This window comes from Borostomias antarcticus (genome assembly GCF_949987555.1).
Source record: "Borostomias antarcticus genome assembly, chromosome: 1".
Taxonomy (NCBI): Eukaryota; Metazoa; Chordata; class Actinopteri; order Stomiiformes; family Stomiidae; genus Borostomias; species Borostomias antarcticus.
Window position 1 is genome coordinate 56,349,554 of NC_140234.1, and position 54,014 is coordinate 56,403,567.

Here is a 54,014-nt window from a genome sequence, read left to right on the forward strand (position 1 = left end):
CCGCTTGGCTGTTCCTACTACTTCCTCATGGTGGAGAATCTCTGCAAACAATGAATTCCCAGACTCCCATGTTGGTGCAAATCCTCTCTGATAGCGCTCAGAAACCGGTTCCTATAAATACTCCGCTCACTTCTCTATAGGGTCACATGAATATTAGTCCGTATGTTTAGGATTTGTGTCCATAATAGTTTGAGGTCAGCCATCCCCGTTTTCCAAGCGGCAGCTCCGACCGACCGACTCCGATCCTCCCCGAATGTGTGGACATGTGATCCCGTCTGACGTCAGGGACATGGCCGACTACCACCGAACCGCAGACAGTCCCGGTTCTCAGTCCTGGGCATGGATGTATTACTAGAACGGTCCTGGGACTGCGTGGATTGTGTACGTCAGTTCCAAATGATCAAACAAACTATCAAATATGGAGTTATGGCATAGTCTGAAGCCATTTAACTATGAGTTGAATAATACATGTTGCCACGCTATGCTAATGGTAGCATACATTCTTTTTACGCAAACATCTTTGGGCCTACAGCATCAGGTAGTCATAGCCTAGTTCAATCAATCAATCAATCAATCAATCAAAGCTTTATTTGTATAGCGCATTTCATACCCAGAGGCAACACAATGAACGCTAGTTCACAATTACTTGTGGTTGATCATTGTAATATTTGCCGACACGCCTCATTAATAAATAGGCCTACTGCCCACTGCTCCTGGCTACCCCTGGAGGACAGCTTGGATGGCAGAAATACAGGGAACAATTTCCACCAGCGACCACTGAAGAGTGTGTGTGTGTGTGTGCTGTCGCCCCTCATTCACGTGTGATCATGAGTGGCCAATAAAGACCCTTGAGGCCTCGAGGTAAAAGCAGCAAAGGGACAATTCAAACCCGCAATGTGTAACATGACTAATATAATAGAGATATATTAAAACACCAATCTAAGAATAGACCGACAAATAATCATCATTTCCCCATTTCACAGCGGAAATTATAAAACCTGATCCTCCGGGAATAACTTCTCCTTGTAAAATGCACTTTAAGACAAACAGTTAGGAAAAACCTCCTGAGGCTCAAATATGATCAGTCACGTGTGTTTAATTAGTCATGTGTACAGTACATTCAGTCAGAAGAACAGCTTTATCCTGTTACCCTTCTCAAACAAACTCATCATATTCATGTACGTGTACTTTTCAATTAAACATGAGAAATAAAGCAGTGATGCCTTCATAATCAAACATTTGACAACAACCCAGGATTGTAGAGTCGATGCCACTCCGAACAACAACAACCCTCTCAATTAAGATGATGGAAACAGATAAAACATCAAAATAAACTATTGTTTCGGCCATTTAAACGAGTTCATGCATCCATCAGCCCATGTTTCCAGTATGAGTTTCATAGCGACTGTCAAAATAATGTGATTTTAAAGATTCTATTACAAAGATTAGTGCACCCAATAACACAACATATACAAAAGATCCTCGACTCAAGTTCATGGTACATTGCGACACTTAAAAGTTAATGATTGATTATGAAAACGAAACTGAAGCTCTGGATCCTGAGGAGGAGGTTCAGCGGGGTCATCGTCTGGGTGACGGGGCGTGCACGGAGGTCAGGGCGTGCACGGACGCCGTCCTGCGAGATGAGGCCTTGTGGTGAAGGCCAACGCCCCCTTCTTTCAAATCACAGCTGGACAAGGCTGACTGGAGGGCCTGGACATAGACTGACCACACACACACACACACACACACACACTCATCAGTACACCCCTCTCAAACACTCATCACACACTCTCATCAATACACCCACACACTATCACACGCTCTCATCAATACACCCACACACTATCACACACTCTCATCAATACACCCACACACTATCACACACTCTCATCAATACACCCACACACTATCACACACTCTCATCAATACACTCACACACTATCACACACTCTCATCAATACACCCACACACTATCACACACTCTCATCAATACACCCACACACTATCACACTCTCATCAATACACCCACACACTACCACACACTCTCATCAATACACCCACACACTACCACACACTCTCATCAATACACCCACACACTACCACACACTCTCATCAATACACCCACACACTATCACACACTCATCAATACACCCACACACTATCACACACTCTCATCAATACACCCACACACTCTCATCAATACACCCACACACTATCACACACTCTCATCAATACACCCACACACTATCACACACTCTCATCAATACACCCACACACTCTCATCAATACACCCACACACTATCACACACTCTCATCAATACACCCGCACACTATCACACTCTCATCAATACACCCACACACTATCACACACTCTCATCAATACACCCACACACTCTCATCAATACACCCACACACTATCACACACTCTCATCAATACACCCACACACTATCTCACACTCTCATCAATACACCCACACACTATCACACACTCTCATCAATACACCCACACACTATCACACACTCTCATCAATACACCCACACACTATCTCACACTCTCATCAATACACCCCTCTCAAACACTCTATCACACTCTCATCAATACAAGAGCCCAACTGGTGGGATTTAAATCCACTACATACGGTTTTGGTTTTGTTTCTGACAGGAGTAAGAATGCAGAATATGCGTTTTTTCTTTTTTACGGACCCACTAGTCTGTCTGTCTCTAGTCTACAGTCAACGAGAAGCTGCCTCATTTCTGTGTTAATGAGCATGTGGTCATTCTAATGTGTAAGTGTGAAAAGTCTCTAGACCATGCCATGATTGTGTTAATGAACTCTTGAGGCCGTGCTATTAAAGCATGACAATTCTCTGAATTCTCTCCACACACAGGGCGGCACAGGGCGGTGTGATTTGTACAGGAAGGAGCGTCCGCACAGTTTGTACCTCTTGGGTTGTTGTAGAACACACAGTTGTTGGCGCAGGTGTCGGGGTGGGAGTCCCAGAACCCGTCGCCACAGCAACAGAGAGGCGGGAGCGACACCTTCTCCTGGGTCATCCTCTCCTTCATCTGCGCCCTCAGGGCCTCAACATACCTGCCACACACACACACACACACATACATACACACACGCACGCATACACACACACACACACACACACACACGCATACATACACACACACACACACACACACATACACACACACATACATACACACACATGCATGCATACACACACACACATACACACACACACACGCATACACACACACACACATACACACACACGCACACACACATACGCACACATACGCACACACACACGCACCCACACGCACCCACAGACACACACATGCGCGCGTGCACACACACACACACGTGCATGCACACACATTAGGACCAATATGTTGCCCAAAGTCAGAATCTCCAACTGTAGGACTGTTAGTCAGACGTTTTAATGGAAGCAAACGTGATGACAGGATGATGCACCGTGGCTTTGCATTTCACGTCCAGATGTCCGCACCAAAAACATGGCTACGCAAAAACCTCCTCGTCTGGTTTGGACTGGAGGGTCAAAATCTATTAGAAAGTACCTGGTGGCCTCTCTGTCCTTCTTGTCTCTCTCTCTCTTTTCCAGAGCTTCTGCCCTCTTCTGCTCCTCCAGCCGGAGTCTCTCCAGAATGAGAAGCTCTCTCTCCGCCATCTCTAACCTGTCCTCTTCCAGCTGCTGAAACTTCTCCATCTTTCTCTCCTCCGCGAGTCTCTTCTCTTCTTTCTCAGCCTTGATCCTACAGTTGGAGGTGTTACATTCTCACACAAGGGCTTTCAGTTGTATTACATGCTTTTCCTGTGTTGGGCTGCAATGCAATATAATAATAAAAAATATTATATGTATTTCAAAATTCAAAATATATGAATCTCCCCTCAGTAAGAAGACATACTGAGGGCTAAATGTGTGCTCAAAAACGTCACATAACACAGGTCACATGATCAAGCACCATGACAACTGAAAAGTGCATATAGAGCATAACTAGGAGGAGAGCAGGCCTGCGACAGGAAGTGATCAGGCCCACGACAAGAAGTGATGAGGCCCACGACAGGAAGTGATGAGTAAACCCAGTTGTTGCGGTTGTACAGTTACCTGGCAATTCTCTTCAGGTGTTTCCTGTGTCGTTGGCGCTCTTTAACTTGCTCTCTCTCGATGTCCATGAAGAGGCGACGGTACATGAGGAACTGAGAGTGACGCTAGGAGCAGAGCAGAAGGTTAATAGCTCTCCCACAAATAGAACAGGATATTTCACCCAAACTATGTGGCCAGGAAGAATAGTAAAATGTCATTTTGAAATGTGGGTGAAGTATTGGGTTATCTCTGAACACTCACTTCCCATATATGGGTTAGTATTTTACATCACTGACATGGTTAAGGATGAATTGCTATAATTGTGCATTGATTAATGACCAAATATGAGGCGTTGTCAGTCTGGGTGCCGACGTGATCTTAGATCAAAGTCTAATCATTAAGTTGTGTGTGATCTAGGGCTGGGTTAAAAAAAATCGATTAATCGATTCTGAATCAAATGATTCTGAATCGATTCGTGAATCCCAAAATCGATCTTTTATTTAATGAATGAATGAATAAATGACGAAATGAATAGTTCATTAATTCATTCAATGATTCATTCATTTTTGGAAATCAGTATCGATACCCAGCCGTAGTAGACCTGTTGCTGTGTTGCATAACTTGGCAGTCATGTGATTAAGGTTACAGCAAAAAAAAAAAAACGGTTTTAGTAACACTAACCGAATCGATATTGAATCGAATCGTGATAATCGATTCTGCACCTTGTGAATCGGAATCGAATCTTGAAATTCGAATCGATACCCATCCCTAGTGTGATCGGTAGCGTGAATCCAGCCGTCGTTGGGATCACCTGTCTCTTCAGCTCCTCCGGGTCGTCTTGTGGCCAGAGCACCTGAGTGGCCCTGAAGTCCGTTCCGAACCCCGGACTGTGACCGGAGGGATAGGGCTCCCTGGACAGCCTCTCACACACCTGGAAGACAGACGCCATCAACATGAACTCTCCCACGGACAGGGACAACACAGTCATGCTTTGGACAACGCTCAAGGTCTCTTGGAAGACTCTTGGAAGACTAGCCGTTGGCTAAAAGAGATCCTAATCACATCAAATCAAATCAAGGTCAGTTGAATGGACGGGGACAGCTGATGCTGCGTTCAAATTCAACTAACAGAGGCGAACGTTCATCACAAACATGTTTTCTCCAAACGGTCACATTTGAACGGCTTTTAATGAACGTTCCAAATAGTTCGCATAAACGCAACGATCCCCATCTGGGAGCACATCTCCAGTAAGCCTGGGTCCATTGGGATCCTCGTTCCGTTACTGGCGAACTACCTCTCCAGACTGTTAGCTTCTGTTAGCAAACGTTTGCGGCAAACACAAAGCTAACGGAAAATAGTTAGCTAACGTTCGCTAAATTTGAACCCCTGGTGTTCTGCTGGTTCACAGTGGAGGAATCAAGCTAGCTGGCTGACCAACTGACAACACAACTTGCTACAGCCCGTCTACAGGAATACAGGGGTAAGAATGGCTTTGTGAAAATAGAACTATTAACAGAGGACCTTGTGGAAACTCTTATTAGGCCAGAGAATGAGTCTGGATGGAGGGAAGAACGGACCGGGTTTGGGTCGAAGGTGACCGTCTTGTTGCCGTGACCCTCATAGGGGGGGATGTTCTGTTGAACGAGAGGGCAGTCGTGTTGCCCGGTCAGAGGAAGATCGTTTTCATCTTCCTCCTCCTCCTCTTCATCACCCTCCTCCTCCTCTTCCTCCCCCTCGTGTCGCGTGAGTCTGGACACGGGCTTCTGTCCGGTAGGAAGGAAAATATGCTAAAAATTGTCGGGATAATTGGATAAAAGCCAATTATAGTGTTCCTGAAAATGTGTGCCGAGTCACAAACGGGGATGACAAGGCGACTTTACTCACGTCTCTGGTGGGAGAAACCTTCCATATTCCTCCAGGAAGCTCGGACGCCACTTCCCCCTCAGCCAGCGTCTGGCAGGCGGCCAGTCTGTGTCTCACCTGCCTCATGACTCGACTCAGCTGGAAAACATCACAGAGACAGACCTCCTGGTCATCCTTTCCACCGGAGCTGAGCGTGTTAGGCTTACAGTACGAAGCTAAGAAAATCTCAGACTTACTCTAGAGCGTGTGCATAAATATGTGATTCATCGCATTAGTCATTTAGACGCTTTTATCCAAAGCGACTTACAATAACTGCATTTAATGTAGGAAGCCAGTCGCGATTCCTATTTGAATCAAATAATGGTTTACTCTTAGAAACATGGTGTCAGGCATCACGCTCTGAGGTCAGAGATGGGGTCCCAGACACACTGGTTCGATAAGGTTAAAAGCCATCTGTACTCACTAGGGTTTTAAAATACGGTTTACCAGAATCATTTTTGACCTCACCCCGCCTATAGGGAAACCCCCAGTTGATAAGGGGGTTCTTATCTGGCACATGAGGGGTTAGTCTGAAAGGTTGAGGTAACCGAGGTACGTTACAGTAAGCTCAGACGTGAGACGATAGTGAGACACTAAGAGCAGAGGATCTCTCACAGAAAGAAAGAAAGAAAAAGAAAGAAAGACAGAAAGAAAGAAAGATCTACTTGTGTGAGTTGAGTTTTTATCACGAAAGAAAGGAAGGAAGGAAGGAAGGAAGGAAGAAAGAAAGAAAGAGAAAGAAAGATCTACTTGTGTGAGTTGAGTTTTCATCACGAAAGAAAGGAAGAAAGAAAGAAAGATCTACTTGTGTGAGTTGAGTTTTCATCACGAAAGAAAGAAAGAAAGAAAGAAAGAAAGAAAGAAAGAAAGATCTTGTGTGAGTTGAGTTTTCATCACGATAGAACAGACGCTGGTAGGAGTTGCTCTGGCCACCTGGTGTGCGCGCTGCTGATCTGCCGGTGGCGCGCTGCTGTGCTCTCTGTCGCCGCCCTGGTGGCCGAGCGCTCGGACCCAGCGGGAGTTCGGGCTGCAGATGGCCAGCTCTCCCTGCGGGGAGGAAGGATACAGGTTCTTCCTGGGCGTGAGGAGGCGTTGGGCCGCATCGCTCGACTGCTGAAGCACGCGGCCCTCGCGCTCCGCCTAGAACACACACACGGCACAGAGAACCGGTTACCATGGTTACCCAAGCTTGTGTTACCCAAGCTTGTAAATCCATGGTGATAAAATGGCCCGCTCACTTCCCTACACGTCCAATATGTACTGATCAAGCAACCATTCAGCTACTTTTGGGTAAAAATGCTAAATAAAAAGACATTTAATGGATTATGACTATTTGATGCTCAGATAATGGACAGTGTGTAGAGTCAGTGAGCGTGAGGGTACGCACAACTTCTGATTTCAATGAATAGTCATGGGTGCTCAGTCGGGTGATACAGTGAATGAGGAAGAGAACCAGCACTCACGACATAGACAGTATAGTCTTTAACGTTTTAATGGGCAAACGGACGCGTTTTGGCCTTAAGCCATCGTCAGCATCAGTGTGTAGAGTCATCCTGCAGTGGAGTCCTAAAGTAGACTAGTTATGCTACCCCACGGATGTATTGGGCTACCCACCGTCTCGCGAGACTTCTGGAGTTGCCTGCTCTTGCGGACGTTCGCTTGTTGTGCCACACGGCGGCGCACCGCGGCCTGGAACCGGCGCAGACTCTCCTCTTTCCCACGGCGCGTCTCCTCCTGCTGCTCTTCCGTTAGAACTGCACGGACCTGCATGTAAACAATGAGAAGATAATTCAGCGTTTGTGTCAAACAAACGTTAGACTAGTTATCGGGATTAGCTTAGTGTTGGCTTGTACTTACTGCTGGGTGTTCATCCTGGCTGTCCCCATCACGTCCACCTTCCACCCACGCCCCGACCGGCATGACTGCCTGGTTCCTCTCTGCCAGCACCGTGTTTCGACCTCCATGTTTGGTAGGAGGATTTGTCCGACTAACGGATACTTTGCTGGTGTTCTTAACTGTAACATTTCTCGGGCTCATTTTGCTGGAAGACGACACCGACGGCGGGTAGCTAGCATTAGCTTGCTGACTTTTTGGATAGATGCACTAGATAACGCGTCAGCTAGCTACAAGCTAAGCTAAATGTTAGCTAGCTCACTTTAGCTACACTCTTGCCAAATCTGTAGTGTAAGGCTCCGCGATATGCGTTTTTATTAACAGTATGTCTATTCGTTTCTGGGATGTAGCCTAGACTAAATGTTAGGCAATCTTAGCTTAACGCATTAAGACATAACTTTCCAATATCTGCTCAACGTTACTCCATGGAAGTATAGTTACTCCTGTGTTTACTATTCAACTGCCACTCGCAGACGCCTGTTAGTGACGTATTTTGAATGCGTCCATTGAGCTCCGCCTCCGTTGTGTTCTAAAGATGTGAGAGCAGCGCTATCTACTGACAACAACAACAACAACAACCAATCCAACAATCAATAATCGATCCGTTTCGTCATTTGGTCCTTCATTTCAACATTAGCTCATTATTTACAAACTTCTTAATAAAACAAAATGTAGGTTATGACCATCTGAAATCATATGAAATTGTATTCTAGTCAATATTCGTTGTAATATAGGCTACCTATAGCTAATGATAGTTAGAATTTACCATAGCTTGTACGCCTCCACACATTTCAGGAATTAGTGACACACTTTTTCAGTGACAAAACACGATAACAATGCATAATTGTTACCCTGGCATGTGATAGTATGTTACTGTTCAGTAGGCAACTTGTGTAACTGTGTCCATCCCTGCCCAGTTTATGCATTAATGTATATGTTGGCATAAGCGGATGAATTGATCCCTTCTTCCTGGGGTTTGAGCTACACAGTGTGGAACAGGCAGACCATTGTCCTCTCGGTGTGAATCAGCAAACATTCTGTGTGTGTTGGAGACAGAGAACACGAGCAGTTCGACAAGAGAGAGTCAGTTACATAAGGCTTGCTACTGTACTGCTCTGAAAGCAAGCCTTCCTGATTGAGCTCAGGGCACAAACATTCTCTGTTCATCAAAATGGAGACAGTGCATCGACACAGACCAAGATGGCCGTAACAATGCAAAATACCATGTTGGCTATATTAGTTATTTTAGCACTGAAAATATTTACTGAGAGCAGTGAGGACAAAAGTGTCATTTGAATCTGATCGCAAAACACTGAGTGGAAATAGATTTAAAAGAAACAGAAGTTACAGTATGTGCTCTTCATTCTTTATTAAACCTCTGATATGTACAGGTACCCTTTTATTTTCATGAGAATGTAATGAATCAAAACAATGGAAAACAGGATCCCATCATTAGTGAAATGAACTGACAGGATTAGTTCAAATATCCACACAATACAAAAACATAATGTGCATCTGTAACCAACAGGTTTATATTGTACATTGTACTGTAGACAGAACAGATGTAAAAATAAGGTCTATGAAATGTCATCAAAGCCAGAATGTTGAACTAACTTCTGACTTGACTGAACTGAAACCCTAAAATGTTCATTTAAAAATCTACAGAGGGACTAGTACACACTGTGTTGTAGGGCTGGGTTAAAAAATCGATTAATCGATTCTGAATCGATTCTGAATCAAATGATTCAGAATCGATTCATGAATCCCAAAATCGATCTTTTATTTAATGAATGAATAAATGAAGGTATGAATAGTTCATTAATTCATTCAATGATTTATTCATTTTTGGAAATCAGTATCGATACCCATCCCTAGTATTGATGTGTTGCATAACTTGGCAGTCATGTAATTAAGATTACAGCTACAAAAAACAGGTTTCAGTAAAACTAACCAAATCGATATTGAATCGAATCGAATTGTGAATCGATTCTGAACCTTGTGAATCGGAATCGAATCGATTCTTGAAATTCAACTCAATACCCAGCCCTACTGTGTTGGGCTCCTGTCAGATATTACTGCCCTAAAATGTTTCGCATCATAGAAACATATTTACACGCATATACGTACAGTCACCGCGTGAACTGGGCACAGAGAGAAGCATCTCTACGCAGCGGTAATGCTTGGCCGGAGGAAGTGCCTGGCCTGGCGCTCAGGTCGGAGCAGGCGTACCGTTGCGTTGCAGCGTGGGGGCGAGCTCTTCTGACTGACGGACAGGTTTGCCCGCAGGAGCGCGCAGCCCACGGACAGAGGTACGCGGCGGGGACGGGGGGGTCTTGCCGTGAGGCAGGGTGGGCGAGCTGCCCGGCGTTCGGGGGTACCTGCGAGAGGAGCGCGCCGGGGGCTCGGGGGAGCGCGAGGAGGGGGGGAGCAGCGAGCTACTGTAGCTAGGGGGGCTGATGGCATCAAGACGGGGGCCCACATGGACGCGTGAGTCATGTTCAACCCTGGGGGCCTCCTGCAGTCAGACAAAGAGAAGTCAATATACAATAGAAACTTAGACTGAAATAATCCAAAGTAACCTCCACCCACCAATCCACCCACTAACTTGTCTGTATTTTCAAAATTGACATCTACAATAAATACCAGTCTGCTGTGTATCGCTTAGCAGTTTAGATCTTTATGGAATGTTTTTTCAAGGCTGAGTATTTATGGCTTGGTTTTGATCACGCGGACTGACACCAACTTTACGTCTTCCAAGTAGCGACATGTAGGCTTACCTTTTCTTTGAGGATGTAGAGCGCTACTGGATTCTTGCGTTCATGCCCTGTCATTCTTGGCACCAAGTCAACTACAAATATAGAAGCACAAGAAGGATGAATGAAAATGTGAAGCTTTGAGGTATTCCCACAATAAACATCCAAGAAAATGTGCACACTTTTTTGTATTTACTTTATGAGGTTATACTTGGGTTACATTGACAATATGTGTTCCATACCTGCATGATTGATTGGTGAATGTTCAATATGGTGAAATGACCTTGAGAGAGGCCGTGGAAGTGGCTTTCTAATAGGATGCTTTGGCCTAGGAGATAAATAATAATAATAAAATAAGAGCATGTTGATTGATGTCTTGGTATTGTGTCGCAAAAGCAGCTGCTTCATTGAGAGATTACAGTCTGTGCATTTCGTGACATTTCATGATGGCATTGTTCTTGTCTAGTCTAAATAAAGTATTTCAGTGCCATGCTAAAACAGACCCTCTGTTAGTGCATGACTATCAGTGTACCTGGGAGACATTTTACACATGTATCTCACTGGTCCTGGACTGGATGGAGATTACTGAATATAAAACACTGCTCCCTAGAACCAATCACAGCAGGGCCCAGGGCCAATCACAGCAGGGCCCAGGGCCAATCACAGCAGGGCCCAAAGACAGACACACAGCAGAGAGCCAATGGGAAGACATACTTTTTGGAGGGCTTCCAGCATGCGCACACGGTTACCAGGGTGACGAGAAGGAAAATGCCGCCGGTGGAGAGGATGATGTAGAGAGAGCTCCTTCCTGTAAGGAGACACAGGGCAGGGGTCAACAAAGGGTCAGGGGTATACTGACGGCCCCATACTGCTGTAGCAGTGTTAGCTGTGTTTACACCATGTGCACCTCCACCCCCTCGACACACACACTCTTACTCGTGTCTCATTGGCTACAAACCAGCTCATGATCTCACTTCCCTTCTTTTTCTACTCTTAAAAAAAAAAAAATCAGTTTGTGAGTACATAGCGATGACGATTTAGCCTATAAGGCTTGGTTTAGCTATTCTCTCTCTCTCTCTCTCTTTCTCGAGCTTGTGATCGGTCCCTGAAACCAAGGAAAGCAAGAAGCGCTCCACCTACGGTACACAGTCAGTTTGATCGGCAGGCTCCTCATGTTTCCTATGGGGTTCTCCACCGAGCAGCTGTAAATGTCGTCGTCCACCATCAGGACGCGGCTGATGGTCAGGAACTTCTGGTCGGGCGACAGCAGCAGCCGCGTCTCGTTGCTCAGCGGTTTCCCGCCTTTCAGCCAGCTGTACGTGGTCTTGGTGCCGTTCTCGTGGGAGCAGTTGAGGACGAAGTGTTCGCTGAGCTCCAGGACAGAGGAGGACTCCACGTGCACGTAGGGTCTGGATATTGGTTCTGCGCAGACGAGACACGCGCTGACATGTTACTACACTACCACACAATATACGCACGCGACGCATGTTCTCAAGTGTTGATCACATAGAGCTTACAAGGCCTACATCTGGTGTGTGAAGTACACAAGCATAGTCAAGAACAGGAAATAAAAACCACAAGCAGGGTCTCGTTTCGGCGCAGACAGCGAGCAAGACGACGTCGTCTACCGCATCACCTACCGTCGACCGTGAGCTCAATGCTGCCCTCCCCGGTAAACGAGTCGTCCGTGATGGAGATCTCCACGTCGTAGGCGCCCTCGTCCGACAGCTTGAGGTTGTGGAGCAGCAGGGTGCCGTTCTCGAACACCAGGATGCGGTCGCGGTACTCGGGCCGCAGGTTCCCGATGATCTCGGTGCCGATGGACTGGACCACGGTGACGGGCTTGTCCCTCTTCAGCTGCCACTTGATGACGGGCGGGTCCGTGCTGGCGCTGCTGTAGCGGACGGAGAGCACCGCCTCCCCACCCAGGACGCCGCGGATCAGGGAGGCCGGGCTGGTGATGTTGACCCCGGCCACGCCTCCTGAAATCAGGCCAGAGGAGGGCTGGGGTCAGCTATGGATAGGAGCTGGGTCAGAAGGTAGAGCGGGTCGTCCAACGATTGGTTCGAATCCCGGCTCCTCCTCTCCACATGTCGAAGTGTCCTTGGACAAGACACTGAACCCCAGATTGCTTCCAATGAGCAGGCTAGCACCTTGCATGGCAGCGGCCACCATTGGTGTGTGAATGAAAGGCGACTGTAAAGCACTTTGGATAAAAATGACTATCATTGTGGGATAAAAAAAAAAAAGAAGCCTATTCTCTGTGAGCAGCAATGCCATCTATTGCCAGATCTTGCATGAAGCCATAGGCAGGAGCAGACTTACCCACTAGCCAAAAGTAGCAATTACCTTGGGCCCCCAACCTACCAAGGGCCCCATAAACACCTCATAAATGTATAGTTAAGAATTATTTGTATTAACTTTTCGCTAATAATTATTTCTTTCTAAAAATCCATACGTTAAATAACATCAGAATGTGTAATTCATGAGTGTCTCAGTCAGCCCTCCCCAGTCACGACAATGGACTATTCCATGGAAATGATTCAGACACTCTGGGCGCACTATTTCAAAACTGAAGCAGAAAAGCTAATGTTACCTCAGCAAACTGAAAAAAAAGAGTAAGCAGGAGTAAGTAAGTAAGCAGAAGGTTATTTTAGCAAAACTGCCAACGGTAACAACCTTTTTCACGGCGGCTACTGACAACACTATCAAAGAGCAGCAAGAAGCGCTAGCAGTGTGAGCGTTGCTAATACTAGTAGCGAAGAGGACCTGCAACCTTACAGGAGAACCCTCCTTTGGCTGGAGATGGTAATGTAGCTGATGAAGATGCTGATAACAGATTACCCACTAGTGAGTAAATAAATGGACTGTACTTATATAGCGCTTTTCCACCTTAGCGGCACTCATTCACGGCAGCTGCCATGTAAGGTGCTAACCTGCTCATTGGGAGCAATTTGGGGTTAGGTGTCTTGCTCAAGGACACTTTGACATGTGGACTGTCGGAGCTGGGATTCAAACCGCTGACCCTCCGATCATTGAACTCGAACCGCTGACCCTCCGATCATTGAACGACCCGCTCTACCTACTGAGCTACAGCCGCCCCATCATACTGTCACCAGTGAGTCACCATACTAACCTTTGGCTGGTGAGTTCCTTCCCCCAGCGTTAACTCAAGTCAAACTAAGTCACTGCTAAGCCCAATGATGAGCTAGCTAACACTATAGCTTAAAGGTGGGATAGGTAGTTTGCTTTTGGCTTTATTTTGTAAAATTGGCATAATATCCTTTCAGCTATCAGTAACAAGTGCTCTGAGAATAAACTTGGATCTCCGTGTTTACCGCTGCCTCTGTTTGTTGGACTCAAAGAATGCACCGCGCCGAAATGTATTGACCAATCAGGGTCTCTATCTCGCCACACCTACCAGTCATGTTTGGAGGGAGGGACTACATCATGATTGACAGGAGGGAGGGGTGGGTTCTTTTGAAAAAGATGACCAATCGGAGGCCTTGTTGACGTCAAACTACCTACCCCACCTTTAATATGAGGTGATTAACGTTATGTGAGACAAGTAGGCTCGCCAGCTAATGTAATCTAACTCTACTCAAAGTAGTTAACAGTTCCTACTGACATCTTGTTATTATCAGCAGCATTGCTATCTTTAGTAGATGGGCTAGTATCAGTGTAATGGTATCCACTCAGCTAGGAAAAATACCAGTAGAGCCATTAAATAAGGATTGAAAAGGGTGGAGAACAAGGGTTTGGGGTCTGTTTGCCTTGGGCCCCAAAATGACTAAATCCGCCACTCGCCATAGAGCTTGTTGATGAAAGATAAACCCTCCATTGTCCAATGACGCTTTCAAATTCAAGAATTTGTGGCTGGCAATGACATGAACAGCAAGTCACCTTCCAGAGCAGGGGCTCAAAAACCCGCCATCGCACGGCGAATAGCCTAAACAAACAACTTCAGCTTTGTGGATTGCTTCTAGTACTACTTTAACAGCAACTTCTCCAGAGTTCATTGACCAGAGGTTTATCCCTCTGACGAGAGGATGTGTGGGTGCCAACGCTGTAGCTAGCGACGGTGGCTGTGCTGCCATGCTGTGGGAGGCAGTGGATGACTTGGTTCAAGTGTGCCCCCCCCCCTCCGCCGCCCCCCCCCCCCCCCCCCCTCCGCCAGAGCAGAGAGCGCCGGAGAGGGTCTGTGTGGTGGCTCCTCATCACCGTGGTAACGGCTGGCAGGCCTGAGGGGAGGCTGGGATGAGCTAACAAAAGCTGGGATTGTTTGACCGTACAGCTCCACGGTTTGGCCCGATTTCCTTCCTGGCAGGCCATGAAAAGTGCACTCAGAGCAAAACGGGACTCTCTGATTGGCTGAAGCGGGGACAGAGAGCCTCAGTGATTCTGAGGTCGATGACATCACTGCTGCAGTGACATGTCACAACCACACCTACAGCAGCGTACAAACATGATGCTATCGCTAAGTGCTAATTCCGTAATCGCTAATCTAACAACTTCCTCAGGACTTGAGAGCTGCGGCCTCTGTGGGCATTTTTAAGAAGCAGCTAAAGACGCTTCTGTTTAGACAGGTGTTTGTCGAATCAATTTGACTGTATGTCTATGACTGTTGTACTGTGTCCTGTGTTTTAATTTTATTGATTATTTGTATGTATTTTAAACTGTGTGAAGCATTGTGTGAGTCCTCTCTGTGAGAAGTGCTACATAAATAAAATGTACTTACTCACTGCTAATGCCAAGTCTCCACACCTAGCAGACAAACAAGATTCCAACACTAATTCTCCACACCTAGTATACAAAGATGCTAATGCTAAGTCTCCACACCTAGTATACAAAGATGCTAATGCTAAGTCTCCACACCCATACAAAGATGCTAATGCTAAGTCTCCACACCTAGTATACAAAGAAAATTCTAACGCTAAGTCTCCACACCTAGTATACAAAGAAAATTCAATGCTAAGTCTCCACACCTAGTATACAAAGAAGAATAGTCGCTAAGTCTCCACACCTAGTATACAAAGAAGAATAGTCGCTAAGTCTCCACACCTAGTATACAAAGAGGATTGGTCACTAAGTCTCCACACCTAGTATACAAAGATGCTGACTCTTATAGTCTCCACACCTTATTTTCTGATTTCATACACATTTTGAGTTGTGCTTTGGAGAAAAATATTCGTACAACTTCCTTGAAGCATTTAACACAATAATGAAGCCATTGAGACACTTTTGAAATCATTGAGCCAACAACATCCAGCCAGCCCCGGTTTGAATGATCCCTTGACTGGACCAGGTGTGCTCTGAAGCAGATGGAGGACTGGGCAATCCACCAGACTCCTGGCTCTCTTGGAGGTCAACTATTATTGAGATGACTCATACTGTGAGTCATCTGTTAGCTCTACAATATTCCTGTATGCAAAAAGAAATGGTGTTTGGTTGTTTTCACATGTATTTTAAATGTTTTTTTTGGTATGATCACTTCTTGATGATCACAAAATCGAAAACTGAAACAATATCTGGAACTGGAAGTATAGTTCTACAATATTTACACATTATAAAACATATTATTAACAATATATCTGTTGCATTCCTACAGCTACCTTTTGAGGAATCCATGAAATCAATGAATGCAATTGCTGTTAAAGTTAGAAAAACTATTCATGGCTGGCCAGTGCTTGGAAATTGAAAGGATCCATTTGAAAATATGTAGCCTATCATATTACCATAATTGATTCATTTGCACATATGAATAACTAATCAGATCCCTGCAAGTAGAGAAATGAATGTGTTTTTTATTCAGCTCCAAGCCACACTAACTTGGCATGAAGCGTGCTCAAACCTCCGTACACACTCACTCCAAACTCTTCCCACCCACCTTCCCTCTCCTTATAACTCAAACCCAACTCTTCCCCGTGAGGTCAGCGCACGTTCGCTCGCCTGAGAACAGCGGGAAGTTTTTACTTACCTGACTGGATCAAGACATGAAGACACCAGAGCAGCCAGAGTCGCGGAGCGGCCGTGGCTTTGGAGAGAGCCTCTCTCTCTGCCTTCATCTTGGTTCTAGCGCTCCGCTTCTCTCCCAGACAATTAGCATGATTTGTCCACTCTGGGCACGTCCCCTCGGGAGGAAGCTCACAGCCTGTCCTGCAAGGCTGGGCTCGGCTAGGACGGGGTGCAAAACCACACACACAAGACTAAGCACCCCCAGGACAGATGTGTGTGTGTGTGTGTGCGTGTGTGTGTGTGTGTGTGTGTGTGAGAGAGACAAAGAGGGTGGGATGAGAATCTGAAACGTGTGTGTGTGTGTGTGTGTGTGTGTGTGTGTGTGTGTGTGTGTGTGTGTGTGTGTGTGTGTGTGAAATAAGTAGGAACAGTATAGGCCACACCACTCACGGAGACAAGAACATACAAAAACGATGTTTTCTTTGCAGGCTTTACCACATTCCTATACTGAACTAGACACAGGCCCCCTCGTTCACCTGGAGGTTGAAAACCCCCTTTATTTATTTCATCACCCACTACTGACATGTTTTGCATTAAAGCCACACTCTTTTGAAATTTAGATGTCAAAATATATAATAAAAATAAAAAATAAACCTGGCGCCAAGAGGGTTAAAGATCATGTGTATTTTGCTTTTTTTTCGTGAAACTTTTAAATGTTGTGGGAAGTGTACCTGATTTAATTAATACAATTTAAAGGTCATTTCAAATTTTAGAGAGGAACTAAAGAGGATTTGGCCTTGGCTCTGTTTTATCCAAACATCTATTTGATCACAAGAGCTGTAATTACACCCTCTGCTGTTCACTTGAAATCGTGGCAAACTCAAGAGCCTTTTTAAAACCAGAGTAGCACTTGTCAATTAAGATAATTTTGTTAAAATCGTTTAACATAAGTATTGATTCATTCGTGATAGTTTGTGACAAAGTGTATGCAGTGAGGTTTTTGTTCAACATTTATCAATATTTAGCACAGTGGTAACTGTTCCAGCTGTGCTAGTTGATTTGTCGCTCTTATCTAACCAAAACTAGTTTGTTGCCAAATTGTGTTGGTGAATAGTATACTAGTTATGACTAGTGTTCCCCTAGTATAAGTATGGGGGCCCTTAGCCTAGCCTAGTGACCCCATCCTGATCTAGCGAGCTCACTGAAAGTGAACTTGCGAGATCAAGATGGTCTCGAAAGGTTACCTTAAGCCCACTCTTTAGTCTGACTGTGGTTGACACTATGGTGTTCTCTGTATGCTCGATCGTTTAATAAATCCTTTGTACTTTGCATTTCTGATCGATCGCTTGGCACCTTGGCTTTATTTGTCTCTCAGGTGACTTTGCCCAAATCATCTTCACTTCAGGTCATACCTGACCTGATACCACGAATGCCCATCTGCCAAGAAAAGACCATTTCGAACAAGTGCTTGTGAACCTGTCGTCCCCCTCCCATAATGCATGTCGTCAGCATGTCCAGTTGGTGAATGTGTGAGAGAAGTGAGCTAGCTATCTCTGACCTATCCAACATGATCAAACTACCCAAATAAGACTCATCTGAGCTACGTTGTGGATATAAGAACTATAACTAATGATCATTTTACCCACAATCACCTAACCCCAATACTAACCTATGGGCCATGCAATGATAATCTACTGTTCATTTGGTCTACGCCTCCCTCTGCTGTCTGTATATTGTTACTGCACCATAGTGGATCATGTATTCCACATGGTCTAAGAACTAGCATCAAAAGAGCAACCAAACACCTCAAGCTCTGTGCTCTGTGGATTTAGAAAGTAGACGGCCTCCTGAGTAGAACAGACTATAGTTTTACTGAGACACCAAGCATAGTTTTTGATGTCCGAAGCAAAATGTACTTGGAAATGGGACAACTAACTGTGGCGATCGCCCCCTAGTGGTGGGCCCTGGAGGCACAGTGAGGGACAGTGACAAACATCGACCTCAAGAGTGGCTTTCACTGGCTGGCCGCCTCGTTGGGCTCTGTACACAGTTGGGCTCTGTACACAGGTTTAATACGCTACCGTACATCTCTATTAGTGCAACCAGACCAGTCTGTTCTCCAGTCTCTCTGTTAAGTACCCGGGGGATCTAATCAAAACAATCTCGGCTATATTTGCTTACCATTAATTTATCATCATCATCATTTCTATTTGATCCCTGCATAATCCACCGCGAGCCCAGGCTACGCGCCTGTCTGGTCAGTGTCAGTCTGTGTTGTGACAGGGCTCGAGCGCTCTGCCTACTCCAGCTGTTGACAAGCTCTGGACATTTGCGGTAGCAAACGAGCAGCGACCGATATAAACATCTCTTCGCCGGCCATCTGGTCAGGCTCAAACCCAGCTTAACAACCACCGACATAATGGGATTTCAAACAACGTCAAACTAAATAGATACATCCTCTGGGATGAATATTCGGCGCTAATGCCAGATGCTAATGGAGTGTGCGGTTGTTGGCGAGCTCGCTGCTGCGGTCTGGTTGAAATCCCGTCTGCTACGATCATCTCTCGTCTCCCTTTAGGAAACCCTTGACAGGCTGAAGCGTGTCTTGTGTGTGCTGCCTGCAGCTCCATCCCAAGAACAAACAACAGTGATCGAAACACGCGCCGCGTTTGGTTGTAGTTGCTGCTTAATTACAAGTGTTAATTACTCAATAATAACAACAAATTACCATACATTTACCATGCATTTACCTGGTAAATGCTTATTAATACTTAATTAGGGGACTGTAAAAAAGAAGCGTTACCCACCAGGGATCATTCCCCACAAGGTCAGAGGTCGTCAAGCGGTGCGTTCGGAGACCGAGGGTACGTGGCGTGCGAGGGTGTATGGAAATGGCGGCGGCGGTGGCGCTAATGGCGGGTTGCTATTGGGAACCTCTGAAAAATTCATATTTGAGAACTTCCACCTCCGCGCGCGCGTTTGTGTGTGTGTGTGTGTGTGTGTGTGTGTGAGAGAGAGAGAGAGCGTCGCATTAGCATCCAGAGCGTGTCCCCGGCCACTCAGACAGGCGGTGAGTGGGAGCAGCCGTAGGCGGTCGTCTCCGCAGGACAGCTCGCCTCCAAGGAGACGTTGAGACCGCAGAGACGCACGTCCTACAGCTGTTCGAGCGTCTCTCGCCGAGGGCGAAGGGGAGACCAGAGACTGCAGTAGCTACGTGACGGAGTTGGACATAGTCGGAATACTATGTCAGATTCTCCCGATTTCTCTCCAGTTTCCTCGTGCGAAAGGGTCAAACGAGGAAACCCTACAGGTATGTTCAACAGCATCCTATTCTTATCCTCGAGAACGATCAAAGAAACCACAGCAAAGCGAGAATCAGGGTACGTTAGGCCTACCGTAGGCCGCCTACCAGTCCCTAACCATGACCATTACATTACATTACAGTCATTTAGCAGACGCTTTTAACCAAAGCGAATAACAATAATTGCATTTAACGTAGGAAAAGCCAATGTACTACTACTTGCCAGAACTCACAAGTGCATCTTCTTTCTAAAACAAGTGACTAAAAGCATAATCTAGTGCTGAAGGCAAAGTGCAAGAATAGCAATCTAAAAATACAACAGGCGCTTAACCCTGACCCTAACCAGCCCTACAGCTCAAACCCATTGTCTCCATAGACAGTGTTGCAGATAAATACATAAACAACCAAAAAAACACTGCATCTCTTGGATATCAAAGGCTTCCGTTCAGATGAGCGCCCGGCACATCACAACCCCCTCCAGCAACGCAATCAGTATCGATCGCAACGATCTGTCTCTCTTTACCAGATGCTGGAGCTGCTCATGTGGCCTAACGCTTCCTGCTCTAGGCCTGTATGTAGCGTGCCTCACGATCTGGCCTTTTAGCCGGTGTTAAATATAACTGAGGTACTATGGGGAGGGGAGGCGGGGAGAGATAATTACCACATGCTCCACTTTCTCTAGTCCATTGTGATTTGTGCATAGTAATTAAAACATGAGAGAGCTGAGTAAAAGCCTCACCGCGGTGCGCTGAGCACGAGAGGACGGGGGAGTCGGGGGGGAGTGCATGTGGGTAGGCGAGACGTTGTTAGGGTCCTACTCTCCTGTGTGTGTGTGTGTGCGTGCGTGTGTGTGTGGATTGGGGGTAGTTTGACTTCCAAGATGCAATCTTGTCCCTATCCACCTAACAGACCTTCCAAGTGGGTGGATCCAAACACAAGAACACAGTGAGTCTCAAGACATTGTGAGATGTTCGTCTGAAGCTGCACACAGAGATAATTTCTCTCTTATCAATTTTTTAACCCGCATCAGGACAACATGGGAGATACATTTGCGTGGTTTAAAAGATTGATTACTTACTGAATACCAGGGAAACTCACATTGTAATAAGGAGATACTGTATGTGCATTAAGCAGCAAACTACGGTAAGCAATGTTCATGTTGTTGCTTCAATGGCTAATTTTCCTTTATTCAATTTGCACAGCAATCAAGCCAGCAAAACACCATCAAGACATTCAAAACACACATTTGTACTGAACTATAGATAGATAAACCGTTACTTACATCAAAGACAACAATCCAGAAGATTGAAAAGGGGTAACATTGTGTTACAACAGAAAACAACATAAAAAGGTCAAATACAGCCTAGTTGGGCTCAATTATTTTTGCAAGTTGACCATATTTAGAAAACAAACGGTGAACATGAATGAATTTGTAGCAATGAGCAATGCTGTGAATTAACTTTTGCCAATTTCACTTAAAAATACATAAAAATACAAACATTCATGAGCATTAAAGGAACTGAACTAAAATGCCTGAAAATGCATATTTTACATGCGGTAAAATGTATACGAGTAAGTTACTGTATATAGCCAGTAAGTGAACATAAACCAAAACATCTCCCTATCGACCGTGCCTTGCCTCCTCGCTCCGGAAGTAGCAAACTGCTATCTCACCTTCAAATCATTCAACACAAACTTTTCAATTCAGTGCACTTGTTTTGTATACATTACATTAAAAACATGCCACAGAAGATTATGATGGATCACAGACATCAACCCTGATGAGACATCAGAGGAAAGAGACAGTTTGTGTTTTTACACTCTCAGAAAAAAAAAGTGCCAACTAGAATTAATTGAGGGTCTTGGGTTGGCCCTGTAGAGAAACCATCTAAGAACGTTCTCTATTTGGTTCCAGGTGGAACTATATTCCATCAACCAAACTACGAAGAACCAAAAAACCTTCTAAAAAGGGTTCAGAACTTTCCATACAGGGACAACTGAATGACACTATAGAACCTTTTTTTCTGAGTTTGTGTGTGTGTGAGAATGAGAGAGAGAGAGAGTTCACAGGTCAGTTGGGGGTGACTCCAAACCGTGATCTAGTTCTATGTGTTACGGTGACATTATTCATCTTTTTGAGAGTAGATCTCCTGGTATTGCGATGGCATTGAGTGTGGGTTCGGCCAGGAAACCAGACTTCCCAGTTCAGCTGCTGACACGTCACCTCTCTCTCCTCTACATCTGCTCCCGGCGCTTCTGGAAACACACACACACACACACACACACACACACACACACACACAATTGCTGGCATCATAGACGAGTGGCAGGAGATGACTGGACGAAACATAATACTGTATGGTCCAATGTCAACTTTGGAATTGGTCCCTGTAGTCTATCACTATAAAGTCAAGTCTAACTTTATTATTTGTCCACAGTGGAGAAGATGGTTTCACAGCAGTAGAAACACAACACACAATATCCCAATCCACACACAGTATTAAAAGTCAAAACTAAAAACAATATTCAATATGCATTCTCCTGTACACAAATAACTCAGCCTCTGCTCATGCAGTGTGTGAAAATGTGGGTTTAAAATAACCTTGGTAAATGACTGTAGTGTATTTTAGGTCGACAGATCAATACTGTAAATGTGCAGACAGCTTTAATGTTAACACTTAAAAGAGGCACTTTCAACAAGGTCGATAAGTGGACTGACAATAAATAGTGTTAATGCATTTCCATTGCCTATTATTAACTACAGCTACTGTAAAGACTCTGACTGCAGAAACGCTATAGACATGCTGTTACAGCGTGCATGCTTTGTTTAAAGGGGCACAGTCATCCTTGTTTACATTAATATTATTTGGGATTAAATGCTTGAATTCTGTGTGTAGGTCTTTTTAAAATCACCAAAATCAACAGTGTGGAAGTTTACTCACACGGAAGATGGACTCGAAGGAGAGACCAGTCCAGAGAGGTGGTTTGACCTTTGAAGTTTTTCTACGATTTCAGTTTGACTTTTGAAGTTTTTCTGCGATTTTCAGTCTTCCATGTGGGTAAACGGCTACTCTACACTGATGGTGATTTTAAAAATACATACAGAATTTAAATATTTAATCCAAATAATCTTAATTTATACAATCGAGACTGTGACCCTGCTGTACATTACAGACTTGAAAGGGGGTGTGAGGGGGGGCTCTGTTCTTCAGTGGGATGTGACTGATGTGAACGCTCATTATTCAAAACACACTGGAGAGATCTTGCCCTCCCATCAACTGGATACCATGTGTATTATTGCCTAGCAACAAGCAATTAAGTCAGCGTCGCTCGGAAACACTTTTCTCCCTGTCCGTGGGCGGGCCTGTTGGGAACCGGCAGATCTGGGTCCTAAGGGGAGTGGGGTTGAGTCACTCTCCTGTATGGTGTCACAACTAGTCTCACACTGACAGAACAATGACTAATACTGACTAGAAATACCAGTGATTTACTGTGTACAGTCATATGTCATATGTGTAGCAATGTTTGATTGTCTAGTTTGATCATGTATGACAGAAAGCACTAATTATTGTGTATTATGGTGGTGTATTATGGGCATCTGCTGTTGGTTTATTTAGCATACAGTAGCATAGCATAACTGAGGACTATTACATGATACTGTATAATATAATAATATATAATATAATAATATAATAATATAATCTGACTGTGATGTAATGACTTTCAAGACCAAAGTGTGTCAAAGTGTGACAGAAATCGCCCAGATGAGAGCGGTTACTTCCTGGTTCATTACTTTGGGAAGTACTGTAGTACTTGTTTTTAATGTAGTAGGCTGCATATTAAGATGCATTCTTTAGACCTCGACTTCCCCCTCAATCACCCCCCGGTTGTGTTCATTTTATTTAGAAATACAATTCCTCTTTTTGCGGTGGAGTTTTCCCCAGTGTGATTCGTGGTCACTGGACAAGCGCCTCTGTAGTGTTATACACAATATTACATGACAAGCATATCATCTTAAATCTTTCAATATTTAATCCTCGCTTCTTCACAGAAGCTCTCACTTAAGGCTCAGTGCAGCGCACTGTAATCTTCATTATGCATAGTCCTTTCTTCTCAGACCGACAAAATTCATCTCTTTCACTGAATTAATGATACTTAAAAGAAAAGATTAACGCTGGATTGGATTGGGCACGCGGTCTGCCTCTCTTTCCTAATAGCGAGCTTCTGTATTCTCCCCGTCTCAAACCTTTCAAGAATAAAGTATGACAAGTATTCTTATTTTAACCATTAAATCCAGTATTTCACAGACTCGGTATGTAGTTGAGTGAGTGTAAATCTATACTGTATTACATCATCCCCTCGCTGGGCTCTGATTGGCTAAATCAGCGGTCCTGGTTGTTTGTCTGAAGTGTTTTATTCCCATCACTGGGCTCTGATTGGCTAAATCAGTCCTGGTTGTTGTCTGTGTTCTATTCTGATTGGAGCCTCACCTCCTCTCTGGGCTTGTCATCCTTCATTTTCTTGCGGGTCATGTGACCGCGGAAGCCGGCCTGGATTTTGGCGGCGGCCTTGTTGGCCTCGGGGTCGTCCAGGGGGATGTCCATGATGTCCTCCTCGTGAGGCCGGGGACACCTGACCTGGGGGGACACAACGGTGGAGATATATCACAGACCGATCATTCGTTGGTTCATATCCGTTCAAGTCCTTGTAGTACAGCTGATTTCCCAGAATCCCCGGGTGTCGGTTTGTTCGCTCCACACATGGATGTTGTCTTTCTGTACAAAACTGCATTGTTGAACACAGAACTCGTCAGGCAATCAAGCAACATGATATCTCTTTGGTGTCAGTTTGAAAACAGAGGTACATTGAAAACTACACCAAAAATACATTTACATTTGTGTGACTATTGAGGTTACAGTGTGAACAATAGGCTAAGGTTGCACATTAACTCATGGTCTCATGAGAAGCAGGGGATTGCCCAAAGTGGGCATCATATCATATCATGTAGGACCTGATGTCGATAAATACCCAGGTCCTGTTTGCTTTCATGTCAGTTCATAAACCACAAAACCGATTTAACATGGAAGCACATCCATTGCATAGATGTTTCATTATGATTAGTCCCCAAACAGCAGCATAAACTGGAATCATGATGTTGTTGAACCGGTAAACAGCCAGTCTCATAGAGGCATTGCCATGTCTAATGAATAGGATATATGGGATAATATAGCCCCTTGTGCTTTGTGAATAAAGTCTCCAGCCTCCTGTGTCGTGTCGTTGAGTCCTCCGTTGGGACAAAGTTTCCGTCAACACATGTATTTCCTACTAGCGTTCAGGGGGTTGAGTTTCAGGGGAACCGAGGAGAAGCTTCTGGAACACACCGCAGCTTCTGACTAAACAAGAAACACTTTAAAACACGTCATCACCTTCTCTGGGTCCTGAAAACACGGGGAAATAAGTGAGATCGTTTTTTTTAAGGTACCGTAAACATTCTCTGGACATTTCAGTTGGATATTTCTGGTAGGTTTGAATATGAGGTGGTGTCAGTCTACATGATGGACAGCCTCTTGTTGTTACCTAACAGATAAACAACGCTACACACTTCTGTGTGTCACACTTGGCCTCGTACGGTAGGTGTGAAGTGCCTGGAGGCATATGACATGGATGAATCAACTTAAACACAGATTTATTTTTTGTACTATTTAGATAATGCATTGATTCCTTTTTTTTTATTTATCTAGTAGAGCTATGATTCCTTTTGACATGGATGAATCAACTTAAACACTGATTTTTTTTGTACTATTTAGATAATGCATGGATTCCTTTTTTTTTTTCTTATCTAGTAGAGCTAGGATTCCTTTCTCCACCAGCTACAGTCGACAATTGAAATATGCAAAAATACCTGAGTCGAGATACACTTCAAATAATTGACTGAATCGTGTCTGATCGCAGCTCTTATTATGTGGGTTAAATGATTAGTGATGTAAAATGTAAATGGACATTGTACTTACACACACACGCACGCACATACACACACACACACGGGCACACAGACACACAAACCCATCTTTAAATTATACACAGATAATTGGCAGTTTCTAGGTTTCTGGTCCTCCCACAAACACAGCTTCAAGCCCACGCAGTTCAGCAGGGATGAGTTGTATAACACACCAACTGGTTCTGTCTGCCTGGGGAACGCAAGCATCATCTGCTCCTATAGATCCACTTCCCTGGGTCCGGTTCTGCTCATACTGGGTCCACTTCCCTGGGTCTGGTTCTGCTCATACTGGGTCCAGTACTGCTGGGTCCACTTCCCTGGGTCTAGTTCTGCTCCTATAGCTCCACTTCCCTGGGTCCGGTTCTGCTCTTACTGGGTCCACTTCCCTGGGTCTGGTTCTGCTGGGTCCACTTCCCTGGGTCTGGTTCTGCTGGGTCCACTTCCCTGGGTCCGGTTCTGCTCTTACTAGGTCCACTTCCCTGGGTCTGGTTCTGCTGGGTCCACTTCCCTGGGTCTGGTTCTGCTCCTACTGGGTCCACTTCCCTGGGTCTGGTTCTGCTGGGTCCACTTCCCTGGGTCTGGTTCTGCTGGGTCCACTTCCCTGGGTCCGTTCCTGCTGGGTCCACCTCCCTGGGTCCGGTTCTGCTGGGTCCACTTCCCTGGGTCTGGTTCTGCTGGGTCCACTTCCCTGGGTCCGGTCCTGCTGGGTCCACTTCCCTGGGTCCGGTTCTGCTGGGTCCACCTCCCTGGGTCCGGTTCTGCTGGGTCCACTTCCCTGGGTCCGGTCCTGCTGGGTCCACCTCCCTGGGTCCGGTTCTGCTGGGTCCACTTCCCTGGGTCTGGTTCTGCTGGGTCCACCTCCCTGGGTCCGGTTCTGCTGGGTCCACTTCCCTGGGTCTGGTTCTGCTGGGTCCACTTCCCTGGGTCTGGTTCTGCTGGGTCCACCTCCCTGGGTCCGGTTCTGCTGGGTCCACCTCCCTGGGTCCAGTAGGCTACTGCTCATACTGGTCTCAATCCTTTCATTCTCAAGCAAATTCTGCCAAATTTCAGCTGGAAAAAACTACCTGCGTATATTATTAGAATACGTCTATACACATGCCAAAGGTCATTAGGTCATCAATATATTTGATCTTGGAATCAGTCCAAAGCAACACCAACTCAATCAGTGTACACATCACAGTACAAGTCAGCATCTATAGGTTTTTCCATCCTGAATTAGGCATCAAAATAACTGGGAAAAAGAAATAAACATCTTCAAATAGATACATATACTGTACATATTTATGTAAGATATTGACAAGTGTAGCATGTACAGTTTATATTATGGTTCTCCAACTATGTTATTTATTAAATCCACTGGTACAGGTGCCATATTTGTATCACCCACCGAACACCTGTGTTATTAGTGCAAAAAACATCTTTCACAAACATTGAACACTATGAGATTTTATTATTATTATTATTATTAATATTATTACAATTTGCCTATATAAGGCTTTATTTAACAGCCTAAACGTAAAACAATTAGTTGAGCTACTTACTTTACGACATTCCATTGCAATTCCCAAAGCAAAATCTTTGAAATTACAGTATTTATTTCACTCTACAGACTTTCTTCTGTCCTTTTCCTTCTCCGTGCGTTCCCTCTTTCTTTCTTTCTTTCTTTTTCTTTCTTTCTTTCTTTCTTTCTTTCTTTCTTTCTTTCTTTCTTTCTTTCTTTCTTTCTTTCTTTCTCTTTCTTTCTTTCTCCCTCCGTCTCTCTTTCTCTCTCTCCCCCTCTCTCTCTCTCTCTCGTCACGCCGTCTGAACAGTGAAGCAGCTCAACTCTCTCTCTCTCTCTCCCCCTCTCTCTCTCTCTCTCTCTCTCTCTCGTCTGAACAGTGAAGCAGCTCAACTCTCTCTCTCTCTCTCTCCCCCTCTCTCTCTCTCTCTCTCTCTCTCTCTCTCTCTCTCCTCCCGTCCGTTTCCCGCAGGCGCGCGAGCTCTGACGGTCGCTGCTGTATCGGGGCCCTTGAAAACGGGACGTCACTCCTGTTCTGTTGCATGATACATGTAGAAATCACGGACACAACAAAGTAGGCTACAGAAAACTGCAGGTCTGCTGCAACTCTCAGTTCTTTTAAATCAAGACTAAAGACTTTTCTTTTCGACGCTGCTTTTTATTAAATCAATGATTATTCATTCATACACTGCACTGTAACTTTTATTCCTGTATTTTATTTTTTCCAGCATTTTGTTTTAAATGTCCCTTTTTTGCATTTCGTTTTTTTATATGGCCTTTTATGTGTTGCACTTGGGGTTAGGGTTAGACATGTCTTTTCATGTCTCATGTAAAGCACTTTGAATTGCCTTGTTGCTGAAATGTGCTCTACAAATAAACTTGCCTTGCCTTGCCTTACTTATCTCACAGACTCACATCTGAAATCATTATAGTTATAGACTAAGCTACTTCATGTCAAAGAGCTAAATTGTAATATCAAAGGTGGCAAAACGTCCCATCAATATTGCTGTTGTTGAGATTAATCATGAAAGCATCAGCCAGAACAGGACAGTTAGGGCAGATTCATAGTCGACGCAAACTACATAAGCGCAATCTTCGCAAGGCCACGCAAGATCTCGTTGCGTCCTTGCGTGTGTCATGCTGAAATTTGTCACTTGACGCAAGCAATAGTGCAATACCTTGACAAAACAAAACACAGAACGCAAGCTCTCGAGTCATGTTGGAGCTTGCGTTCACAACGTAGCTTGCGTTGTTTACTTCGACTATGAATCAGGCCTTACTGTGTCTGACTTAAAACGGTATCTCTTGTGTTTATTAAATGACGAACACATTCTCCCTCTAACGTCTCTGTAGTAGTGGTAGATACAGGATGAATAGATCAGTGTTTCTCATCCAGGGTCCCTGCTCCAAAATTGAATGGGTTCTAAGTTGGACCATGCTACACCCTTCCACTGAGTTTTGTGAAAATTGGTCCAGTAGTTTTTGCGTAATCCTGCTAACAAACAAACAAACAAACAAACACATGCACCTCGCAAACACGCCAATGAAAACATTACCTCTCCCCCTGCGCTGTCGCTGGGGTGGAGGTAAAAACAATATACAAAGTATAGTGCGGTCAGTGTATAAAGTGAGTGTATAAAGTTAAAGGACAATGCTTGTTTTTGACAACCTGGACCTTATTTACGGCATATTATAAGACGTTTGACTCACCGAGATCACTTTGGTGTAATTCGGAGGCCTATAGAAGAAATTTAAAATCCAGCGCGAGCCAAGTATATCCATGTAATGGCGGCGGACGGGGCACTGAGAATGCAGCTTCTAAAAAATCTAATCGCTAGTTGTGCTTCCATAGAGCGTAGGCCTGTTTTGGTTTTTCACATGCCTCTGTAATATGATCTTTACAAACGTCTTTAGAAACGAAATAGCTTCCCCACTTGCTCCAGCACGCATGCGCACAGCGCGCAAGCGTTGCTCCAACAGGCCTACGCTTTATGGAAGCACAACTAGCGATTCATAAAGACAGATTGATGAAAACAACCGTTTCGCGACAGAAAATAGATTTTTTAGAAGCTGCATTCTCAGTGCCCCGTCCGCCGCCATTACATGGATATACTTAGCTCGTGCTGGATTTCTTCTACAGGCCTCCGAATTACACCAAAGTTCTCTCGGTGAGTGAAATGTCTTATAATATGCCGTAAATAAGGTCCAGGTTGTCAAAAACGAGCATTGTCCTTTAACGTGTATGTGAATGTGTGTGTGTGTGTGTGTGTGTGTGTGTGTGTGTGTGTGTGTGTGTGTGTGTGTGTGTGGCATGAGTGTGGTGCGTCCTACGTACAGTCATGCACGATCGAGAGCATCCTGACTGGGAATATCACCACCTGGTACGGGAACAGCAGCTCTCAGGATCACAAGGCCCTTCAGAGGGTGGTCCGGTCAGCTGAGCGTACCTTGAGGGGGGGCACTCCCCTACCTCAAGGACATCTACACCAGAAGAGGCAAGACCAAGACCCAACAGGATCCTGAGAGACCCCAGCCACCCAGGAAACGGACTGTTCTCTCTGCTACGGTCAGGGAAGAGATACCGCACACACAGGGCGACACAGAGAGACCCAGGAAGAGCACAGAGAGACCATCCGGCTTCTGAATGACTCTATCTAATGTATACAGTGCCACTTTATATCTAGTGGGTCAGAATATCTAGTGTATATTACAGGAGAGGAGAGCTTGGTGCATGGCGGAGGGGGAAAGAGGATCGGATATTGTTAACTTTCTTGTCAAAGATGTTGGCGAAATCATCAGGGAGAAGGGAGGAGTTGGAAGTAGGAGATGGGGGTTGGAGTAGTGACGAGAAGGTTTCAAAGGAACTCACCAAGGGGGCCTGGTGGGCGCTTTGTAAATTTGTAAATTGTACAGTAGTTATCTGTAATGAGCAGCAACATTTCACTGTGACTATACACTGTGTGACGAAATAAAGAATCTGATCTGATCTCCTGAAAGGAAAGAAAATGTGTTAAATAAACAGTAGATCATACCATCTTATCTTTTTATTTTTTACATTGTTGTTTTCATGGCGTAGCCTATTTTTTGTCCTACAGAAAGTTCAAATCACTCAAAGTTCTTTTTATATAGCTATTTTAATCACTGATATTTTTATTTACTACTAACTTTCGAATAGATGCTTACATTTTAGATAATAACCAACAATAGCCAATATGCCAGCTCATGATCAATCTAACCCAGAAAAGTCCACTCCCCTTACACATTCAACAACTGTTCACTGATGACAATGTGTATTGTGGGTGGGTGTTTGGGGGGGGGGCAGGTTCACTTCACCCCTGGGTAAAGATAAGCACTTTAATGAACACAGGGAGGGTTTTCAGTAGCAAGCGTACACATCTCATGAAGTGCATTAAAACAGAAGTGACAGGACCATCCAAATATAGAATCTCCCCTGAGATTGAGACAAGCAGGCTCACTTTGTAGTGCTCGCACATGCCGAGAAATGCTTCTAGATGAGCAAGAGTCACAAGTTAAAAGGAGAGCTCTTCAACATTACAACAACATTATGCCATTATTCCAGATATAAATGTGTAAGGGGACCTAAAAGCTGAAATGTGTGAAAAATGTCTGAGAAACAGTATTTCTCTGCCTCTGGAGTTGCAATACTCACTAATTTGACCCAATTAAGCAACTTTTGTTAATTCTTATGATGAAGAATTAACAGAAGTGTCCATGTCATACACAACCTGACATACACACTCAACCACACAAGTGAAATCTAGATCAGCATTTGTAGGACATTAAATCACAATCAGCCTATTGAAGTTCCCATGAGGTTTTCTAGCATAGACAGTCTAAAATAGTGTGGGACAAAAAATCCATTATCTTGGTGTCTCGATGTTTGAAAGGTGCAAGAGGGAAGTACCAATAAAATGTGTAGTTTAATCAAAGTCACTCATAATTATCCAGGCAAGATAACTATAATCTCTGTTTCACAACAGCAGATTGCATGTCATCATTTAACCAATAGCGCCCCCTTCTGGATAGAATCATCACTGCAGGAAGAAGTAGGCTACACAACGTTGAGAAATGACTGATCCAATTCGGAGTCTCACATGGACACGAAAGAACATCAACATCAACCCGTCTAATTGTAAGCTGAGCTACCGTGAATATAGGCCTACCCAAGTGACCTAAACTTTGTTTAATACATATGATCATATTCAATTTGCACACTGTGTGTGCATCACTCACCTTCAAACTAACTGCGCCAGTAGTTCATCACTGGCTGTACTGACATAGACGTTCATTAAAGTTCACATAGCCTATTTTCAGCGTCTATGATTAGTTTTAAATTGCTGGTATTTCGAAATGGCAAAAACAGGCCAGTCAAATCTGAACTGAGAAATGGAACTACACTGTTTCTGGTTTGATTCTAAAGACGTCTAATTCTGACCAATGCTGCCCCCAGCTGGATACAGACCATCATTGCACATGCCAAATTCTAGACCAAATTCTCAAACCTCTTCACAGAACATTAAGTATATAGAAGACAAATCGTGACAAAATATGTTTTAAAAGTTTTGTCAAATCTTTTTTCAAACAAGAAGATTCTTGTTATTCAAAAGGGAGTGACAATATTAGAACCCGGGGCTGATCTGCATATGGGACAGATGTGACAAACACAGCAGCCTTGAAACTCCTCTCATAATTATAAGGACCAGGTTCCTGGTTGGTAGCCAGTCTGGGGTTGAGGTTTGGGTTGGTAGCCAGTCTGGGGTTGAGGTTAAGGTTGGTAGCCAGTTTGGGTTGAGGTTTGGGTTGGTAGCCAGTCTTGGGTTGAGGTTTGGTTGGGTAGCCAGTCTGGGGTTGAGGTTTGGTTGGGTAGCCAGTTTGGGTTGAGGTTTGGGTTGGTAGCCAGTCTTGGGTTGAGGTTTGGTTGGGTAGCCAGTCTGGGGTTGCGGTTTGGGTTGGTAGCCAGTCTTGGGTAGGGGTTTGGGTTGGTAGCCAGTCTTGGGTTGAGGTTTGGATTGGTAGCCAGTCTTGGGTTGAGGTTTGGTTGGGTAGCCAGTCTTGGGTTGAGGTTTGGGTTGGTAGCCAGTCTTGGGTTGAGGTTTGGTTGGGTAGCCAGTCTTGGGTTGAGGTTTGGGTTGGTAGCCAGTCTTGGGTTGAGGTTTGGTTGGGTAGCCAGTCTTGGGTTGAGGTTTGGGTTGGTAGCCAGTCTTGGGTTGAGGTTTGGGTTGGTAGCCAGTCTTGGGTTGAGGTTTGGTTGGGTAGCCAGTCTTGGGTTGAGGTTTGGTTGGTAGCCAGTCTTGGGTTGAGGTTTGGTTGTGGCCACTTCCTAGCTTTGGCTGCTAAAGGAAGGATTGCCAAAAACTGTCATACTATAACAGCTTGTGAACTATGCAGAACCAGCAGTCTTTTTATACTTTGTATGCAAATGTCTAACCTCAGTTTGATTGACAGTTTGTAATTGGGTGGGATTTCAACTATTCCATTTAAAATTACAATCTGCATCATCCTCATTCTTTTCCAATGGGAACAGCCCAACACTGATATGCTAATACATCTCAGGCATCAAATGTTTTTTTTAATGAAGTGTAAAACTCGTGTGAATATGAGTGTAGCCTACTGTACATGGCAGGGCTGGGCTCAATTCCTTATATGTATTTCTTTCTTTCATTCTTTCTTTCTTTCTTTCTTTCTTTCTTTCTTTCTTTCTTTCTTTCTTTCTGAAATTCTACATTTATAGAATTTAAATCAAACCCTATAAAGCATCACTACATGAGAATCAACCCAAACCCATATTACACCCAAAATACCTATGAACCTTACCTTGACTGTGGTTGATTCCGTAAGCTGTTTTTTCTAGGCACCATGGTTAGATGGCGGATAGTAATTTCTCAAAACATCATCAAAACACAGAAGCACCACATACATCTCATGCTTATACCAGGCATTCATTTCCACAAATAAACAAGGAACGAGGGCAAAAGCCGCAAATCGTCACGTCTCGTGGCAAAAGAAGTGTCTGATCTCTGGAAGGCCTCAACTCTTAGCAGTGGTAACATCTCTGGTGAATTCACACCGGAGGAGTTCGCTGCTGCCCTCCAGCATGTAAAGCCAGGGAAAACTCCGGGACCTGGTTCCATCTGCCCAGAACTTATACTCCATGCACGCCTGCCTTGAAGTCCTGGTTAAGAGCGTTCCTCTCTTCCTGCTTGCAACAACTCAAGATCCCCAAAATCTGGAGAAGAGCCCTAGTTGTCGCGATCCCTAAGCCGAATAAGCCCGAAGGGGACCCCAAGAGTTACCGTCCCATCTCTCTATTATGTATCCCCTTCAAGATCCTCGAGCGTCTCATCTACGCCCCCGTCGAACCAATCATCGACCCGCTGCTCCCACAGGAACAGGCCGGGTTCCGACGTGGTAGATTGACCGTAGATCAAGTCACTTTGATGACTCAAAACATCGAGGACAGCTTTTCGGCTAAAAAGAAGGCCGGAGCCATCTTTATAGACCTGACAGCTGCCTACGACACCGTATGGCACCCAGCCTCACCTGCAAGCTGCTCCACCTGCTGCCGGACAGGCACATGGTCAGCATGATCGTGGAGCTTGTCCCAAACCGCAGCTTCACCCTCACCACCAGCAGCGGACAGCGAAGCAGGTTGTGATGCATTAAGAACGGCGTCCCCCAGGGATCTGTCCAGGCCCCCCTCCTTTATAACATCTACACCTACGACCTGCCGAACACAGTCTCCAGGAAGTACGCCTACGCAGACGACCTTGCGCTGGTGTACTCAGCTGGAGACTGGCAGGCCGTGGAGGAGACCCTGAGCCAGGACATGCATCCCCTCCTGGGATGGACTTACCCAGACCGGCGGGGGTGAGGCTTAACCGCCTCCGGACCGGCGTCGGACGCTTACGCTCATAGATGCACAGATGGGGCTTGGCATCCTGTGCGGCGTGCGAGTGTGGCGCTGAGGAACAAACTGCAGACCACGTCATCCAGGACTGTCCGGTATATCGGACACCCAACGGAATGCGTGACCTGACTGTCGTGGATGAAGAAATGGTGTCGTGGCTTCTGGAGGTGTGCCCGGATATATAGCCCGGGTGACCCCCTCACCCAGGCTCGGGGTGGTAAAAAGATAGCCCCTCGGCCCCGAGCCTGGGGGAAGAGGACATACCAACTCACCCAAACGACGAAGAAGAACAAGGAATCATCCTCCTTACCACCCCCTGTACTGTTCCCACAGACTTGTGCACACTAGGGCCTAGAGTTAATTATTATTATTTTATTTTTTTTAATTATAGGCCCCAAGGGGGGGGTCTTTATTCCGCCACACAGTGACACACACATTACATATTGTGACACGGCACACAAACAGGCAACTTTCGGGGGGCCGCCGTTGGAAACTGTTCCCTGTATTTCTCCCATCCCAAGCTGTCCTCCTCCAGGGGCCAGGAGCAGTGGACAGCCATCGTTCATGGCGCCGAGGACCAAATCCAAGTGCTCAGTCCAAATTCTGGTCAGGGACCGGACTGAAGAGCATCTGTTCTTCTGCATGTTTTGGGTGTAGCGTTGGATGGAGAACTACTCTAGGGCCTAGAGCAGGATGAAGAACTAATCACAGTGTGACTATAATGCTCCAGGCTGGTCTTTGTCACAAGATGCCACCCAGAGAAACATACAGCCAGTATTCCCATGTACAGTAATGTGTACAGTAGTAGTAGTAGTAGTAGAAGTAGTAGTGGTAGTAGTAGTGGTAGTAGTAGTAGTAGTAGTAGTAGTAGTAGTATTAGTAGTAGTAGTAGTAGTAGTAGTAGTAGTAGTAGTAGTGTAGTAGTAGTGGTAGTAGTAGTAGAAGTAGTAGCAGTAGTAGTAGTAGTAGTTGTAGTAGTAGTAGTAGTAGTAGTGGTAGGAGTAGTAGTAATAGTAGTAGTAGTAGTAGCAGTAGTAGTAGTAGTAGTAGTGGTAGTAGTAGTAGTAATAGTAGTAGTAGTAGTAGTAGTAGTACTAGTAGTAGTAGTAGTAGTAGTAGTAGTAGTAGTAGTAATAGTAGTAGTAGTAGTACTAGTAGTAGTAGTAGTAGTAGTAGTAGTAGTAGTAGTAGCAGTAGTAGTAGTAGTAGTAGTAGTAGTAGTAGTAGTAGTAGTAGTAGTAATAGTAGTAGCAGTAGTAGTAGTAGTAGTAGTAGTAGTAGTAGTAGTAGTAGTAGTAGCAGTAGTAGTAGTAGTAGTAGTAGACGACGACATCTCTCACCATCCAAGAGAAAGATGTGAACTGTCTGTTCAAGAGACAGAACCCACGGAAACAGCCAACTAGAGACATGTCATGTTCCAGCCTGCTTCAAGACCTCCACCATCATCCCCATCCCCAAGAAAAGAAGGATCATTGGCCTCGATATCTACAGACCTCTGTGGTAATGAAAGTTTCTGAGCACCTTGTTGAGCAACTCAAGTGGGAGCTGAACATCAGCTCCCTCACCAAAGAAGCCCAGCAAAGGATGTACTTCCTGAGGAAGCTGAGGAAATTCAACATGCTAAAGACAATGATGGTTCTCTTCTACACCTCCATCATGGAGTCCATCCTCTCCTCCTCCATCACCATCTGGTTCTCCGCTGCTACAGACAGAGACAAGGGCAGACTGCAGCGCATCATCTGCTCTGCTGAGAGGGTGACCGGCTGTAGACTGCCCTCCCTACAGAACCTGCACGCCTCCAGGACCCTAAAACGGACCCGAAAGATCGTGGCCGACCCCTCCCATCCCGGTCACGGTCTCTTTGACCCACTCCCCTCGGGACCGGGTCCACACGCCACAAAAACAGCTTCTTCCCCACGGCCATCAGACTCATTAACAAGGCTTGTGTCCCCCCACAACACCCCCCGCCCCTCCCACCACTGACTCTATACCCCTTGTAACATTTGCACCACTTGCACACGACCTCTGATTGTACCACATCTTACAATGGCACACACATTGTATATATAAACTAGAAATGGTGCTCAGAGAGCACAGACCTCCGCCTCTGAATGCATTCTGTGGCTCTGTGCGCGCCGAAATTGAATGGGTTCTAAATGTGCCCATGCTACACCCCTCCACCAAGTTTCATGAAAATCAGTCTGGTAGTTTTAGTGTAAACCTGATCTAAAAAATGAATGGAGGTGGATGGCGGGCTGCATTTGGACGGCTCATAGACCCGCCCCCAAGATTCGGATCTGCTCCAAAATTGAATGAGCTATAAGTTGGCTCATGCTACATCCCTCCAACGAATTTCATAAAAATCGGTCTGGTAGTTTTTGCGTTATCCGGGTCCCAAAAAATTAATGGCGGTGGACCCACCCTGTAACCCTGAATCTGCTCCAAAATTTAGTGGGTTCTAGGTTGACTCATACTGCACCAGTCAACCGAGTTTCATGAAAATCAGAGTAATAGTTTTTGCCTAATCCTGCTAACAGACTACGGACATAGCAGTAGGTACTTTATTGATTGATTGACATTGCACCATGACGGCAACAAAGGACAACAAATGAGCACAATCCAGACTAAATACAAATGTACATGCAAAATAGACAGAAATGCAAATGTCAAAGACAGATTGATATTTGATAAGTGACTTGGCACGGTCAGCTGTCATGGACTGCCCACCTGCGTCCGGCCCACCCAGCTCTTCCTCCAGGCCCTGTGCTTCATCGTCCTGGCTGGCGACCTGGGTGCAATAGTGCACCTCCACATCTGCAATAGTGCACCTCCACATCTGCAATAGTGCACCTCCACATCTGCAGTAGTGCACCTCCACATCTGCAGTAGTGCACCTCCACATCTGCAATAGTGCACCTCCACATCTGTAGTAGTGCACCTCCACATCTGCAATAGTGCACCTCCACATCTGCAATAGTGCACCTCCACATCTGCAGTAGTGCACCTCCACATCTGCAGTAGTGCATCTCCACATCTGCAGTAGTGCACCTCCACATCTGCAGTAGTGCACCTCCACATCTGCCCAGTCTGACAGCCACTGGCCTCTCCCTGTTGCTCTGTGGACAAACTCACAAACAAGGCCCAGAAACGCAGGAATGCACAGCGATACACAGCGAAGAACATCCCAAATCAGACAGAAGGGACTCATCAACAGGTTGGTTACTCAGGACGAGAGACAGATTATTACCTAAAATGTATGTAGGCTGATGAGATTGTGTTCAATATGGGACTAAAGTCACGTGAATGTAGTCTACAGTCCGCCATCCGTCTTGATATGGGCTGGACATGGACTGTATTTCACCAAAGCACTGAGACAAGTTTACCCTCACACCTGAAGTAGGTAAAGGACTAGTGGACTAATGGCTGTAACTCAGGAGGTAGAGCGGGTTGTCCAATGATCGTAGGGTCGGCGGTTCGAATCCCGGCTCATCTTGTCCATACGTCGAAGTGTCCTTGTGCAAGACACTGAACCCCAAATTGCTCCCAATGAGCAGGCTACCACCTTGCATGGCAGCTACCACCATTGGTGTGTGACTGTGTGTGTCAATGGGTGAATGAGAGGCCATTGTAAAGCACTTTGGATAAAATATCTATATATCCATGTACCATTTACTGGTGCTAAGTCAATTAAAGTTGACTAGCTGTTTTGAGATGAAAGATATTGGAATACGTTGTACGCAAGTCTTAAATAAGCTGTGGCTGCAATGAGAGTATTCAATGAGAGTATTCAATGAGAGTATTCAATGAACGTGAATCTAAAGGCAACATAATGAAGGATAATGAATGTAAAGAGTTAATTTGCAGAGATGTAAGAGATTGAGAACAGTATACTATAGCTATAGCTGTATGTATATAAGATAACCTAACTGAACTTTGACCCTGAACTCAGTTGACGCTGAAAAATAGGTCTATTTGAATTTCAGTCAGTGGGTGGGATTATTCTCAATGGCAAATGACTTCTCTGTGACCAAGATGTCAGCATCTCAATCTATGTTATAACATATTAATTGTGTTTAGGCTGTATTTACAACAAAGACATCCTTTTTAATTGAGGCTATCTTTATTTTATTTATATTCCTTCCTCGTCCACCTGGTGATGGCCTCCTCATGTCCTGCACATTATGTGGACATTATATTAATCTTTCTGTCGGAGCTATAGCCAACTGTAATGTTCATTCTGGGTGGCGATTCGGTCTGTCTCTCAAGCGGACGTCCAATCACGTACAGTCTTACATGATGGGGGTGATTTCACACTGCTATCCTACTGTATGTTGCAAAACTGTTCCGTTCATCAGAGAAGCGCATTAGAAGGCAACAGGAATGGGGAACGGCTCAGTTTGAACACAACTAGTAACTTAATTGTAAATTCACTGTGTGGCCTGTTGTGGGTGAGTGCTGGCATACTTCTACTGTAGGCTACACTTCATTTTCCAAACATTTCTCCGATTCCACAGTAGAGCTACACAACACCCAGGAAGACAGTGTACGACTGAGACCCAGACTAGCTTTTTTAAAGGTGTACGAGTTTTGCACTACGGTTGCATCTTTTCAGTGACTTGACGCCGACATTGCTAAAAGTTTATTGGAGATGTAAGCCGTTGTTGGGCCAGAAAGCTGAGTGATTTTTAGCACGGCTAGGCCAGTCAGTCAGTGCATGAACATCACAGCCTCGCAAGAACACTTTGTGAACGGGGGGGGAGGGTAGATTTGACAAAATGAGAAATTTGGTCGAGGGAATCGAAAGTATTCGATTCCAACTACTTCAACAGAGCGTTTAATACCGACAGGACGTGAGCATTTTCGAAATTTGTTTGGCGATTGCGGATTGTCGTGTTTCGCCTGGCTGACGGTGGAATCATCCGGTGAAGTGTTCCTGTCGTGTTATTGTACAGTGGTACCGCTGAACTGTTATGATGTGTCAATAAGTTTAAAGGAGGAGGCAGCTTGGGATGAGAGGGCCCTGGCAATCGAGAGGGATATCCGAGGTATGTTTCAACATGTAGATGCCGTCATGACAGAGAATATGTTCATGATTTACCGCTAATCCAAGTCCGGCTGTTGTTTTCCTGGACCGTCCAGTCAATCAATGAGATATTTTGTGTCGCTTTTATCGCCGCTTTCGAAGTGCGGTCCCTCGTGTTGCCTCGCTTTTCCTGCATATTTGCTCTCGGCATCGAGCTCTGATCTATAAACTCACACTTCTAATGCAACATCTCAGCTCTCATGGTCGTACCGAACACATTTTAAGTCACTGTTCCACAAAACCCTCATGTAGCCTGAGACGGACACATACATGGCAGCGCTGGAGAAACTGTTTTCACTCCTCCATTGAAACCAAACGCACGGATACATTGTTTCCAAACGGCTACTGTAGCGTCATGTTCGAATGTGATGATAACAACCATTTAGTTTAGTTGCAGGAAGGTAAACATGAACGTAAACATGGATGGAATGGAAGTAGCTCGGCGGGTTTGGAACCATTGCATGTTTTGTGTGTGACACGTCCAGCGGGCTAGCTCTAGCCGTGTGTGACTGAGAGACAGAGAGAGAGAGAGAGGGAGCAGCTAGCAGAGCAGCTAACAAGCTTTATTCCCAGAAGTGGAAGCAAATGAAAATCATGCCCGCCGACCAGACTGTACTGCTGCAAATGTCTGAACGGAACATCCTTAGTTTAATTTATGAAATGCTTTCATTTTCCCGAGTGGGATACCTCGACGAATGCATTGGAGTTTGACAGAGGTGAAATTTATTCTCCAAAGCAAGATGGACTCTCATTCGCTAGTCTGTCTTGTCAGACCCTAGATCGACATTTTGCACGGAAATGCAAATGTGAAGTGATACGCAGAACAGTGGCAACAACAAAGTGTTTGATCATGAATTAGAATCGAAATAATTCAACCGTTGTGCAATGTTGGGCTGTGTTTTACTTGTACTATTGATTGTGTGACGGTGTAGGAGCAGCCCGCCGGTGTACCTGAAAACAACCTCGCTGCTCCAGAAGCCATCGAGTCTCTCGAACTCTTAGCTGCTTTCGTCCCATTTACTAAATTCTCCGATATTTTCGAATTTGCTTTGATGCAATGTCCAAAAGACAACACAATCATGGCAGACACTGTTTTAGCTACATGTGTAAACCCCTTTCCCGAGTTTAAAGCATATTATCATGTGATCGTATGCACGAATGTTTGGAGGGTAGTTGCACGTCAGTGATGGCAGAATAAGCATATGGTTGCTGAAAATGAATCAAGCAAAGGCCTCTGTGCATCAAACACACAGCCATGGCTTGACTGAGAGCAGTGTCTTGTATTTTATAGGTCATCACCATCGCATGACAAAGGACCGACAGATTCATCTTCATCTACAACATTTCCATAGTTTCTGTGTCATAAGTAAGTATATCCACCCCACATCCTCAAAACCTAGAACTTTTATCTTTTATTTATCCTAAGTGTCCATTTTACATTCGATCTTAATGAGCCTCATTCACTAGACCAGTTTCATTTCCAGTGTTCATGGGATATCAGATGGCTTACTTTCTAGTTGACAGTCATGGTCATTGTCATGTAGGCCAAAGCAGAAGAGAATCCTGGTCAGGATGATGACAGCGTTATAAAAAGATGAGGCCTATGCTTTTATGATGCATTTAACCTCCTAGAGCAGTCGCACACCTTTACAATAACCACGCACCCTCATATTACCCTCATATTACCCCAACATAGTGTCCTTTTCCCACATCGTAATCCACCCACCCCCAAAAAACATCCTGGCTGCTGTTGATTCCGCCAAACCCTTTTTAGCTACACACTGATCCTGAGACAATAATTTCTCCTACCAGTTTTTCCATGCGGGGGCTCAAATCATTCTTGATACACGTCTAAAACACCAATATCACAATACCTCTTTTTTTTTTATATAATAATTAAAAAATAAACATGACCGCAGAACCAAACGCCCCCACTTCTACCCCATGGGGCATCTTCCCCATATGGTGCTCGTTAGAGCTGCTGCCCAGACGCAGCTGGCTTCACGGGGGTGCCGGCCAGGTGATGCCGGGGTGTCGCGTAGGCCGGGCGTGACCTGTGGACGTCTCTCTCAGGCTCGACAGCGCCATGAAAGGTGGAGGAAGAGTGAAGGAGCCGCCGGTGGAGGGGGAGGTGAGCGGCAAGCGGCCCAAACGCAAGTGCCTGCAGTGGCACCCGCTGCTCTCCAAGAAGGCCCTGGACTTCTCCGAGGAGGAGGAGGAGGACGACGAAGATGAGCTGGACAAGGTGAGCTGAGCTGACGCTGTCTGTTTTTGGTACATTCTTGTAGATAGTGTTGCGTATATTGTATGGTATCGCTTTGTCGTCGTGTATTGTGAGCTGTCCTGTCTTTGCGCTACGATTATTTGTTGTGTACCAACAGGCCAAGGCGAATTCCTTGTAGGTGTAAGTCTGCTTGGCTTAATAAAGTCTGATTCTGATTCTGAAGAGTGTCACCGTCGCCGTTCGATAGGCCTGTGTTGAGTCAAACAAGCATAGAGAAATAATAGCGGATGATGACTGGACAGTGTGTTTAGTAGCGGATGATGCCTGTGTTGACATCCGGACGAGGTGTTTATTAGCGGACGACAGCTGTGTTGACGTCCGGGATGGTGTGTTCGGTAGCGGATGACGGCCTTGTTGACATCCGGATGCCGTGTTTCCCAGGAGCCCCTGCTGCGCAGGGAGAGCGGCGCCGGCCCCGAGGTGGCGTGCGCGGCCCCCATGGCGGCAGCGGTGGTGGCGGCGGCGGCGGAGGGCGAGGAGGACCCGTCGGAGCAGCGGGCGCGGAGGCCCATGAACGCCTTCCTCCTGTTCTGCAAGCGCCACCGCTCGCTGGTGCGCCAGAAACACCCGCGGCTGGACAACCGCGGTGCCACCAAGATCCTGGCCGACTGGTGGGCGGTGCTGGAGCCCAACGAGAAGCAGAAGTACACCGACATGGCCAAGGAGGTGGGCGTGGCAGCCGGGGTCATCCCCCTGGCCTGCTTCTCAAATCAAATCAAACTTTATTTATATAGCGCATTTCATACACAGAGGCAACACAATGCACTTTACAGAGAGCAATGGAGGTGGGCATAGGTCCCACCCCTACATATTCCAGAGGGAAGCAAAAAAACAGTTTCACCCGGGGGCCAGAAAAGTGAGCTGTAAAAACTCTTCCCTGACCCCTCTCAACGAGACGATCGAGCAAGCTTTTGTCTGTAGTAAAGATGAAAGACAGTCAGGTTAAGAAAAGGTCAAAGTTTTCATTTTTTCATGAATGTGTAGCGTAACATAGTGACAGAAGTACTATGAATGTAGAAGAATTAACGGCAGTCAGCGTGAAGGAAAATGTGTTTATTTGAGTGTTACATCAACGTGAACTTACCCTTCAACCTGATCTTGCTCGTCAGTACAAGGATGCGTTCATGAAGGCTAACCCGGGCTACAAGTGGTGCCCCACTACCAACAAACCGGTCAAGAGCCAGTCCTGCCACCCCGTCGGCAACGCCCGCAAAAAAGTGTGGACCCTGAATTCCAACCCCGCTAAGGACGGTCCCACCGCCAAGAAAGTGCCCAAGACCGAGAGCATACCACAGCTTAACTTCGCCATGGCAGGTATGGTGTCACCCGTCGTCGATGAGAGAGAGTGATTCGTCCAGCAGTGGTGACATTGCAGTGATGTCACAATACAACCAAGTAATGATACCATGGTAATAGTATACTAATCACTATCAGGAGTGATCATTCTCATGTGGTGCATTCCCAGATCCCACGAAGATGGGAGGCCTAAGCATGCTGCTGCTGGCTGGGGAACATGCGCTTACTGCCAGAGAGGTACGTCACAGGGGACAGGTGACAGCTGGTGATGTCACAGTAGATAGATGACAGCTGGTGATGTCACAGTAGATAGATGACAGCTGGTGATGTCACAGTAGACAGATGCTAGCTGGTGATGTCACAGTAACTACAGTAGACACCAGCTGGTCATGTCACAGTAACTACAGTAGACACTAGCTGGTCATGTCACAGTAGTTACAGTAGACACTAGCTGGTCATGTCACAGTAGTTAAAGTAGACACTAGCTGGTCATGTCACAGTAGTTACAGTAGACACCAGCTGGTCATGTCACAGTAGTTAAAGTAGACACTAGCTGGTCATGTCACAGTAGTTACAGTAGACACCAGCTGGTCATGTCACAGTAGTTACAGTAGACACCAGCTGGTCATGTCACAATAGTTACAGTAGACACTAGCTGGTCATGTCACAGTAGTTACAGTAGACACTAGCTGGTCATGTCACAGTAGTTACAGTAGACACTAGCTGGTCATGTCACAGTAGTTACAGTAGACACCAGCTGGTCATGTCACAGTAGTTACAGTAGACACCAGCTGGTCATGTCACAGTAGTTACAGTAGACACTAGCTGGTCATGTCACAGTAGTTACAGTAGACACTAGCTGGTCATGTCACAGTAGTTACAGTAGACACCAGCTGGTCATGTCACAGTAGTTACAGTAGACACTAGCTGGTCATGTCAGTTATAAGGTGAGTAAGTAAGTAAATAAGGTGAGTTTGAGTTCACTTTCAATCCACAGATTTCCTCCAACTCCTCACTGTCCGGAGATGCCGCTAAGCACCCTGGGAAATCCTCTTTCTTCCACCTTGCTGAGGTAAGGCCACCCCCCTTCAAGATGCCACACAGAGGGTAGACCTTTCCAGCCTGTCAATCACGCGGAGAATAATAACCAATAAGGTTGCTTGATTTCTTAAGACCACGCCTCTGATGTCCCACAAACAAAGTTTGTCCTGCATTGTGTTCATAGATTAGACATTAGTTTGAAGAAAATGATTCTTAAAACATACAGAAAACCGGCCTGCAGGCTGCTGTACCATAATGTTATAAGAAAACAATCTGTACGATACTCCACACCTCCCTCCACACATCAGTTTACAGCAGCGCCCACACACAAAGCTACGAAGATAGTAATGTTAGGTGCTTGATGTACAGTAGCTAATTAGCTCGTAGTTAATTCATTCTCACAGGCTTATTTTCTAAATGGTAAATGGACTGCACTTATATAGCGCTTTTCCACCTTAGCGGCACTCAAAGCGCTTTACAATGGCCTCTCATTCACCCATTCACACACACATTCACACACCAATGGCGGTAGCTGCTATGCAAGGTGCTAACCTGCTCATTGGGAGCAATTTGGGGTTAGGTGTCTTGCTCAAGGACACTTCGACATGTGGAGAGTCAGAGCTGGGATTCGAACCACTGACCCTTCGATCACTGAACGACCCGCTCTACCAACTGAGCTACAGCCGCCCTAAGAATGGATGCCACTAACTTACTCACCCTGCTTTAGGCTACATGGGCAGTTAGACTCCTCGATTTGTCCTGATGAATTTCAATCTGGAGTTTGTGAGGCGTCTGTTTCTTCCGCATAGATTGCCAACACCTAGCATCAACTCCTATGTTGTCACCTGCTCCGTCCGAAATCCAAATCTCATGGATATATCCTCGTGTAAAATAGTTCAGGTTTTTCTGCAGAACTCTCTTAGACGAAGTAGCCTAGTGGCATTTGGCGAATAACGTACAGCAATATTGTCAGGAATCCTTGAGAGAATCATCAGGTCAGTAGCAATTTTGAAACTGGACGACACACGAGTCCATGTCCTGTTGTTTAGGCATATCAGCTTGAGCTAGCACAAGAAATCGTGGGAATTCCCAAACTCAATGAATACCACACATGGTTGTTTATATATATATATATATATATATATATATATATATATATATATATATATATATATTTATATATTTATTTATTTATTTATTTATTTATTTATTTATTTATTTATTTATTTATTTATTTATTTATTTATTTATTATTTTATTTTATATACCAGGGTTTCCCTTAAGCGGTTCTTACCGGTTCCTCTGTGTGGTGACACGGCGGAGCCAGCACATCCAACCAGTCAGTGATGTGGAAATGATATTATGATAAGACTAAATCAATCCCCTGTTCCTTCCTAGATGTCTTCCAGTACTCCTCAGCCCAGCCTAGCAGACACAGCAGGAGACGGCAAGCCGGTCTGGAGGAGCACCAAGGAAGTGAGTTGTTTTATTTCTGTCTGCACGCGTCATCAAGCCCGGCTTTCCCAATCGCACCTTTCAACGCTGCGCTCTCTCCATCTCCAGAGTGCGTCTGGAAGCTCCCCGGAGAGTGTGTCTGATGGAGGGAAAAGCAGAACCAAGCCCTCTGCTCCCAAACTGGAAGAGGTATTGCTCTTTGCTGCTGTTTTTGACAGAAAACAAAGATGTAGGAGATTACCAAATCTGGTTTCTATCAGCGCAGATATTGACAAAGCATAAGATCGGAAGTTTAACTGTTGTGTTGTTGAATTTTTTGTTGACAGAAGTTTTTGACAGAGTTTTTTTTCTTTTAAAGGACTGGTTGAGTATTTAGCATTATAAGCCATGTTATACGGTTATTTACGACCATATACAACGGCACGTATCAACATTTTGACAAACTTTGCACTCTCGAGATATATGTCGCCCCTAACGTAAGCAATTGATCTCTAGGTGCATACAGAAAATCCCTTAAAAACACCATCAACTCGTTCTCAAATACAGGAAACTCACAGAGTGGTCACCGGCATCGGATGATGTTCTGACATGAAAATAACCGCAAAGTATGCTTCTTATCGGGTTTATTTATCATTTATCACGGGAATATTTTCACTTGAATCTACACCTAACATCTCTGGCTTTGTTGTCAATACAAGTCAACGGATTTAATATGATTAAACAAACCTGATATGAATCATACTTTGTGGCGATTCTCATGTCAGAACGTTCAACGGACACCAAGGCAAGGCAAGTTTATTTATATAGCACATTTCAGCCACAGGGCAATTCAAGGTGCTTTACATGAGACATTAAAAGCATTAAAACAAAAAGCAAGACATTATAGACATTTAAAACAAAAGGCAGGACAAATTAAAAGCATTAAAACAAAAAGCAAGTCATTATAGATATTTAAAACAAAAAGCAGGACAAATAGAATACAGGAATAAAAGTTACAGTGCAGTATACTGATAAACATAACTCATCTTAGAAAGCAGTGGCAAAAAGAAAAGTCTTCAGGCTTCTTTTAAAAGAACCAAGTGTTCCAGTCACCAGTGACCACTCGGTGAGTTTCCTGTATTTGAAAACGAGTTGATGGTGTTTTTGAGGGATTTTCTATACGCCCCTAGAGATCCATTGTGTACGTTAGTGGCAACGTCATATCTCAAGAGTGCAAAGTTGATCAAAATGTTGATATCGGCCTTGTATACGATCATAAATAACCTTATAATGTGGCTTATAATGCTAAATACTCAACCAGTCCTGGAAGCACACAGAATGAAAGACTTGACTAATCCTCCTCTTGTGTGTTCAAACAGACGTCTTCGGAGTCGTCCCAGTCTGTGGTAGCAGAGGTCAAGCAGTGCCGGCAGTCCGCCCTCTTCCAGCTCGCTGAGGTAACATGGAGGATCCTTCTACTTCCTACTTCCTCCCAGAGCGGTTGGACTCATTCTGATATTGAAGTCTACTGCATATATGTTGTGACAACTAGTGATTTAGTCTGCAGATTGAGAATAATACACATGGGAAGAAAGTCTGCCTTGACATTGTAGTTGGTCAGGGTTGGATAAATACCTAAAGAAGACAACCATGTGACATGTTTTGGCGTTGTTGTCTCATTATATAACCTTAATAATGAATGAATGAATGAATGAATGAATTTTTTATTTAAGTGTCATGCCTACTGTCGGCCCATCCCATATGGGATTATAAGACACCTTTACGACTTACTTCTGTACATACGTCATCTGTACATGCAAAATATGTAATAAGCGTTCTGTGTCGACCAGTTAGTTTTTTCCAACTGCCCCTTTGTCTTTTGTTAACGTCTCAGTTTGAATATTGAATTGTGTTTCATCCACAGTTTGAATGTTGAATCGTGTTTTCATCCACAGTTTGAATGTTGAATTGTGTTTCATCCACAGTTTGAATGTTGGATTGTGTTTCATCCACAGTTTGAATGTTGAATTGGGTTTTCATCCACAGTTTGAATGTTGAATTGGGTTTTCATCCACAGTTTGAATGTTGAATTGTGTTTTATCCACAGTTTGAATGTTGAATTGTGTTTTCATCCACAGTTTGAATGTTGAATTGTGTTTTCATCCACAGTTTGAATGTTGAATTGTGTTTTATCCACAGTTTGAATGTTGAATTGTGTTTTATCCACAGTTTGAATGTTGAATTGTGTTTTATCCACAGTTTGAATGTTGAATTGTGTTTTATCCACAGTTTGAATGTTGAATTGTGTTTCATCCATAGTTTGAATGTTGAATTGTGTTTCATCCACAGTTTGAATGTTGAATTGTGTTTTCATCTAGATGTGTTTGGCTTCCGAGGCGGGGAAGATGGAGGCCATCTCTTCCCAGCCTCAGGTCAAGACGTCTTCTACCTGCGACGCCACCGGCGTCCAAACGCAAACGGCAGTCCAGGAGAAGACGGAGGACACCGCCGATCTTCCCGTCTCCTCTCCTCCTCCCTCCTCCGCCGCCTCCTCCACGTCTACACCTACGGACGCCAGCTCGCCGCCACGCAGCGGCCAGACAGCCAACGCCAAGAAGAGGAAGAAGAAGAGGGACGTCTCGCTGGACCAGGTCAAAGACAAGAGCCCCGTCCCGCCGAAGAAGACGCCGAAGAAATATCCGCCGCCGGAGTCGGTGCTGGACAGCGTCTTCTACACCATCGAGGCCGTGGCGAAGGGGGCGTGGAGGGACGCGGAGGAGACGCCCAGGAAGAAGGCCCGCACCGCCAACGGCGAACGGGCCAGTCCGGGCCAAGCTGGATCGCCCAAAAAGAAGAGCAAACCCAAAGCCAAGAATCCTCTCCGAGAGAACGAGGCGGATGAGACGGAGGGGGAGGAGCACAAAGGAGAGGGCGGGGCCCACGGGCCGTCGACGGCGGGGCCGACGCCGGTCTCCCCCAAGAGGGAGGAGGAGGAGGCCTGCGACAGAAGCACAGAGCCCCAAGGGAGCGCGATGGAGAGCCCCGCCCCCGCGAGCCCCCCGCACGCCAAGCTCAAAGACGAGGAGAGGGACAGGGACGCGGAGGCCAACTCGGAGGGGTGTGGCTCCAGGAAGTCGGAGAGGAGCTGCAAGGGGGCCCTCTACAAGACCCTGGTGTCCGAAGGAATGCTGACCTCGCTGAGAGCTAACGTAGACCGAGGTACCCCACCCTTCCACCCTGTCGTTGCACCACTGTCCTGTCCCGGCACTGTCCCGTCTTGTCCTTGCACCCTATCCAATGTTGTCTCCATCAGTATTATGAACCAACTGACCAGAACTAATTCCTAGCAGGTGTAAAATGACTTGGCTAATAAGTGATTCTGATTCTGATAAACATACATATATAATCATTCATAACCACATATAAATATAAGGATTCCTAACCACAGTCCAGCGGTTTTGTGTGTAAATCCTGTTGACCGTCACGGTTGTTGTGGTCAGGTAAAAGAGGCTCTTTCCGCGGAGGGGCGTCCGACCACGACGGAGGCTGGACCGACGAGACTTGGGCTTTCACTCAGACGGGGACCAACACCCCCAAGAAGCTGAAGAAGTCCAAATCCAAAGACGACCCCGCCCCAGGGTGAGGGTTCCTGAACTGTCCCCGTCCAACGTCGTCCTCTGTCCCTGTCCCCTTTACGTCTCAGCAGTCGTACTGTCGTTTTGTTTTATCGCTCGTCCTATTAGGTAGGGCTGTGTTTAAAAAAATCGATTCATCGATTCTGAATCAAATGATTCAGAATCGATTCATGAATCCCAAAATCGATCTTTTATTTAATGAATGAATGAATAAATGAAGGAATGAATAGTTTATTAATTCATTCAATGATTCATTCATTCATTCATTTTTGGAAATAAGTATCGATACCCAGCCCTAGTATTGATGTGTTGCATAACTTGTCAGTCATGTAATTAAGGTTACAGCTAAAAAAAAACAGGTTTTAGTAACACTAACCGAATCGATATTGAATCGAATAGAATCGAATCGTGATAATCGATTCCAAACCTTCTGAATCGGAATCGATTCTTTAAATTCGACTCGATACCCAGTCCTACTAGTAGGAACCTGATCATTGATCTCTCTGCAGTCTTGGGAAACTAGAGGAGGAGTTCGAGAAGAAGTTCAACAGCCTTCCGCAGTACAGCCCCCTGACCTTCCATAAGAAGAACACGGCGGTCAGCAAGAAGAAGAAACCGGACAGCAGCCCGGCGCCGGAGGACGCCCTCAAACCTGCCAAGGGTCAGCAGAGATCCGCCATCTTCCTTCACAGATCGAAACTGTTGTTTTTCTCCAATGTATTTTTTTTTTTAAACATAGGAATCTCTCATCCCTGTCATTCACCGTTCTGCTCCTGTCAACTGTACATATATTCTCTCTCTCTATCCCTCTTATTCTCTCTCTCTCTCTCTCAAGGCATTGCTACCACTTAACATAGCATTTCCACACTCCTTCCTTTGTTGTTCTATTTTGTTATATCAGGTTCATCTCCATCTCAGAAAAAGACCTCATTCCACAAGATTGTTAGCAAGTACAAGCAAAAAAAGGACAAGCCCAGTACTGTGGATAAAGGTGAATTAGAACATCCTTGTTTGTGCATATTAATGTGTGAATGTTCTCCAGGAGATTTTGAAATGTTTTTTTTTAAAGGTTTACATTCGCCATCCATGTAAGTATTGTACTTGTCTAATGGATTTCAGTGTCTGTTGTTTCCAATAGGCTACATGCACAACTCCAGTACTTCCTGAAATTAGACATGCTTCTCTATTTCCTGTCCTACACTATTGGAAGAAGTTATTAATCGGGTGTGCCTGACTGCAGCACAACGATCAGGCACACCTGAAAAATCACTTCATCCAATAGTGTGAGACAGGAAATAGAGAAGTATGTCTAATTTCAGGAAGTACTGGAGTTGTGCATATAGCCAATTGGCTAAGTCCTTAGCAGCGATTTCTATATTGTGACAGCGTCATGGTAGGTCTCTCTCTGAAGCCTGCGGTCTCCCTGATCTGCTGCTATCGTCAGCCTAGTTCTCTCTGAGCGTTCAGCTGCTCTTTCCTGCTCGTCACCGTTGACTCTTCCTTTCCGCCGCAGTTCCGGGGAGCGAGTCCCCCGGGCCGGACTCGCCCGCCAAGACCAAGCCCGGCGCGGTGGTGGCGGCGGCGGCGGTGTGCCCGGAGGTCCAGGGCGCCGGCAGCTCAGAGACGCTGGTGGGCAGCCAGAAGAGGAAGGCCCGGAAGAGCAAGATCACTCACCTGGTCCGCTCAGCGGACGGCAGGGTGTCCCCCGCCGAGGGTGAGACGCGCCTCTCGACCGACGCTGTGCCGTGTTTACGTTATTCAACACGTTTCTAAGTCGTTAGCAGAGAGAAAAAGGCAAACGCTGATTTTTAAAGTCGCACTGAAATGAAAAAAGCATTCTGTCCCATTTTGGTTAACATAATTGGTCATAGTGTTCACCTATTCAACGATGTATGCCAAAAAATTAACAAAATTCTACTTTTGTTATCTTATATCAAAATATATAATTTCTTACTTCCTGGAAAACGGTATGTCACGTGCAATGACGACAACAGGTACCTTAGATTTTAGGCCAATAATCTCACGACATCCACCCGTCAATCAACGCTATCCTTCTATCGAATCTGTCTAAAGTTCTTAAAACCCGTCCACTTGTCAATGTTCCAATCAAATTCCAATTCAAACTCTAAACATATGTCCCACCCTCATAGCTTGTTTGCGTCGGAAATACGTCAAACTATGGAAGTTAGATGATCTCAAACGTCCGTTTCAGTGCGACTTTAAAGCTGCAACAACTGTTTTTTTTTCCACGTCAATACTAGTTAAAAGCACCTGATATCAGATCGTTTCACTGAGCCATAGCGTCCGACTGCAATGCCTCACCCAGACCAGTCGATACGTCTTGTTCCAGCATTTCTGCCTGTGTTGTCAAATTACAGCCAGTAACTTTGCTCTGCCCCCATGCCTTAAGCTGAGGACACACTACAAGATATTCTGCCCGATTTTATACACGATTCACAATCCTGCCGAGTCTGCCCTAGTCAGCAGCAGTCTGCACTAGTTGGGGGTAGTCGGAGTGGCAATTTGGCACAGAAATCTGTAAGTGTACAGTGTGAGGGGTACAGATTTAAATCGGCAAGTGTATGATGAGAACAGACTTCTCCCGATCCGAGTCGGAGCATATCAAACGTGTTTGATATTTTTGAGCAGATTCTGGACTCAATAGTGTAGTGTAAACTCGTCCAGTCGTTAAATGTGCGATACCCAGTTTTTCAGTTGTCATACAAAAAATCATCAGAGGCCAGTCGTCTAGTGTACACTCCGTCATTTCATAATCTGTTAAGATTGTGAAAGTCTTCTACTGTATCCGAGGCTTTAAGCGTACACATTATCCATTTTAGGCCTTTTGTTTGTGAACAAGTCTCTTATTGACATCTAGCGGTGTGAAATTGCTTATTGCCACTTTAAAATGGAGGAAGACGTGTTTAATTACCCAGTTTGTCAGCCGATATCTGTTGCACAAGCCTCCATTTTCTGTTTTGTTTTAGCTGGTCGTTTTCAGTTGAATGATTGCATAACGGCAAACGCTTGTCCTTAGCTGAAAACTGTCTGGGGTCTTTAATGACGGTTAACGGGGCTTTAATGATGGTTTAATGGCGTCGGCTCTGCTTGGTCTCCCACGGCAGAGGACAAAGCCAGGGAACTCAACCAGGATCAGGATGATAAGCCATTACCCCAAGAGAACTTATGCAACGACGGATGGTGTCCGAGCACCCCCAGACCCGAGGAGGCGGACAGGAGCAGCGAGCCCGAAGACCTGCCTGCTTTCTTCAGCCTGGCCGCCCTGGCCGAGGTGGCCGCCATGGAAAACATCCACAGGTAAGGCCGTCCGTCGGCAGAGAGGAAAAACTCAATATGTCGGATTTGGGGGCGGCTGTAGCTCAGTTGGTAGAGCGGGTCGTTCAGTGATCGAAGGGTCAGCGGTTCGAATCCCAGCTCCAACTGTCCACATGTCGAAGTGTCCTTCAGCAAGACACCTAACCCCAAATTGCTCCCAATGAGCAGGTTAGCACCTTGCATGGCAGCTACCGCCATTGGTGTGTGAATGGGTGAATGAGAGGCCATTGTAAAGCGCTTTGAGTGCCGCTAAGGTGGAAAAGCACTATATAAGTGCAGTCTATTTACCATTTACCGTTTAAGTTGCGCCAAGCTCAAGACATGTTACCTTCCTTACTAGTCATGGGGTGGGGTCATGTGGACGCTTGCTCTCTTTGGGCGGCTGTGGCTCAAGAGGTAGAGCGGGTCGTCCAATGATCGTAGGGTCGGCGGTTCGAATCCCGGCTGCTCCTGTCCACATGTCGAAGTGTCCTTGGGCAAAGACACTGAACCCCAAATTGCTCCCAATGAGCAGGATAGCACCTTGCATGGCAGCTGGCGCCATCGGTGTGTGAATGTGTGTGAATGGGTGAATGAGAGGCCATTGTAAAGCGCTATATAAGTGCTGTCCATTTAGCGTTCTTTGTCCACCCTTGTTGCAGAGGCCAGCGTGGCGACAGTAAGAAGGACGTCACCCAGACCCCCGTGCTCATCTCCTGTGCTGACCAGTGAAGAGGAACCAGCGCCTCGCCCCCCCCCCACACCCCTCCCTGGGAGAGCAACACGACGGACGCTTGTGTGCGCGCACTTAACGGTCCTTGAAATCCCCAACCCTGTCCTGGAGAGTGGGCGGGACATTTTGGACACCTTCAGGCCCCTTTGAGGGGGGTGGGGGGGGTGGAGACCTCCTACTCCCACCTGGTCCGCCGTCTCAGTGTTCCTCCTCCTGCCCCCCCCCCCCAATTTAGACCGGAGGAGGGGGCCTCTTCTCATTTCCCTCTTGGCGCTCCGACGTAGAGGAACTTGTGGAAGAACCGAGCAGTCCCTCAGTGCATGGCTTCTCTCTCCGTAGAGATAGTTGTGATAAGTTAAAAAGCTTACCTTTTTTGTCAGATATATTTGCTAGTAAGGTCAAGTTTTGTAAACAAAATTTGCATTTGGGAAGAAAGAAAAACAAACAACGTACACACATTATTTCTACTTGTAACAAACACACACACACACAAGTCCCCAGGACTATAATACCTCTGTTAGGATGAGTCTCATTTTGTGGCTCTCTTGCACTCCTTCCTACACGAAGCCAAACTGACTCAAGTCAGGGTTTAACGGTTGCTTGTGACTGAAAGGCTTCCAGACATCTTGCTTTTTATTGTACATGGTTCATATGTTTTTGGTTTAGTTTGGTGAAGAGATGCAGCAAACTTACGACATCAATTATTTCAGACTTCCCCATACCCCCCCCCCCCACCCACAGTAGAAGCTGTTACAGGGGAAATTTACAACCCACATAATACAATGATTTAAAACTGAACACGTTATAGCCCATCACATTTAATCTCTTAGTTGGGATTTGA

General features: G+C 45.4%; 5 protein-coding genes across 7 annotated transcripts in view; 1 reads left to right on the plus strand and 4 right to left on the minus strand.

Annotated features, from left to right (window-relative positions):
• Positions 1–237, minus strand: part of slc37a2 (solute carrier family 37 member 2) — a 12,424-nt gene extending 12,187 nt beyond the window's left edge. Inside the window, exon 1 of the mRNA XM_084444230.1 lies at positions 1–237. This exon is cut by the window's left edge and continues 321 nt beyond it. The gene's annotated coding sequence lies outside the window, so the exon portion shown is untranslated.
• A 909-nt stretch (positions 238–1,146) lies between these two features.
• Positions 1,147–8,352, minus strand: ccdc15 (coiled-coil domain containing 15). Of its 2 annotated transcripts, none has more exons than XM_084448536.1 (10): positions 7,881–8,352; positions 7,638–7,787; positions 6,957–7,163; positions 6,006–6,122; positions 5,699–5,884; positions 4,933–5,052; positions 4,143–4,246; positions 3,595–3,789; positions 2,946–3,094; positions 1,147–1,724 (listed from the first exon to the last, which is right to left on the minus strand). In XM_084448536.1, the coding sequence occupies exons 1-10, from the start codon at positions 8,058–8,060 to the stop codon at positions 1,582–1,584; spliced, it is 1,551 nt and encodes a 516-aa protein (XP_084304662.1). In that variant the 5' UTR covers positions 8,061–8,352; the 3' UTR covers positions 1,147–1,581. The 2 variants fall into 2 exon arrangements, with proteins under 2 accessions (XP_084304662.1, XP_084304661.1); XM_084448535.1 differs by having other exon boundaries at positions 5,699–5,908.
• Positions 8,353–10,125: 1,773 nt separating this feature from the next.
• Positions 10,126–16,734, minus strand: hepacamb (hepatic and glial cell adhesion molecule b; the record flags this gene model as incomplete). The annotated part of the gene is made up of 7 exons (XM_084436866.1): positions 10,126–10,431; positions 10,694–10,764; positions 11,173–11,201; positions 11,384–11,477; positions 11,810–12,091; positions 12,310–12,651; positions 16,647–16,734. 7 exons carry the CDS (start codon positions 16,732–16,734, stop codon positions 10,126–10,128), a joined length of 1,212 nt encoding a protein of 403 aa, XP_084292992.1.
• A 7,660-nt stretch (positions 16,735–24,394) lies between these two features.
• On the minus strand, positions 24,395–26,210 carry nrgna (neurogranin (protein kinase C substrate, RC3) a; the record flags this gene model as incomplete). Its single annotated transcript, XM_084436877.1, has 2 exons — positions 24,395–24,562; positions 26,178–26,210. The coding sequence occupies 2 exons, from the start codon at positions 26,208–26,210 to the stop codon at positions 24,395–24,397; spliced, it is 201 nt and encodes a 66-aa protein (XP_084293003.1).
• Positions 26,211–38,711: 12,501 nt separating this feature from the next.
• Positions 38,712–53,732, plus strand: bbx (BBX high mobility group box domain containing). 2 transcript variants are annotated; one of them, XM_084438708.1, is made up of 17 exons: positions 38,712–38,800; positions 40,727–40,801; positions 41,509–41,680; positions 42,101–42,385; positions 42,829–43,033; positions 43,185–43,252; positions 44,013–44,087; positions 45,455–45,532; positions 45,620–45,700; positions 46,870–46,947; positions 47,869–48,709; positions 48,991–49,129; positions 49,635–49,786; positions 50,027–50,116; positions 50,639–50,839; positions 52,251–52,443; positions 53,103–53,732. In XM_084438708.1, exons 3-17 carry the CDS (start codon positions 41,522–41,524, stop codon positions 53,170–53,172), a joined length of 2,715 nt encoding a protein of 904 aa, XP_084294834.1. In that variant the 5' UTR covers positions 38,712–38,800; positions 40,727–40,801; positions 41,509–41,521; the 3' UTR covers positions 53,173–53,732. The 2 variants fall into 2 exon arrangements, with proteins under 2 accessions (XP_084294834.1, XP_084294835.1); XM_084438709.1 differs by lacking the exon at positions 38,712–38,800 and adding an exon at positions 39,263–39,397.
• Positions 53,733–54,014: the final 282 nt, after the last annotated feature.

Coding starts and splice junctions, on each gene's coding strand:
- bbx (XM_084438708.1), top strand. CDS start 41,522: ATGAAAGGTGGAGGAAGAGTGAAGGAGCCGCCGGTGGAGGGGGAGGTG. Junction 41,681..42,100: donor ACGAAGATGAGCTGGACAAG/GTGAGCTGAGCT, acceptor CGTGTTTCCCAG/GAGCCCCTGCTGCGCAGGGA. Junction 49,130..49,634: donor AAAGACGACCCCGCCCCAGG/GTGAGGGTTCCT, acceptor ATCTCTCTGCAG/TCTTGGGAAACTAGAGGAGG.
- ccdc15 (XM_084448535.1), bottom strand. CDS start 8,060: ATGAGCCCGAGAAATGTTACAGTTAAGAACACCAGCAAAGTATCCGTT. Junction 7,788..7,880: donor GCCAGGATGAACACCCAGCA/GTAAGTACAAGC, acceptor GTTTACATGCAG/GTCCGTGCAGTTCTAACGGA. Junction 4,247..4,932: donor CGGAGGAGCTGAAGAGACAG/GTGATCCCAACG, acceptor CTCTGCTCCTAG/CGTCACTCTCAGTTCCTCAT.